At 53.0% G+C, this 70,290-nt stretch overlaps 1 protein-coding gene across 3 annotated transcripts; it reads right to left on the reverse strand.

Annotated features, from left to right (window-relative positions):
- Nucleotides 1–9,621: 9,621 nt before the first annotated feature.
- Hrh2 (histamine receptor H2) lies at nucleotides 9,622–51,134 on the reverse strand. 3 transcript variants are annotated; one of them, XR_003583249.2, is made up of 5 exons: nucleotides 51,071–51,118; nucleotides 32,636–32,865; nucleotides 29,575–31,118; nucleotides 22,752–22,878; nucleotides 12,235–12,322 (listed from the first exon to the last, which is right to left on the reverse strand). XR_003583249.2 is itself a non-coding variant. In XM_027938654.2 (4 exons), the coding sequence occupies exons 3-4, from the start codon at nucleotides 30,657–30,659 to the stop codon at nucleotides 12,154–12,156; spliced, it is 1,254 nt and encodes a 417-aa protein (XP_027794455.2). In that variant the 5' UTR covers nucleotides 30,660–31,118; nucleotides 32,636–32,865; nucleotides 51,071–51,118; the 3' UTR covers nucleotides 9,622–12,153. The 3 variants fall into 3 exon arrangements, 2 of the variants coding, with proteins under 2 accessions (XP_027794455.2, XP_027794457.2); XM_027938654.2 differs by lacking the exon at nucleotides 22,752–22,878 and having other exon boundaries at nucleotides 9,622–12,322; XM_027938656.2 differs by lacking the exons at nucleotides 22,752–22,878; nucleotides 32,636–32,865 and having other exon boundaries at nucleotides 9,622–12,322; nucleotides 51,071–51,134.
- Nucleotides 51,135–70,290: the final 19,156 nt, after the last annotated feature.

The raw sequence follows: 70,290 nt of genomic DNA on the forward strand, positions 1-70,290 counted from the left end.
AATTGAACTCAGGGGCACTCAACCACTGAGCCACATCCCCAGCCCTATTTTGTATTTTATTTAGAGACAGAGTCTCACTGAAATGCTTGATGCCTCACCTTTGCTGAGGCTGGTTTTGAACTCACAAAACTCCTGCCTCAGCCTCTCCAGACGCTGGGATTACAGGCCTGCACCACCGTGCATCCCACATGCTAGGCAAGCACTCTGCTACTGACCTACATCCCCAGCCCTTCTTCCCCACTTTAGGAAGATTTGTCTGTCCTTGAGCACACACCCACCATAGGAAGGAAGTAATACAGACTTTGGGGATAGAACCAGAAGATCTCAGAAATACCTATCTCCCAAATTAACAAGTGAATTACAACTCCAAGAGAGAAAATGTGCAATGCAGCCTTTGAATTACCTCTATAACCCCCCCCCCCCCCCCCCCCCCCCGTTTCCTGCTGATGGGCAGAATCACAGCCTTTGGGATTGGAGACCCCTGTGTTTCTCCTTTGCTAGCAAAGTTATAAAACTTTTTTTCTTTTTTCTCAAAACCATGCCTTCATTATTGAATTGGCACTGGGGAGAAGGACTGAGTTTCGGCAACACTCATTGGCCTCCTCCTTCCCCTTGTTGGACCCTTTTCCATCTTCTGTGGGACCAAGTATCTCTTCTCCACATGGTTTTTTTTGGGGGGGGGGCAGGGGAGTGATCTCATTAGGTCCCCTAGCTTTAAGTACACTGATGGCATCCAGATTGATATTCCAGCCCAACCTTCTTTCAAACCCAGACTTGAAAGTCTTTCTAACTGCCTGCTTGGTTTTCCGTGGTTAATTCAGTTCATTCAGGTAAAGAATTGAGGACAGTGTTTGGTGCAAAGTCAGCCTGAACATATGCTAGCTTATATTTTCTCTGACTAAGAAAGATAATGATTCACAGCCCATTCCCCTCTCCCTTATCAGTTCTCAGTAAATGGTGCCATCATCTATGTAACTGCTCAAAACTAAAACCTGGGAATCAGGCTTGAGTGTATCTTCTGGGACATCTGACCATAAACCAATAAGTTGTGTGTATGTGTGTGTGTGTGTGTGTGTGTGTGTGGTTGTCAGTAGGACCACATGCCTGTAAGGGCTCTAGGAGAGAATTCATTCCTTGTCTCTTCCAGCTGCTGGTCATGGCCAGCATTCCCTGGCTTTTGGCAATGTCACTTCAATCTCTGCATCTGTGATCACATTGCTCTTTCTCTTCTACATCAAATCTCCCTCTGTTTCTCTCACAAGGAAGCTTGCAGGTGCATTTAAAGTGCAACAAGGGATCTCCCATCTCACTGTTCTCAAATAATTACATCCAAAGTGTTTGCTGCAAGGTGATCTTCCTGGATTCCAGTCATTAAGGCTTGGAGGTTCTTCCTGAGACTAGTTCTTAACGTACCAGACCACCATCATCACTCTCATGGTCTATGCCCACACCTTTCCCATGAATCTACCTTCTACTTTGACATTACTCTCACAATGCAGATGAAGTGAAGGCAAATCTCTTCCTTAAAACCTCTAGTTATCTCTAGTGTGATCCAAAGTCCTTACCGTGGCCTTAGATCCTAGGAGATCTGACCCCTGGCTGCTTCTCAGGAATCTTCCTCTGAATTCCTGAACATTGTGTTCTCTGACCTGGCCACTTCCACTTGCTCTTTCTGATGTGTGTTGACCATGCTGGAGGGAGCTTCTTTTTTCCTGGGGCACTTCCTCCTAGCTCTTCAGGTGGGCGCTTTCTTTTCACCATGTATATCTTGGCTGTAAGATTACCCACTCAGATAGCTCCTTCCCTCTGTCAGTTTCCTCCCCACTGTGCCCTATTCTCTTGCTTTGACCACACTCATTGTTTTTTGAAATCATTTTAGGGACTTGTTTGTGTATGTGTGTGTGTGGGAAGGTTGTTTGTTTTTTGGTATAGGATGATTGTTGGCTACCCCAGCCTTCTTCTGCAAAGGCTAAACATCCCAAGTGTCATGGAGTTCAAACACGAACCACCCTTAGGAAGAACCCAGTATGTCCTGTCCATGTTCCTATTCATTTGTGGTCTTGATGATTCAATATACTTGTTGAGTAGCATAAGGTAGGAAGGAAGATCAGCTACCTTGTTCCAGATACTTTACTCACTAATAAGGGTAAAACCTATGTTTATATGTAAAGCAGGAGTCTTCCAGGCACCATGGTGCATGCCTGTAATCCCAGGCTGAGGCAGGAGACTGAGGCAGGAGGATTGGAAGTTCAAGGGCAGACTGTGTAACAGGAAAATCCCGCCTTAAAATATAAAAAAGACTGAGGATGTAGCTCAGTGGCAGGTGCTTGCCTAGAATGCCTGAGGCCTTGGGTTCACTGGAATTCAGGTCCTCACACTGCACTGAGGTCACTGAAGGAAGAGAAATATTTACTGAGAAACCACCTCTCCTTCCCCAACCCCAAGAAGTTAGTGCTCTTCTGCAGGACTTAAAAAGGTGGGAGCTGGTGGCTGCTTTTGAGATAATTATTCATTCCTTACTTCAATGATTGAAAATTTAGAGAGGTAGACAGAAAAAGATATCTTTAAAATTTTAGTTCCTTTGTACAACTACAAATAGGTCCCATAATTCTTGGTTACTCTTAGACAATAAAAAAATCTTTTACTCACTTTGAGACCCAAGAACCTTGGTTCTTTGGGTTTGATACTGTTCAAAACAACTCTAGACTTCTTCCACAGTCAAATGCTCTCAAGAGATCAATCCTCTTTTTCTCTCCATCTCCCTTCAATTTCTCACATCATGGAAACAAGGAATGAACAATTCTCTCAACTGAATTGAGAGAAACAAGGAATGAACAATTCTCTCAAAGGTAGCCCCAACTCTCACCTTTCTAAGTCCCTTGGAAGAGTGCTTTCAGGGAATGGGAAGAAGAGGCAGTTTCTCTGTAAATATTTCTTTTAAGATATTTTATTTAGAGAGTGAGGGATGGAGGGAGAGAGAGAGAGAGAGAGAGAGAGAGAGAGAGAGAGAGAGAGAGAGAACGAGAGAGAATTTTTAATATTTATTTTTTAGTTTTCAGCGGACACAACATCTCTGTTTGTATGTGGTGCTGAGGATCGAACCCGGGCCGCACGCATGCCAGCAGAGCGCGCTACCGCTTGAGCCACATCCCCAGCCCTCTGTAAATATTTCTCTTCCTCAGTGACTTCAGGGCAATGTGAGGACCTGAGTTCTATTTTAGTATCCCATTACAAAGGCTAAGATTGAGCTTGAGCTATTTGTAGCTCTGCTGCTGTTTGGCTATGGTTTACAGCCCACTGAAACTGCCAGTTCTTTGTCACATATAAAGTTCCTAATCTCCCCATCACAAACTCTCATAACTAGGGGGTCTGTGTGGAGAACATTCATCTCCATAACATTTATTTTTCCTGGACTTTACATGTTACCCCATGGTTGTAGCCAGATCTAATAATAATGCTGTATCATCTGAGCTCTCAATATTCCATCTCTTAAGAGAAAAATCACTTTCCACTCCCCTGGCCCACAGAGGGAAGAGCCAAATTGTTACAGCCTTGGGATCACTAAAATCCTGAGATGACGACTTACTGGAAGTGCAAGCCCTTCGGGTGTCCACAGAAAGGCTCTTAGTAGCACAAGACCCACCCATTCTATTTGTCTACGCCCTCTGACAATTGGTGGGCGGTGCCTCTTCCCAGCAGCCAATCATGCCGGGCCGCGGCACACAGGTTTTCCCCCCCTTTGCCGAAATGTGGACGGGGCCATGCGGGATGGTATATAAGAGAAGCAGGGCGGGGATCCTTAGTGTCTGACTGGCCCGTCCGCCAGTGCTGGGTCGGGAGGCTTAGACGCTGGTCTGGGAGAGCTGGGAACGCGAAGGACTTGAAAACGAGCTGCTGGGGAACTCGCAATTGGAAATGTTATGGCGGCCAGGGTGCTTAGGGCCTCGAGGCCGGGGATTCGGCGAAGTCCGGGACGCCAGCTTTGGAGCGACATCAAGTTCCAAGTGCTGAAGCAGCAGCTGCCCAGTGACATGGTGGCCCCGCTGCCCGTGGTGAAACCTTACCTTTTCGATCTTGTCACCGGCGAGGTGACAGGGCTCAGGCAGGAGAGCGTGGGAGAGCCGGACCAGCATGGCCAACAGAGGGCCATGCGCGCTGCTGAGGTCACATCCGCGTTGGTGTGGCCATTTTGCTCTGAGCTGCGCTTGGCGCCCACATGTTGTCCTCCCCAACCTAAGAGGAGCGCGTGGTCGGTACACAACCCTCGTTGTCCCCAAGAGCTGTCCTCTGTGATATGCCAAAGACTGTGGGAAATCGCGGATTTGCAGATATATTGCAGTTATCATCCAGGTTGTAGACAAGATCCTGCCACCTGTGTCTTGGATGTGTTGCAGAAGAAATGAAGGGGCTTTCAGCGCAAATGCCCAAGGAAAAAAACATGAAATACAGGCAGGGAAGTGGGCGCAGGAAAAGGTCCTGGCAGATGTGAGATGTTAGGATGCACTGTGTGGGCCACTCCTGCTGCTCCCTGAGGAAGATAGAAATGGAGGGAAATCGATTTGTTCTCAAAACGTGGTTTCTTGTGTGCTATTCTGAAGGGTGAAGGTCTTCATTTGGTGATAAGCTCAAATGACAGGGTTTCTCCAGCAGTGGAAACTCCCAGTTCCTTCTCCTTTCTGGCATCTTCATTCTTTGTACCAAACCTTTGCAACCATAGATGAAGAACCCCGAAGGGCAAGCTGAGGTTGCTGAAGAAACAGTAGGGCTCCTGAGCCAGGTTTGCTGGGGAGAGGAACATCAGTGGAAGACTGATTATAGGAGACTCTCCAGCCCCACAACAAATCTCATCCCGCTCTGCAGACTTCCATATTTGTCTTGCTTTCATCTCTTCTCCCTTGTCTTGTTTCTTTTCCTGTTTTACTTATATAACTACCTTTTCTCCATTCCGACCTTCTCATTGCTTCTGGTCTCTCTCTTTTTTTCTCTCCTTCACTCATCTTCTTCCCCTTTTCTTTCCTAATTGTCTTATCTTCCTCTCTAGAAAGTTTTACATTTGGACCAAAAATGAATCCAACCTTTCCTTTTCTGCCATCTTACAGCATCAAGCTTTTAGTATCTAGGGATTTATGAGCTACCAGCATTCTGAGGACCTCTCTCCAAGGCCTGTCTGATCGCCCACTCACCACTGTGCGATCCCAAGCTCTTGCCTTGCTTCCACCTATCAGCACTTGGTAGATATTGCCCTCCCCAGACTGCTCCTTCAGCTTGGGTAACTGAAGTCCCTCCCACCAGTGAGAACTGGGAAGCATGGTGGAGACTATAGACTTCTTCTCCTCCTCTGCTCATTGTCAATCTCCAGTTTACTCCAGAAGCATCTAAAGCATCTCCAGAACCCTGGAAACTTACAGCCATATGTAAAAGGGCCCCCATCAGCATCCCTCCCTTTGTTCTATTTATGTTGACTCCTAGGAAGGGAGGGAAAGAGGAAGCCTGCTACAGCCCCAGCAGAAGAATGAGGCATGAAAAGTGGTGCTGAGGACATGAAATGACAAAGCTGAGCCACCACAGTAGAGTCTACCCTAGATAAGCTAGTCTGCAGATTTCATGAGCTAAATCAGTGCCAACTATTGTGGGTGGATGTTATACAGCACTATGGGCCATGGTTAGCTGATACAGTCTCTAACACCTATGAGTCTGTCAGGGTTGGTCTCCTTGCAGAGATCTTAGAAAGCCTGACATGAGCCCAAGGAGACCTCGGAGAATTCCTTCTACCCAAATTTGCTGTTCTACCCTGGAAGTAGTGTATTTCTAGAAGGATCTTTCTAACTCCTAGGATGAGAGAGGCCACAGGGAATTGTGGGAAAGACAGGTGGGCCAGGGAGGCTGGAGAGAGGTCACCCCAGTGCTGCTGGTGGAAGAGGGCTGTTTGGCAACACCTATGTTCTATGTTCTATATGCAGAATTATTTGTAAGTACAGACCCTCTTTGACTTTGAGGAGGTTATGTCCCTGTAAACCCATCATGAGTTGAAAATATCATAAGCTAAAAATGCACTAAACACACCTCACTTGCAAATCCTAGCTCAACAACAGCCCACAGGAGCACTGGCCAGTCACCCTTATGATTCCATGGGAGCTGAGGCTCTCTGCTGCTGCCTAGCTTCATAGAAATGGACCCTACACAACAGGTAGCCTAGGAGAGACTAAAATTCCAAATTCAAACTACAGTTTAAAAATCCTAAATTGAAGGAGCCTAAGTCAGGGACTGTCTAGATTTATGCTAAATAGCACTTCCAACAAAAAGTTCCATTTGCACATATGCACAAGGGAACATTGTCATATGAATCAGAAAAAAAAAAAAAAAACTAGAAATGACTCAGGGGTTCATGGGTAAGGAGGCAGATAAATAAACCATGGGGCACTGACAGCATGGAACAAGCTCAGGTGGTTAGAAATAACGAGGAAGACTTTTCCATGCCATCATGATTAAAACCTGAAGACAAGTTGTTTACTTCAGTTCCTTAGGTGCACTGTGGCTTTTATTTTTTTAAAAAGAAAACCAATAAAACTGAACCAAACACTATACAGTAACCTGGGATCACATTTTCTTTGGAGAGAATAGCTAGATATTGGGGGTGGGGGCAGACTGACTTATCAAATTAACTCCAGCTTTCTTTTTATTGTACAATTTTTAAAGAATCTTTATCTCTATCATCACTTATGTCCTTAAAAATCAAATTCAAAACATGAATTAAAAAGACCTAGATTTTGGAAACCAGCAGACCTAGTTGAATCCCAGCTATATCACTTGGGCTGTTCATTTCCTACTGGTGGTTTCAGTCTTCCTGCCTCCACCAAGGGAAGGCCATTGGAAGAAGTGACGGTGTCTATAGAGGGCCAGCATAATGTCTGGGCCCAGGAAAGGGCTTTTGAATGTCAGCTGACAGTGATGGACAGGTTCACTGGGAGCCGCACAGCTTGGACTGCTCATCCTTTGGGACCTTGTTTCCCTGGGAATCCTGCCAGGACTTTGGGTCACATGAGACTGACCCTGGGAGGGGTGACCCTGGTGCTGCCGGGCCAGCACTCCAGCCAGCATGATGGCATCACAGGGCATGAGAAGCACATTGTGTTCTGTGACCTTGAGGGAGGTAGTTGGAGGTTGGGGACATGGTGTTTGCCGCAGTCTGGCTGGGCACAAAATAACCGAGCCGCCACGAGGCACTTGTAGGTTCAAAACAGGAACTCCTTTTTTGCGCGAACTCTCAGGAACGCCAACCACGCGGGCCCTTCCAGGAACCACCAACCGGAAATCCCTCCTCCGGCACTTCCCCAACCAAAGCTGAACTCTCCAGGAATACCCGCGAAGTAGCACGAGAACTCCAAAGTGGACAGCAGGGGTCTAATATACAATTGAATACACAGCTTAACATAACCATCCTCATCTCAATGACTCCCTGGCGTCACCTCTCAACCACTCCTTCTGGCAAAAATGCCATGTGTCATTCCGTCATTCTGTGGCTCTCAGCAGGTGTTGACATTGTAATGACATCTAAAATAACAAGCCCCTTGAGCTGTCCACGGGGTGCAGGAGAACCTCTTCTATGCACTCTGCTGGCTATTGTGACCGGCCAGGGGCGAGATGAGTCCCTGGTGATCATTTCTTGCGTGAAGATGTGGAGCTGCTGGCTGTCTTGTCTGTACAACGAGGCTGATAAACTAGTCCTGAAGACCACAGGTGGTTGGGGAAGGTGAGCCTCCAGGCACTGTGCTCAGTGGTGCTCAGTAGAAGTGGATTCTCCTTCTCATCCAACTCCACTGAGATGAGATTTTAGATGGATTCCCTTGATGCAGGCTACTGAGCAACCCCCTAGCAGCCATCTTGAACCTAAGCTGGGTTCAAACTGCCTAGGCCTGTGTGCACCGGGATTCCCTTTGAGCTTCTCTGCTGCTTAGGTCCACATCTGTGCACTCTCACCCAGGGCACCTTCCTCCCAACCTGGGCAACCCTTCTCCCCATGTCGCACTCCTTCCCTAATTCCCTGTAATGTGTAGGTCCAAGCCCATCTCTCTGGAGGGCAAGAAGTGCCTGTTCCTTTGGCTTCCCAGCACGTAACTGGAGGTCTGCAGAAAGCAGACCTTCATAAAGTGCTTCCCTGGACCCTCACGTCCTCTCTAACTCCAGGAAAGGGCTTTTAAAAACCGCGCCCCCACTCCCTACCACCAGTCTTACCATTTTTGCCCCCTCTTGCTTGACACCTTTTGAAAGCAAGGTGATACAGGGTTCCTAACTGCCTGGCCTTCCCAGCAGGGGCCTGCTCTGTGTCAGCCTGACTGGCCTCTGGTCTCCTTCCACCTTCGCCTGCTTGCCTTTGCTTCTCTTCTGATTCCTGGTGATGGAATCTGCGTTGGACAGAACAGGATTCTGGAAATGGCAGTCCCCAGCTGCAGCTCCAGCTGAGTGCCCATGAAGTATCCCACCGTGACTCCCATCACACCCATGGTTGTAGTTCTGGTGAAGGTGACTCATCTTCACGGATTGGTTCCACTGCTCCCTCCCCCTCTCCCCGGCCTCCTTTCATGAAGCTTTGTCTTCCCCCCTCTGAAAAATATCACAGATATTTTTCTGTGAGCAGAGCAGTTCCTATAAGCTTTGGTGTCCTCACCATCTCTTCTCTGTATCTTTTGGAAATTCAAGGTGTGTCTTACTGACTTCTTCCTGAAGGTCCATGAATCAAGAACCTCTAGCCTCCCCCACTTTGTCTAGGGGACTCTGATCATGGCAGACACCACCATACTCCAACAGCAGCCTCGATTCTGGCCAGTGCCTTTTCCTTTACAAGAGCCTGTCATTGGAATCTCTGGGATAATTCCTTGCACAAAATCCATGGATTTTCTCTTGACCTGGTGTCTCTCATCACCCCACCTACTGACTGCTGGCTTCCTTGCTCGACAAGGTTTCTATTTAAAAGATCTCCCTTTCTCCTAGGTAACAAAAGCATCTTGGCATATGGGAACTCTGGAGACCTGCCACTGCATGGAGTTTCAGCCATACACCTGGTCCCCCAGGTGAGCAGGAAAGAGGACCTTGGGCAAGTCACGTTCCCTTTTCAATATCTCAGTTTGGTTGTGTACTGGGTTGAATGGTATCTCTTCAGAAGTTTATGACCACCCAGGGTCTTGAGAGGTGACCTTCTGTGGTTCCACTCTTTATGGCCTCTGAAGGAGATCTTAAGACAAATCATAGCTTTGGGGAAACTCCCTAACTTTTTAAGGTAATTTTTAATTTGGCCTTTACCTCAGAATTCTATTGTGACTCTTTTTTTGGGGGGAGGGGGGAGTAACCAGGGATTGAACTCAGGGGCACTCGATCATTGAACCACACCCCAGCCCTATTTTGTACTTTATTTAGAGACAGGGTCTCACTGAGTTGCTTAGCACCTCACTTTTGCTGAGGCTGGTTTTGAACTTACAATCCTCCTGCCTCAGCCTCCCGAGCTGCTGGGATTATAGAAGTGTACCACCATGCCCGGCCATTGCGACTCTAAATCAAGACACCGTATGATGAAGTTTGGGAGTATCTCTTCACTGGGGATTTAAAAAATGAAACAGCAAGGCAGCCTGCGATTTGATAGCTTTATTGGAACATGATGGTAACACAGAATGCTAACTCAGGTCCACCACATATGCTGCCTCTGGGCAGCAGGTACCCCACTTTGCAGCCAGCGGAGTCTCCAGGAGGTCCCCAAAGGGGCCAGGACAGCCCAGATGCAGGCTGGAAGGAGTCCTCTGCAGTGGCAGGTGGCTAATGGGCTCCTGGGGTGGAGCCCCAACCGGCCGTGCCTGTGATCAGGCTGCAGTTTGCTTGCACTGTAGATCTTATGCCTCAAAATACTTGGCATGACTTGGAGACCCAGCTGTCTCAGACTCCTGGGGGAATTTCCAAAAGAGGGGTTTCTGGGACTTCCAGAAGAAACAGCCCAGAAATTAAGCATCTCTGGGGCTTACCAGGACAAACCAAGTCTCTTGAGTTTATTGGCAGGTAGGCCATTGACCACACTCTGCACTTTTCATGTTCTCTGCTCGCCAATCTAACAAACATTCATGAAGCTCCTACTGTGTGCCAAACACTCTTCTAGGGGCTAGACAGACAACTGTCACCAGAACTCATGAGCAGGGGAGGCAGATGATGTTCCAGGAGTCAGCCAAGTGGCAGTATCGTTACCGCCATGCCAGTGAAGAGACAAGGAAGACTTCCTCAAGGAAGGGCAGTTGTGCCTGAGATCTGCAGGAAGTCAACTGACCCAAGGGCAAGAGCATGTCGTCATGGAAACAGCACTGAGCATGCCTGGCTGCCAGAAAGAGCAGTGAGATACAGAAACCAGGAGGCAAAGGCCGGGCCGAGGACAGGAGGGAGGGCTGGGCATGCGGGGCATATACAGCACCTGTGGGCCATCAGCTTTGGCCACCATGTGTGGAGAGGGGCTGGAGGAAGGGGGTGGGGACATGGAGAGAGGCATCAGAAGCTGTTCCATTTGTCCTACTGGAGACAGGGCCCTGGGCTGAGTGACAGCAGGGCAGACAGAATCAGCTGGAGGGTGGGCCCCGTGGGGCCTAGGACCAGAGAGCTTGGACACTGAAAGCAGGCAAACGAGGCCTCCTCAGCTATGGAAGCCCCAGTGGGGTTTTTGCATGAGAAGTGGAACCTGGGGGAGCAGGTACAGGGACACCGTGCAGTGTGGTTACAGACACTCAGAGGTGGGGTGTCTTGGGAACATCCCGCTGGAGAGGGCACATAGGCAGAGGGGTCACAGCCCCGAGGAGCCTGGCTACACCTGGGATCTGTGTGAAGGCTCCTGGTGCCTCGTAGCTGAGGCCTTGGGTGTAGGTGAAGTCACGGAGGGAGACACCCTGAGTGAGGGGAGGGTGCTGGACAGAGCGATAGAGAATGGCTGCCGCTCACTCGTGGCTGGACAGTGATGAGCTCAGAGAGGACTGAAAAGTCCTGGGTGGACAGTGAGGGAGGGAACCAGACAGGGTCTTGGAAGCCTAGGAAGGGTGTCGTGGAGGGGCAGGGCCAGTAAAGAGAGATGTTGCTGAGAAGTCTGCCCACACTCTCATGCCCCTGGGGCTCTCACCTCCCCGTCTCCAGGGGTCTCTCCCACAACCCTACAGATAGGGAGGAGGAACTTGCCCCCTTGAACAGAGGAGTAAAGAGCTGCTCAGGGGGGTCAGGAGATGTGTCCAAAGAAACACAGCCAGCGAAAGGCACCCCTGGGCCAGCACCACCTTGATCACTTCTACCAGTCAGCACACGGTGCCCGGGAAGTCCATGCACACCAACAAGCAGCAGAGAGGGTCGGACTTTTAGCCCAAAAGGATCCCAAGGCTCCAGGGCTCTAGGCTTTGCCAGGAGAGGGTAGGCTGAGGCAAGGAAATTGCTTCACCTCTTTACTACAGTGCAGTGCAGGGTCGAGAGCATGGCTTTCCACCCATCCACCCACCCATCCACCCATCCACCCACCCATCCACCCATCCACCCACCCATCCATTCCAAAATCTGTTGAGTGCCTCTTCCAGTCTGGCTGAGTGGCCCCAGGGGGGCCCTGTAGTTTTCTGACTCTCAGTTTCTACCTCAGTGAGGTTAGGATGGTGACCCTTTCCCTGAGGACATGCTAAAGGGTTACGAAAGCTCACACAGGTGAGGTAAGGTGCCTGCACATAGTAGGTGCTCATGGAAGACAGTCCCCTCTCCTTCCCCCTCCTCCATTCCCTTTGTCCTGCTGATCCATGAGAGGGCGAAAGGCCTGTTTATGCAGCACCCTCTGCCCTGCTTAGAGGACAAGCGGGTTCCCACACATACGTGTTCAGGCTCCCGCATGCACACACCTCTGTACGTCCCACTGTCTTCACTCATGACACTTAGGGCCAGCACCAACGTGTGCTCTGAACCCCTGGATTCAGCCCAGAGGAGTCCTGAGCACGAGGGTGGGGTGCCGAGCACAGAGCCAATGTCTAGCCCGCGTCTAGGCACCATGGCACCCACTGTGTGTGCTGGGAGCCCCCAGTTCTCCGTGGCTTTGGAGGCTGGGTCCTCGGGGGCTCCAGAGGTCAAACTTGGGTGAGCAGAATCTTCAGGGTCCTGGAGCAGGGTTTAGACAGCCTCCTGGGACAGTGTCGTCGGGGTGTCCTCAGGCAGTGGCTCCCCCGACAGCTCCTCTGAGGGGCATCGCTGCTGCCTGTGGAGGAACCGAAGCCCCCACAGGCTCTTGCAGCAGTTCAGGAGGCTGTTGGCACACGTGGTGCAGGACAGCGCCGGCTTCCTGAGGAGACATAAGCACAGGTCGGAGCTGCTCTGCTTTGTTACTATTGAGCTGGTCTTTGGGAAGGGGTGAAGGGCAGGACGGGGACCCCTCTTCGCTGCCCAGGGCGGCACAGGCAACATATGCTTTTTTCCTCCACATATGAGGTGACTTGTTCCAAACCCCAGCTCTGTTTCTAATATGCTGGACACCTTAGTCAAGTTTCTTAGCTTCTCTGAACTTCAAGTGGATGTAAATAGTCAACCTTCTCAACTCTCTTTCTCTGTTTTTTTTTGGTACTGGGTACTGGGGATTGAACCCAGGGTGCTTAACCATTGAGCCGCATCCCTAGTCCTTTTTCAGGGTCTCACTAAGTTGCTTAGGGCTTCACTAGTTGCTGAGTCTGGCTTTGAACTTGAGACTCTTCTGCCTCAGCCTCTCAAGCAACACTTTTTCCCCCTCCTTTTTTCAGTACTGGGGATTGAACCCAGGAAATCTTTACCACTGAACTACATCTCCACAACCCTTTTTATTGTTTGTTTGTTTGTTTTGAGGCAGGGTCTCACTAAGTTGCTTAGGGTTTCACTAAGTTGCTAAGACTGGCCTCAAACTTGTGATCCTCCTGCCTCAGCCTCCCCAGGCTCTGGGATTACAGGTGGGTGCCATCATGCCCAGCAATCTCCCCAATTCTTGAAGGAATTTGGTGTCGTAAAATATGTATAAAAGTACACACAGGTTGGCTCACAGTAGGAGCTCAGTTAAGGTTTGCTATTTTTGAGTCTGCTCTTTTTCCAGTGCCATGGATGAAACTCAGGGTCTCTTACATGCTAACAAGTGCTCTCCCACTGGGCCACTCTCCAACTCTGATTCCAAGTCTCAATGAAAGGGTTCCTGGGCCTCTGCAACTTGTTTTGTATGCACTGGGAAGGTGGCATTAATACCAGCTGTGAGCACTCAGGCCACCAGAGGACTCCAGCACCTTTTCCTTTCAGACAGAGACAGGGAGCTCTGTGCTTCCCTTGGAGTCTATGAGAAGGTGGCTGTGGACTTGGAGGCCTGACTGTAGGCTCGGAGCAAGGACACAGCCAGCCCCACCCTGCCTTCTTTGTGTGGCTGGAAGCTCCCGTGGCCTGGGCTCTCCCTGCCGGCCCAGCCCCAGGATGCCCTTCCTGCCTGGACCTGAATGTCACACCTCTGGCATTTTGGGAGCACCCTTTTCTGTGTTAGCAGTATACAGGTCTGAGCAGGCAGGCAGGAATCTGCCCTTAGACTCACATTCCAGTGGGGCCATGGCTTTGGGGAAATCACTCTCACAGAAATTAGTAGAGTTGTCAAAGAAAAGCCTCCTAGAGGCTGGGAAATAGCCACCTCTTCTAGCAGCTCAAGAATTGCTTGAGAGAACACAGCCTTAGAAATACCCCACTCTCACAGTAAAATGTCAGAACACAGAGAAGGATAGAAAGAAGAAAGCCAGGATTGGCTCCTCCAATCCCACGTCTTTTGTTACACGGCGATTCAGTCATCAGGTATTCTTAAATGAGACAACTTGTCATCCAGAGACTCTATAAAGCACATGTACGTGGTTTAAAGAATATTAAAATACTCCAGTGGACCACTGTGCAGGGTGAGAAACGGAACGTCACCAGCACCTGACCTGCTCTAGCACACGCGTCTGCATCCCTAGACAACATATTGGGCTATTCTGCCAGCCCAGTGCTATCGTGATATGGGAATTTTTTTCCTGCAGCTAACTTTCTGTTCTTGTTCAACATGATATTTTTCAGATTAAACGGGAGCACCCACTGTTGATTCTCAGTGCTTGGGTCCATGGTATGAATGCATTTCAACTGGTCCATCCATTCATCTCCTGATGACCACCCAGACTGTTCCCAGTCTTGACCATTTCAACAATACTGCCCGGCGCGCCCTGGACCTTGGTCCTGATGCACGCTTTCCAGTTCCTCCTGTGATGCCTGGCATCGAGGCTCATGGAAGTTGGCCAAATTGCTCTCCAGAGGCGCAGGACCCTTCCCGTCCCACAGGTCCCACAGCCGTGCAGCGGCTCTGGGTGACATCCTCACCAGCACGGGATCCTGTCAAGCTCAGACCTTGTTGATCTGGTGAGTGTGAAATGGAGCCCTCTTTTTAAATTCATGCTTCTCTGATTACTGAAGAGGCTGCTCAGGTCTCTGCCCAGGCCCTCACCCCCACTGCCTCCCTCTTCTTCCCATCTCTCCTCTCCTCCCCTCCTCCCTCTCCGGGTCTGCCTGTCACAGAGCTCTTTATTTATGTCTGAATACTAATACTTGGATTGTGTTGCAAGTCTTTACCCACTTCTGGCTTGTCTTTCGTAAAGGTTTTTATAGATCCTTTTAATAGATCCATTAGGGAGACAGATCTTATATCCATATAGAGTCTCTTTGGATGATTAATGTATTTCAATTGAAAAACATCTAATGATGGAATCAACATGTAACAAAAAGACGTGGAGTGGAGGAACAATGAGATGTTGGTCTGCTTCTTTGTTCATCTCTGTGTTCTAACATTTTACTTTGAACACGTGATTTTCCAAGACTTTATTATCTTAAGTGATTTGTCTTTTGGAAAGCAGAAATTCCTTAATTTTAATAGTCAAATTCATCTCTCGGTTGGGTTTTCACATCTTGGTTCTTATTTTAAAAATTCCTTCCTACCCCAAGGTCAGAAAGATATTCCACATTTTCTTCTAAAAGTTAAATATTTGGCTTTGATATTTAACCCATCAGCCTATCTGGAATTGACTTTGTGTATCACGTGAAACTCAGGGCTATTTTATTTTCCTACTTGCTCCCTCCAGGCTCCCAACCCCAATTTTAATATCCAAAGACCACCGGTGGATTTCCCTGCTGATTGATAATGCTAACTCAACCTTTCACTTCATGTTTATTTTCCTTTGCCATGGGCAGAGCATTGATCCCAATGTTCTTATTACTGGTCTCCAGCTCTGCAACATCTAAGATAATATCCCTCTCATTATTGTATTTCTTGTATCACTTACACTTTCAGTACGTTTTGCCAGATTTTTTTTTTTTTTGATCTTTTGATATTGCTGCTCTTCGCTGGTAAATCTCAGTCTTCTGTTCCATGGGCTTCTGCTGATAATTTGCCTTCACTTTTTCCTTTACTATCTTTGAATTCTTTGAGATTTACTATCTTGGTTGTTTCTTTAACTCTCTAAATTGGATGTTTAGATCATCACATTTCAGCTTTATTTTTAAATTATAAGCATCTCAAGCTACACATTTTTCTTTAAGTATAGCTTTCGGAGGTGTACTCTAAGTTTTATGTGCAGTGTTTTTGTTGTTGCTTACCTGACAATATTTTCTAATGACCATAGGGAATCTTCTTCATCCCATGATTTACTAAGAAATGTGTCTGCAAATAAGTAAAGGTTTGTTGTTGTTTAGTTGTAGTCAGTGACTTATTATATATGCATACAGTTCTTTGAAATAGGTTGATTCTTGCTTCTTGGTCTAGTACATAGTCAACCTTTTAAGTGTTTATGCATGCTTGAGAGGAATATGGATTCTCTAGCTGTTGGAAGTAGTGTTTTATTCAATAATATTGATTTATAAGCTTTTCATTTGTGTTTTCAAAATATTACATATCCTGATTAATTTTTTTATATATTTGATCTTCAAATATTGATAGAAGTATGTTATACATTTTGTACTACAAAGATTTGTTTATTTCTTTGTAGTTTTGTCAACTTTATTTTTAGAGGAGATTATTTGGCACATACAAGTTTAGAATATTATATTTCTGGTGGATTTTGGATTATCTCTTTTATCAAAATATGGTGGCCATTTTTATCTCTAGTAATGCTTTTTTTTGCTTAAAGTTCACTTTGGTATTAATATAGCTACTAGATTTCTTCTGATTAATATTTGTGTGTAGTATCTAGTATACATTTTTTTATTCCTCACACTTTCAAGTTTTTATTTCCTTAAGTCTGTGCTTATTAAGATACTTGCTTGGATTTCAAAAATCAAATCTGATGATCTTGGTATTTTTTCATTGGCCAGATTATTCGGTTTACATTCAATAAAATTACTGATGCATTTTCACTTATTTCTTCTACCTGTTTTTGTGCTTTACATTTGCACCCCCTTCTACATTCCCCTCCTCTCTTTTCTTTCTTGATTAAAATTGACTTTATTCTCTTTTCTCTACATCATATGAAATATCTACCTTCTATTAAGAAAAAAAAAAAAGAAATGTTTATCCAAAGCAGCATTGTAGCAGGAGTAGTTAACCTTAAAGACCTGGAGGCAGGCAGTGCCCCCCTCTGCTGACCTTCCAGCCATGCAAGGTGAGCTGAAGGAACACAGAGCACAGCTTACCCTCACACACTTGAGAGGCGTGATCTGCATCCCCTCAGGGTCCTGTGCCCTTCTGTCCTGAGCCCTAGCCTGGGTTTGAGGGGATGCTGGAGAGCGCAGGAGAGGAGCCCTGGGTGCTGCTAGGTGCTTCCCACAGCCCCTGCACCTTTCCACCCACTTCCCCTTCTCTCAGCTGCAGCACCTGATTCTTCTGTGAGAGGCAACCTTCCCCATCTTCCCCGTGTGGGCCAGGCTAACGTGACCTCTTGCCCTTTGCCCTGGCTTCAAAGTTGCCTGTGACAGTCGGATCAGAGGGATCCATATCCCGGGCCAGACAATGAAACGTGAATCTGAAACTTCTGCATGACAGAAGGACAGCCTGGCCACCTGGTGGCTTCCTGGGGAGAGTCTGACCCTGGAGTCCAAAACTGGAGAAAAACAAATGCCTGTGACATTTGAGCTCCAGGACCCAGGCAGGCTTGCGGCCCCTCGGTCTCTTCAACTCCGAGTCGATCACCTGTCCCTCCCGTCCCACGCGTCTGTAACTAGACTTCTGCTACCTCAGCAGCGTCCAGGATATTTCCCATTAAATGTTGCTAGAATCTCACTGCACGAGGGTGTTATAACACGGCCGGCCGCCAGGGGTCAGGGCACAGCACCCGCCGCCTGCGAGGGCCGGCTCCGGGTGGCTGGGACCCGGCAGGAGCAGCGCCACTGCCCTTTGGGTTTCCCTCCTCTCAGACAGAACCGCCCAGTACTTCCTATCCTGCGGTGACTGGCGTCGGTGTCCTTGCATGACAGTCCTTTACCTCCTCAGATGGCCAGCTCCTCTCCTGATTCCGGCTGTCCGGCATTACCTCTGGGCAGCTGCCTCAGGTGGCCCAGGTTACTGTGTCCTCCTAGCACCTGCAGCCCCTCTGCCAAGGCTCTTACCACGGGGCGAGTTGACCCTGCCCTTGTCTGTCTCCCAGACTCAAATCAGTGTCTTATCGCTGGCATCGCTCTCCTCCCCCGCTGTCCACCCTGGAGTGAAGGGGCCTGGGTGGCTGGATGAGTGGAAGCGCAGCAAGTCTCCGCAGACCTGACGCTTCTGGAGCGCTTCCTGCGCGACCAGAGGGCGGGGGCAGCAGCGCAGCCGACCCACTGTGGCTTCCTCCCTTCCTTCCCCGCGGGCGGGTGTTGGGCTGCACACACCCTCTCACCTCTGGAGAGACAGAGGGGGACACTGCCATTTAGCCAACATCTGGGCAGCAGCTGCGCGCGCGGGAGACCGGTGAAGGGATGTGATTCGGAAACAGGCACCCTGTGTTGGGTTGGACCCAAGCTCATTCCCCTGCGGTTGGGTCTCAGACAGCTCCGCCTCCTGCCTAGGCCCAGGATAGACCTGGGAAAAGGGAGGTTGGAGCCCTGAGAAATACGGGAAAAGTGAAATGTTTTGAAAATTTTCCTGCAATGCACACGTCATTAGGTGCTTTGCCTTGGGGTCATCAAAAACTCACAGCTGCCTGGAGTAGGTGGCATTTGTGTTGGGCCTGTGCGGTGGGGGGAATTTCCACAGCAGTGTTGGGGGCTGTTGGGGTTCTCCAGGCAGAGGGAGCGGCATGCGCTGGGAACAGCTCTGAGGACAGAGAGGAATGTGGGATGCAGAGGGAGGGGAGGCGCAGGATTCTGCAGCCAGCGGGGGAAGCCTGCCTGAAGAGGCTGGTGAGATCTGACAGGCACTGGGTGCTACTGAAGGCTGTGGAGCAGAGGAGTTAGGAATTGACCAGGTAGGGCCTCAGTCTGTGGCCTGGACAGGAAATTCTCTGAGATTTTACAACTGTGTGGGGCAGTGAATGTCCAGGGGCAGAAGGGAGTTTGTTCCTCTGTTGTAGTTTGGATCTGCAATGTCCCTAAAGACCCCGTGCTAAAGGCTGGGTCACCTGTCTGTGGTGCTATTAGGAGGTGGTGGGTCCTTCAGGAGTGGGACCCAGGTTGGATCACTGGGGCATTCCTTGAGGGGGACACTGGGACCCTGGCCCCTTCCTGGCTCACTCTTGCTTCCAGCTGCCATGAGGTGACAACCCTGCTCCACCATGTGCCAGGACACACTGAGCCTGCACAGGCCCAGGAGCAACGTGGCCAGCTGACCATGAAACCTCTGACACCACAAGCCAAAGTCAATCTCTCCCACTTCTAAGGTGATGATCTCGGCTATTCTGTGAAGTGACAGACGCTGCCCAGCACTCTCTGTCCAGGAGTGTGCCCTACCACTGAGAGGCTACAGGTGGTGGCTACTCAGCCTGGTGGAGTCCTCTCTGGAGCTTTAGGTAAAGCGTGGGGCTCAGCATGCATGTTGAGCATGTCCTCTGCTTGGATGGGCCCCTCCCAGCAGCCCTGCCAGGTGAGCACTACCCCCCACATCTTCACAGAGGAGGAACTGGCCCTCCACGGGGTAAGTGACCTGACCGAGGACACATGCTGACTCCATGCCCCGTATGCTGGGTCCAAACCCTGTGCACTGAGTCCCAAGAGCAGCCACAGAAAAACCACCACCCTCAGAGCAGCGTGCATGTAGGCCTGGCTCTCAGGACCCTGACATACTAACCCACGGGGCAGGTATTATCAATTTCCTCATCACAGAGGGGAGGCGACAAAGGCCCAGAGAAGTTAGAAAACTTGCCTAAGGTCACCCAGCTGGTAAGCCAGTGCTGGGTATGTCACAGTTTGTTGGGCACATAACTTGGAGGAGAATGAAGGCTTGGGGAGCGTGGCTTCCTGGTCGGCCCTCCCTTGCCTCCCTGCCATCCAGTTCCTGCTGTGGACTCGGATTGCTGAGTAACCCACAATGAGAGTGCCCAAGGCTGCGGCATTTAACATGCCAGGTCTCATGTAACTTCCAACACACATGTGACATGCATGACACATTATTACGTCACCTCTGACGGAGGAGGAACTTGGGTCATTTTCCCAGAACTTGCAGCAAATAAAGGGTACAGCGCAGCCTCTGGAGGGCCCAGGCTGGCCCTGCTGCCGAGCTGGAAGCTCCTGCCCACCCTCCTCCAGAGCACGAGGAGCATGCTCAGAGAAGCCCTCACCCCACTCCTCCTCCCTGGCATTTGTGTCACACTCAGCTCCCCAGTCCTGGCCTGGGCTCACCCTGCCCAGTTGCTCAAACTCTCCAACCGCCTCCATTTGAGGCTGGCTGGCTTGACCAACCCTGTCTTGAATCAGATTTCTTTTTTAAAATTGGAGGACATATGGAAGCTCGGGCCACTCATGCCAGTGGGAGCTGATGGAGGAAGACCCCAAGGGCCAAGACATTTCCAGTAGGTTTCCATCACTCACTACCTCCCATTCCTGTGAGGCCGGCAAGGTACTTGCCCAGTTCAAGACAGGGAAACAGGTCTGCCATGCGTTGCCACCTAGCGGTGACAGTAGAGCGGGAATCACCCCAGGCCTGCTGGGCGCTGCATCCTGGCTGGGCTCCCTGCCTGGGCATGCTGGGCCCACAGTCTCTGATGGCCCACGCCTTGGGTGTAGGACAGGGCTCCCCTCAGAGCCTCCTCCTGGGCTCCTTCAGTCTCCCTGCCCCTTTCGAAACCTGCACCTGCCCACCCTCACACCCCAGGGCCTCTCCTCGTGGTCTGTCCTTCTGCCCCAGTCATCCTCCATGGCACTTCCAGCACCCACTTGCAGGTGGCTTTGTGGAAGTTGGAGAGGGAAGCCATGTGGCTGGTCCTGGGAACAGGCAGGGTGAATAGAGGCTTAAAATATCCCTTCCTGTCAGCCAGTGACTCTGTTTCCAGAAACCCAGTTTCTAGGAAAACAAGCTCAACAAATCAGAGTCTCTCTGCACCAAGATGGTGGCCACAGAGTTTCCTCTATACTCTCAGTTTCCTATCACAGCAAAAACAGTGCAAAGAGGACGTAAGGCAGAGACCGAGAAGTGCTTTGCCCAGGCAGGAACTCCCCACCCCACCCCACGCTGGCCTGAACCAGTGGTCTCCGGACCCCTCCATGCTAGTATTAATCTCTGCCCTTCCATCCTTCCAATGGGTGCTAGCCACACCTTTTACAGATAAAGAGCGTGGGGGCGGTGCCCAAGGTCAGTTGGCTCCTGGGCAAGCTGACTCCATTGGCTCATCTGGCCAGGGCAGTGGTGCTCACTCCATTTCAACAATCAAGTCTTCTAAACACTCCATCTCCTGATTCAGTGTGGGAAGGGACTGCCACCGACCGACCGTCAGCCCCCCTGTAATGATGGCAGACCTTGGACGAGGGAGAACCTTCTCATCCATGGACCCAGGACACCAAGTCTGCAGGGCCTTCCCTACGCTTGGCAGCTGTCTGCAGGATCAGCCTCAGGGGAAGTGGACATGCTGATGGTGTGGTGGCCCTGCCTGCCATTCTGGATCTCAGGCACATCGCAGCACCCCAATACTCTGTCACAAAGAGCTACTGTGAGTTCAGTAAACACCAGTGTCACCCCAAAGCAGAGAGCCCTGAGATTCATTGCTGTTTCTTAGGGGTAGGCACAGTTGTCAGAATCTCTTATTTACACATGAGAGAATTAGAATTCAGAAAGGGATGCAACCTTCTCAAGGTCATACAGCCATAAACCCCATGCAGAGGCTTGGAGAAACCCAGGTCCCCCACCCCTGAGGCTGGGCTCTCTGCAGAGCTTTCCTATGCCTGGCCTGCCACAGCTCCAGCACCTGCAACTCAAATTGTGACAAGGACACATTCCACTGGATTTGCCTCCATACTCTGAGCAATTCATTAGCATAAGAAACAGGCTCTCCTGCCCCTTGCCAGGAGATTCTTGACATAGCAGGGTCGAGGGTGTGGGCATAATTTTGTCCCTTGTTAAGCATTTATATATAGTTATGTTGGAATGGTCCTTGAAGCTAATCCAAGTCCCCTGTTTTCAGATGAGGGACATGAGTCTTGGGGTCAGGACCCAGCTTCAGTAGCACAGCTGGGACACAGTTCACAGAGCCTGCCCCAGACTTTCCAGCTGCTTCTCTGCAAAGAGGCCACGGGAAGAACAATGATCAAAGCTGCTGCTCACTGTGCACTTACGCTGTGCCAGGCACCTTGCAAAAATTGCAGCTAAAGTCTCACCACAGTCTTCCCAGGGTGGCATTTTAATCCCCGTTTTGCAGATGAGCAAACTGAGGCTCAGAGAAGGCAAGGCACTTCCCTGTCACAGAGCAAGGGGCTGAATTGGTACTTATTTCTTTCTCCTATGCCAGGGTTGGCCAATGACAGCCCAGAGACCAAATCTAGCCTACCACCTGGTTATTAAGAAATAGAGTAACATTTCATGACTCATGATGAAGCTATGCAACTTAACTCTTAGTGTCCATATGTAAAGTTTTATCAGAACACAGCCACCAATCAGTTTATGTGTTGTCTACAGTGGCAGAGTTGGTATGGCCCTGTGCTGTATGGTGACAGTCATGTCCTGAGAACTATATCATCAGGCACCCTCGGCCTCTGTGAGCCTCAGAGTGTGAGGTACACCCAGCGGGGTGGATTCTGCCACATGGGGGCTGCCGGCCTGGGCAGCTTGTTCAGCCCACCCCCACGGGATCATCGTCCTGCATGCAGTCGGTGAGGATGGAGGGCCTGTGGGGCAGTGGCTGAAACAGACTGTGGGCTTAGGGTGTGAGATTCACTATCTGCTCCTTTGCAGAAGAAGTTTGGGGACCCTGCCCTGGGCCACGCACACTCTCCCGTGTGACCCGCAGGGACGGACTCTCCCATGCCAGCAGGACTGCACTGGCTGCTCTGGTCAAGAGGAGCTGAGTCCGGCCTTCCCTGTGACTGCCAAGCTTGTGTCCTAGGGCTGGGTCCCCGAGGGAAGGGCCCTGGGGGAAAGGAGGTGCTCTTTTTCTTGGGGTCAAAGATACCTGCGGTGGCCTGGAGATTCAGCTCTCTTCCTTCAATCACAGCCCTGCAGCTCCAGCCAGATTGTCCTGGAAGGAGCCAGGAGCCAGGAGGTGACTGGGCAGGGGCAGTCTGGGAGACAGAGGGACCAGCCAGGCCATGCCAGGGCCTCTAGCTGGCAAAGCCACCACAGACGGTGAGCGCAAGTTCTCTACCTTTCCAGACTCCTGGGGGCCACGGCGTGTTCTCCTTGACCTCTGAGGCTGCGAAGGGCTCCCCTCCTCCTCTCTGCTCTCCTCTCCCTCACCTCCTGGGGCTGGAGGGTCTCACTTCCCAAACTCTCTGAAGAGACAGAAGACGTGGATTAACTGGCTGTAGCTGTCTGCTCTGCTGGCCCGCATGCAGAAGGCAGGCTCTGGGGAGGGTCACCCTAAGTCCTCCTGGCAGGGAGTTGGGGATTTGGGCAACTGGGTGGGTGTGACAGAACCTCACACCTGGAGTCCTCCACCCAGGCCTAGAAAGTGCCAAGAAGTGCCAATGGAGCCTGAGCACTTGTGAAGGAGAAGTGGGATGGTGATGGGGGAGGATGGGGAGAAAGGAGAGGACGGGGAGGATGGGGGGATGGGAAGAATGAAGGGATAGGGAGGACAGGGAGGACGGGGAGGAGGGGGAGGATGTGGAGGAGGAGGATGGGGAGGACACAGAGGATGTAGAAGAGGAGGAGGAGGACAGGGAGGACAGAGAGGAGGAGGAGGATGGGGAGGACATGGAGGATGGGAGCACGGCAAACATAAAAAGGAGCAGAAGAAGGAAAAGGTGGTGAGGACAAGCCTCGGAAACTGAGTGGGACACAAAAGACCACGTCGGATGTGAATCCTCCAGAACAAGAAAATCTACAGAAAGAAAGCGGGTCAGGCTCCTGGGGGGGGGGGGGCACAGGGAATGGAATGTGGGAATCAGAGGTGACAGTTAAAGGGCACAGGGTTTCTTCTGTGGTGATGGAATGTTCCAAACTTGATTGTAAGGATGGCTACCCAATTCTGAGCATACTGAGTGTGGAGCATACCTTCAGTGGGTGAGCTGTAGAGTGTTGGACTACTGCATGCAGGAGTCAGAGAAAGGAGGAAAGGGCCGTGGGAGGGAGGCAGGAGGAGAGGTGGCTGGGGGCGAAGGGACTGTGTTACTGCCTGCTCTCCTTACTCTTGTGCCACCAGCCTGCCGAGGTAGACCCCTGCCACCATTCTGTAGGTCAGGACAGGCCCCTCGGATGGACGGTGAATGGCTCCTCCAGCCAGCAGGGGCCATGACCCACAGGGCTCTGCCCGACCCCGCTCCGGGAGAAACCCCGGGAAGCCTGAACCAGAGGCAGAGCTGAAAACCCCCTATTTGAGGCAGGTAGCCAGCTGCGGTCCAGATGCAGGAGGGGCAGCCTTCATCCCTTAGTCTGAGGGCAGCTGCTGAGGCTCATGTGCCAAAGGCACTTATAGGAACTCCTCAGAAATGTCAACATCAACGTGCCGAGAAGCCCTACCAGTTGGTGAGCGGGACTGCACAAGTTGACACGTTTGGGTTTTGAAGGAGTCAACAAACTTGGGCCCCGGGAGGAAACTTCCTTTCCGAGAAGCAGCTCTTTTGCAGAAGTGTGTCAGACACAGGCTCCGCTGCCCACGGAAGCGCAGGCACATCCCCGGGGCTGGGTTTGGAACAGAAGACAGCCAGCCCCACCGTCCCTGTGCCCTCCACCTTTGGTCAAACAGGACATGCCTTGTGGCGCAGGGGACCCAGTCCAGGTGTGTCACCAACTCTGAGCCACTTCCTATGCTTGTGGCACACAGCCTCACTTTTTTGGCCTGTCTGTGACAGGGCTGGGGAGGCAGGCAGTCGCCACCCTGAGGTGCAGTGATTTCCAGCGGTCCCTGGAGGCTGCTGTGTGGGAATGCCATGGTGGCAAAGGAGCCAGTCATCTCTGAGCTCTCCCTGGCTTCCTGCTGCTTCCCTCTTTGAGACCCAGTTTCTGATCTCTACAGTGCAGGTGGCTTTATTCATTTCTCAGGGCCCTCTGGGACCAGGATAAGACATTCACTCACTCATTCATTCATCATCTGTTTGAAAAAAGTCCCTGGGCCTGCTCCAGGCTGAGCACAGAACGAGGTGTCAGGACTCAACAGCCAAGAGCACAGGCATGCACCTCCCAGGGAGGCAGGCTGAATGGGGACAAGGTGTGGCCTGGGAGGCTGTCCCCCTGGGGTGTGAGAGGGCTGGGGCAAGGGCAGCAGCTCAGGAGCAGAGCCTTGGAGGCTGGGATGGACTTTGCATTTTAGTCCAAGTGCAACAGAAGAGGTGGAGCCGGCTTTGATGGACTTTTGGAAATGTCCTCTCTGACTGCAGAGGATGGGCAGGCAGGTGGGAGGGCAGGTGGGAAGTGGTTCCCTGGCAGGGGGCGGCGGCTGAAGGAGGGAGCAGAGCACCACAGCAGCCTGCCAGGCATCTGGGGGTCTGGGTGCATCCCCGCCCATGGGGAGCAAGTACAGGGGCACTGAGGAATGAGGAAGTGCCCAAGGGCTGCTGATAGGCCAGGTGCTCATGAATCATATCTCTGAATTGGGAGATTATAGGGACCAGTGAGGTGGGGGGGCACAAAGAGCACTGGGCAGGGCCCAGCCTCTCAGCCTGTTCCGCACTGCAGACAGGTCACCTGCCTCCCTGTGCCTGGGCTGCCCTTTCTGGTGTCTAGAGGACGAGTTGAAGTGTCAGTCAAGAGCAGGCCAAGTTCAAGTCCAGGTGTGTTACTGTGGAAAGGGCCCAAGCTCTGAGTGTGACAGGCTGTGCTGAAATCCGAGCTCTGCCACATCTGAGACTGTGGGACACCAGCCACTTTGTGTCTGGGAGACCACGCTGTCCAACTTGGAGAGACCTGTTCCCCAGGACAGGAGGGCTGCCTTGTCACTGTTGTCCCGAGCAGTGCTGCAGCCGGCAGGCCTTGGTAAATGCCCTGGCTGAAGGAGTGCAGGGCACTTTGCTTTGGCTGGGGAGAGTGGGAGAGGGACCTGGCCTGGGGATGCTGTCAGGAAATGGAGCAGGAGGGTAAGGTGCTCAGGGACCCAGGCATCAAGAGCCTCTGGTGCTGGGGCTCATGGCAGGCTGAGGAATGGGCGCAGGTAGGCCTATGTCCCAATCGCCAGAGAATGTTACCTTATGTGGTATCAGGGCCTCTGCAGATTGATGGATTAAGGAATTCAAGATAGGCCTCCATCCTGGACTGCTCAGGTGGCCCTTCCATGGGTCCTTCTAAGAGGTCGGGCTGCAGAAGAGGGGAGGGAGGGTGGGAATGAGAGGTGGAGTGGGGGCAGTGGGTGGGCATGGGCCCTGGGGCACAGGTGGCGTCCAGTGCTGGGGACAGCAGGGGATGCTGCCTGGGATTCTCCAGAAAAGACTGCCCTGCCCACACCTTGACTGCAGAGTTCTGAATGTGTGTTGTTTTTCAGTTTAAAAAAAAAAAAGGTAGTTATTTTTAACATCAGCGACAAGAAGAAAACCAGAGATGTGCTGTACGCAGCAGGAGACAGGTTCAGTGGGAACCTGGGGACAACAGGGGATCCGTGCTCTGGGAAGCTCACCAGGAGTGGCCGAGCAGGCCATGTAGGGGATCTGTGTGCCGGAAAGCTCACTAGGAAAGACGGAGCAGAGAGACCCTAGGAGGCGAGGAGTGTCCAGGGGAGTGGGGGTGAGGAAGGGGCAGACAGAGGTCCATGTTGGGGCGTGGGCTGCTGGCTGGCCACAGGGAAGGAGCAGCAGCCAGTTTGGCCCCCTGTCTCTGGAGACCCCCTGGGCTGACCATGCCCCCACTCTGCCCAGGCAGGCTGAATCGGTCCCCTTTAGCACCCTTGGCTCAGGCAGACAGCCCAGCCCTGGCATTGATAAGGGCCGCGGGTTGGCGCTGGCTCTTGACCCCAGTAGAGAGCAGGAAGGACCTGCTATCAGTCAGCAGGGAGCCCGGAGCCAGCCTCAGGGAGCCCCATGGCCCTGGCAGCCTCAGTGTGAAGATCGACCTCTGGCTGCTCTTGGCCTCCTGCAACTTCCATGCCTTTGACCTTGGTGTGAGGTCCTCTGACTGCCCCCACCCTGCCCTTGTCTGCCCAGCCCCTCTGCCCCCTGCCCTAGGGACTGTGGCCTCCAGGAGGCCCTGCTCTGTCCCCGGCTCTGCACTGCTGTGTCAGCCAGGTGGGCAGTGATTCTTAGCTAGCCTTGGCCCTTCACCAAGGGTGGGCGTGAAGATGAGAGAAGGCAGATGGGCAAACCCGTGGGGTGCCTGGAGCAGAGGGCACCGGGAGCTGGTGCTGCTGTCTGCGGTTGCTCAGACCTCAGCTTGGGAGCTTCTTCCCAGTTGTGCCACTTGGAGTGACTTACTGGAACTCCCCAGCCCCAGTTTCCTAACTGTAAAGTAGAGTGGATACGGACCCTCCTTCCCAGAGAACAGAATGAGGTCCAGCCCCTCCTGGGTGAGAAAGGCTTTCTGTTTGCATTTAAAGGCTCAACTCAGAAGGCAGTTCTCTGGGACAAGCTCCCAGGGACATGTACTGTCCCTCATGGCTGGGGACACTGAGTCTCAAACTTTGGCACCTGCTGCTGTGAGCAATTGCCCGTCTATTCCATAATTGGATGATTAGTGATTCCAGGAGGCCAGAGCAGAAGTGTGGGCAGGGCTCACTCTGGCTCCCTGTGCACCTTGGCCTCTGGGATGGAGTGGGAACGGGATAGTGCAAAGGCAGCTTATGAGCCTGGGAGTGGAACAGGGCTGAGTGACCCAAAGCAACACATAAAAAGTGCCACCTGCCTGCTCTCTGGCCCTCTGCCCTGGTGTGTGCTCATCTGTTTTGTTTCTTTTTTGCACTGTGAGCTAAACCAGCTTTGCCTTTGAGGCTGCCTTCTGGATGAGGGACTGGAAGGGACATGGAAGAATGGGATCAGATGGGCATTAGGTCCACCATGACGGGGCAGGGATATACCCTGGTGGCGGGGTGGGTGTTGGAGGATGGACTTGAGAGGGACAGTCTAGATACCAAGAGGCCAGAGGGGAGGCTGCAAAATAGCTCAGAGGCAGAAGCAATAGCACAGGAGCGGGGAGGGCCCAGGTCCCAAATCGGTAGGGACACTCCATGCCTACAGGGGTGAAGCAGCTGCAAGGGGACCTGGGGCCCAGCGAGGCAGGTTTGCCCACAGCTGTCCATCAGAAGGAGAGCCCTGGTGTGGGTCTGCAGCATCTGTCCACATTCTCATAGTGTGTGCGATGCTTAGAACCCAACAGCAGACCCCAGTTCTGCTGGGTCCACATTCCCTAGCTCAGGGGGACTTCAGGCAACTCCAGGAAACAGCTAGAAGGCCCCATGGGAGGAAATTGAGACCCAAGAGCACAATGACTTGCTCAAGCCACAGGGTGAGTGAGGCAGAGATCAGAGCAGAGCTTGCAGCTCACCTTCCATAACTCTCATCAGTGTCAACACACAGAATGTCATTTCCACATCCCTGGCCCTCAGCATAGGCCCTGGCATGTGATGGAAATCTGACAAGTGTTTGCAAATAAATGAATGAGCAATGAATGGATGAATGGTTGGATGGGTGGATGGATGGATGGGTAAGTGAAGAGATGAATGGGTAGATGAATAGGTGAATGGATAGATGGGTGGGTGGGTGGATGGATGGGTGGATGGATGGATGAATGGATGGATGAGTAGATCGATGGATGGGCAGATGGATGGGTAGATGGATGGATGGGTAGATGGATAGGTGGATGAAGGGATGGAGAAGGGATGGGTGGATGGGTGGATGGATGGAAGGAGGTATGGATGGATAGGCGGATGGATGGATGAATGGCTGGAGGGATGGAGGGAGGGATGGGTAGATGGGTGGGTAGATGGATGAATGGAGGAAGCAAGGGATGGATGGGTGGGTGAAGGGATGGTTGAATGGATGCATGGATGGGTAGATGGATGGGTAGATAAAGAGATAATTGAGTAGATGGATGGATGGATGGCACAGTCTACAGGAAGAGAAAGAAAATGACATTTACTGAGCAACTTGTACGTGCTAGGTATTCTACCAACACTCTTTCCTGCACTGCTATCAACAGATGACATGGGACCAGGAGCTGTCTTTCACACAATGAGCTTCCTCAGTGTCACTCAGCTCATGGGTGCAGTGTCCCCTAATGCCCTCCCTGGCTTGTCCCAGTGGCTTTATCTAAATCTCACTCTGTCCCTTTACCTTTTGTGCAAGTGTCTTCTTTCTTTTAATAGCCCTGCAATTTGGCTTTCTTCTCTTTCCCCTCCTGGACCAATGCCCAGCCTCCTCCCTGAGCCTCTGTGGTTTCACCCAACTCATTCACATCAAAAGAGTCCTCTTCCCAAAGCAAAGTTCTGTTTAGGTTACCCCAGCCCTTTTGTCTAACCCTTGCATCTTCCCCAAACAGCTACACTCTTGGTCTGGCCTTTGAGGATGCCCTCCTGACTCTGATGTCCTCTCTTCCCACTGACTTGAGCAACCCTATGGTAAGAGCTGGTGCACAGTAGGAGCTCAATCAATGCTGAATACAATGAGTTTCTCCTTTAGCCCAGCAGTCCCATCAGGTGACAGATCAGCACCTGACTATCTGAGTGTTTCACTGCAGCGGTAAGTTATGGGGCTGGCCCTAAATTGGAGGCCCAGCTCCACCACGACACCTAAGTGGCAGAGCTGAGCCTCCAATTTAAGTCTCCAGAATAGAAAGACAACATAATTAGAGAGACAGGCCCATGCGTTCTGGAGCAAGGGCCCTCTGTCCATGTCCTAGCTGGGTGGCCTTTGACAAGTTCCCTGAGACCTTCTTTGGGATCCTTTTGAAATGGAGGCAAAATATTCTACTTTAGGGAGTCCTTGGAGGAATTAAATGAGATATCATTTGGGAAATGCTTCTGGAGGGTCTTGGCCACCATGTAGCAGAACCCTGGCTGCTGTTCACAAGACCCCTCCAGGGTCCCCTCCTGTGTGTGAAGGCTGCCTTACCTGTCTGTGGCTCCCTGGGGTGCAGTGACTTCGGTCCCACTCCACACCTGCAGCTTGAGGGATTTCTCCTCCTGCCACCTGGGTCCTCGGCTGTGGCTCCGTGACAGCTGAGAGTTGTTCAGCCTTAGGGACCTCAGGGAAGCCTCATGGGAGCCACGGTGCCCGTGCCTGCAGCAGAAGAGCTGCTGGTAAGCTGTGCGGAAGTCCCTGTTGAGCGCAGCATACAGGATGGGGTTCAGGGCCGAGTTGGCGTAGCCCAGCCACAGCACAACGGCTTCAAAAACCTCATTGACGGCATCGTCCCCTTTCAGCCCACGGTAGACGAACACGGTGAAGTAGGGAAACCAGCAGATGATGAATGCACCCAGCACGACAGCCAGCGCCACAGTGGCTTTGTGCTCCCTGATGGTGGCCGCCCTGCAGGAGCTCATGTGGTTGATCCTCCTGGCCTGCTCCCGGGCGATCTTGAAGATGCGATAGTAGGTGACACACATGACCAGCAGAGGCAGGTAGAAGGTGACCAGCCCGTCCACCAGCCCGTACACCTCGTTGACCTGCACATGGCACCTGCGGGTAGTGTCGTTGCCCTTGCTGGCCTCACCCCTGCTGTTCCAGCCCAGGTGAATAGACAGGAAGGACAGGGTGATGGAGATGACCCAGATGAAGACCAGGGAGATGGCCACACGAGCTGGAGTGACCATCACAGGGTACCGCAGTGGGTCCGTGACGGCGCAGTAGCGGTCGAGGCTGATCATGAAGAGGTTGAGGATGGAGGCTGTGCAGAGCATCACGTCTAGGCTGGTGTAGACGTCGCAGAAGACGCTGCCGAAGGTCCACCTGCAGGACAGCTGGTAGATGGCAGAGAAGGGCAGCACCAGGAGGCCGAGGAGCAGGTCAGTGACCGCCAAGGACACGATGAAGCAGTTGGTGAGGCTGCGGAGTCGGCGGTTCAGGCCCACAGCCAGGCAGACGACCACGTTGCCAGCGACAGTGACGAGGATGAGGACCGCGAGCACCATGCTGAGGGTGACCTTGAACACGGTGGACTCCAGGCCACAGGAAGGGGCTGTGCCATTGGACGCCATTCTGGCTCCCAAAGCTCCTGCCCTGCCCTTGGCCTTTTGGTTCCAGCCACTGGGCTCCAGACTCCCAAAAGAGCCCAAGGCAAGGGTCCATGTGGGGGAAGGCTTCAGTGACTGACCCAAAGCTATTTTCTAGAAATAAACTAAGCAGTCTCATAGGTGTGGGGCATGGATATGAATAACGAAGAGCCAAGGGCGGGGACGTGAAGCCAGGCTGGACACTCCAGCTCCAGAGGTTCCCGAGGAGCCAGCTTCCTCCCAGGGCTGCGGTAGCTCTCCACTCTTCAGGCTCTGCACGGGGACAGAGGCACCAGAGTGCGGCACTGAGGTGGCCTTGATTCTATGTGGGAGGGATCTCACATAGACGCAGCCATATCCTTCTCCATAGCTGGCACCGTCTTCTGCCCATGTTATTGGGTTGAGGACGGGTGGTCTCCCTCTCTTGGGCGACTGGAGCAGGAGCTGAAAAAGTGAAGGGCAAGTGTTGAGCTTCTGAAATGAGACTGGGAGCCCAAGGGCATTCAAGGTGAGTTTCTAGCCCTGCGCCCCCTGGAAGGACTCCGGGGCATGGGGCCCACCTGGATGCCTCTCCTTGCAGAGACTGGGGCGATCAGGGTACAGGGCGGGGAGGGCAGGAGCAGGATACACCACATCCTGGGGGAAACTGCGGGAAGGGCTAGGAATGTCTATACAGAAGAGGAAGGACCTGGGCACCAGCTCTCGGCTTTGGGAGAACAGGGACTGCACCAGTCTGTCTCCTTCCAGGTTCCGTAGCCCACAGGTAGGTAGCATCCCATGAATGAATGACAGGCTGAATGGATGAATGACAGAAGCACTCTTTGCTCCTGACAAGTGCTGAGAGCCATGCCTGGTGCTGCTGTTGTGACAAAACATCATCACACTCTAGCTAGGGGCCAACAAACTTTCAGGAAAAGGGCAGGTGGTATATTTCCTGCTTGGTGGCCAGTAAGGCATCTGTCACAAGGATTCAACCATGCCACATTCAAGAGAGCATGGTTGTGCTCTGATAAAACCTCAAGGAGGATGCGGCCATGTGCGTTTCAAGTGTTGCAAAATCTTCTCTCGGCTGTTTCCGATGATTTAAAAATCTGGAACCTTCTTTCCCTCCCTCCTATAAAGATCACTTCAATCAAACAGCTGCACACACAATGCCTCTTGGTTAAATGAGAGTCCCTGGTCACCAGGGAATCTCCAAGACTCCTTCTGGTGGCCACATTCTGCTTCTAGCAGAACAAGCCCAGGCTGTGCTAGTTCCTGGGCTCCTCAGGCACATCCATGCTCCAGAGCAGCCAGCAGGGGATGTCCCCAGGTCGGACAGTGCCAGAATGGAGTGGCCGGCAGAAGCCCTGCCAGAAGCAAGCTAGTCTCCGGAAGGCAGGAGCTGGCCTCCCTCAGCCTCCCGTCTGGAGTGGCTTTGCATCCTGACACGAGAAGCACCATTGAATGAGAAGGACTGAGAGGGGCAGGAATCACGTTCCTGATCACCTTCTGCTGCCCTCCTGGCCACCCGGCCCTGTGAGCTGGCCTCTGGGCACTAGTTTTAGAAGGTCTGTTCAGTACAAAAGTGGCCCAAATAGCAGGAGTCCCACTGCCACACTTAGTTAACTTTGGAGGGGGTAGCAATAGGATATATATATATATATATTTTTTAAGAATCCCTGTTTCTGATCAGATTTCTCTCAGTTTCAAAAAGCTGAGTATAGATCGCCATTTTGGCATTGGGCTGGCATTTCAGTGTTCAGGGAAAGCGTCAGACCTGAGTGAACCAGCCTCTCGAAGGAATCAGAAATTCTCCCTGCCTCTCCTCTCCTGGCCTCTCCTGGAGTCTCCTGGCCTCTCCTCTCCTCTCCCTGCCTCTCCTCCTTCCTTTCCCCCTCCCCTCTTCTTTCTTCCTTTCCCTTCCTCCCTCTCTTCACTCCCTTGATACACTTCAACAGGTATTTCCTGGAGAATCTCACCACACCAGGTGCTGCTCTGGGTGCTGCTCCTGGTGCCAGGGGTACCAGGTGCTGGGGGGACCGGGTGCCATGGGGACCAGGTCCCATGGACAAGAGCTGTGCTTCTTTCCTTCATGGAGTTTCCAAGGAGTCGCTCCCAGCCATTGCTGTGTTAAGCCCAGTGCCCCAGCAGTCTGGGGAGACCTCCGGTGAAGGCAGGGGTCTTCAGGCAGGGCTCATTCCCCTTGCACCTGTGGGAGGATGACCACCTTAGAGGGTCACGTTGCCAACTTGCACATCAGCTTCCAATGGCTCCCTTTTGCCCACAAGAAAGAATCGTCACTGTCACCATCACAGCCTAAGTGAAAGGCACTCTCCCCAACGTTTTCTCAAACATCCAGTGTTCAGTGCAGTAAACCAAGCATCCTTGATACAGGCAGCAAAGACTGGCCCTTGGGCCATGACACGCCCAGGCACTTACATTGCCAGGTGACGGGCGCTGGCCATCTGGTGTGAGGGGGCCCCTAGACTGTGTCTGTGCCTCTGTTGTAAGCAAGCAGGGGTCCAAACACACCTGTGCATTACTCCGCAACTTCCTTTCCTTAGTTTCTTTTAAAATCGTCAGTGCATCATGGACGTCTCTCAGGTCACTAGATTCAGCCCACTCTTTCTGGAGCCAGTGTGTGGCAATGCAAGCCAACACAGGAGTCCCTGGGCAAGGACATCTGTGCTGGCAGGTTTGCAAGTGGCAAGAAATGGAAATACTGGGAGCATCAGTGCAGGGATAGTGCACAAGTACACATGCATATTAAACACGACTGACCTGCACAGCAGCCTCACAGGGGAGGGGGGGAGTCATCCACTCCACACAACGTCCAAGAGAGCAAGGCTCACAGGGACCAGGTGACGTCACACTCCCAATTAGCAGCACAGCCTGGGTTTAATCTCAGGGCTAAGGTTTGGACAAGTGTCCCCCAAAGGCCATGTTATGGAAGGCGGGGTCTCCAGCGTGGTCCTATTAGGAAGTACTGGATCCTTCGAGGTGGGGCTCAGTGGGAGAAACTGGGTCTTGGGGGTGTGCCCTTGAAAGGGATATTGGGACGCCACAACAGGGCCAAGGGACCCTGGAACAAAACCTCCGAAACTGTGAGCCAACATAAACACTTTTCCCCTTGAAGTTGATTATCTCAGGTACTTTGTCATCGCAATGGAAACCTGCTCAGCACACTCAGTTCAGTTCCTTTGACCTGTTTTTAAAGCCAGTTCTTGGATCAGAGCAGACGTCCAGCTCTTTCCAATTGCCTCTCACCAAACACTCCTGCACTGTCCCAGCTTCACCATTAAGGCAACTGAGCACCCCCGGGCACAGCAGCCTCTCTCTCCTGCCTCTGCCTTGGCCATCCCCACACCTGGGGCCCCTTTGCCTACACTCAGTTCAGCTCCTGGCCTTCTATGGTTCAGCATAGGTGACTGTCTCCTAGATGCTGGAGGAAGAAGCAATGTCCCCTGCACTTAGATTCTGAGCACCTGCCACTCTGTACTGTTACCATGGCTTTGTCTTGTCCCCACACTGGAGAGGGAACCATCTAGGGCAGGGGCTGGATCCTTTCCACATTATACCCCCATCCCTGTGTCTTCCTTGTCACCCATTCCTCAGTCCTTCCTTCGTGCACCCATCCTCCCCTCCCTCCCTCCCTCCGTCCCATCTCCCCTCCCTCCCTCCATCCCTCCCCCGTTCCCTCTGGTCTCTGTCACAGGAGGAGTATAGGGACAGGTAGTGTGTATACATATGCATGCTGTTTCCCTACACTGGGATCCTCTAAGTGGAGCTCATCCTGGGATCTTGGGCACTGGAGGTCCGTCAGAGTGGTAGGTGAGAGATGTCTCTAATGTCCCCAGTGTTTTACATCAGACATTTCCAAGCATTCTGGAGAGCTGACAGAAATAACCCAGTGTGCATGGCATCTCGTCCTCCTGTCACACAGATTTGGCAATGGCCTTCTCCACTCTTTTGGGGGTGTGTGTGTGTGTGTGTGTGTGTGTGTGTGTATGAGAAAAGACACTCACTCGCCCAGCCCCTTCCTGTTGGCGCAGCCCGCAGCTGTGTGGGTGTGCGATTCACTACTTCCTCTTGCGTCTTCCTATCTTGCCTTAGCGCCCTCAGAAAGGCACTTTCTGGAGAATTTCTCAAGAGCAGGTCCTCCTCTCCATTACCCGCGAGGGAGATTTCCTATCTCCATTGAAAGGCGTCATCAGCCACTGCAGCCTCAGCAGTGACGAGGCGGCTCGCTCTGCATCTCACCTGGGGTGGCCTCCATGAGCTGCACTTAGGGGCAGTCACAGCAGGGCCTCCGTGCATCTTGCAGACATGAGCTGATCCCTTCTGGCCACGCCAGCTCTGTGTGCTGAAGTCTGCTGGACTCTTCCCATCCTAGCTGGCTTGTCCTTGGCCTGGTATGTGGTGACCTGGTCTTGCTGCTTTGGCCTTGCTTCTGGCTGTGGGCCTGGGGTACTTCCTGTGCCCTGAAACAACGCTTCCAGAAATAGCTAAATGACCCAGTGAGAGGGTCCTGGTCCTGAGAATGGCAGGCCCATCCTGCTCCACCTTGGCGTCCCGTGCCCATCATCAGAAACACCCTCCTCCCTCCTGCTTCTCTGGCAAGCCTGGCCTCTGGTGGCCTCGGGTGGTCTCCTCTAGTCTTCCAGAGGTGGCTTCTCTATCCTTCTCCTTCCGGCTCTCACCTGCCCCACCGCCAGCAGGGGCTAGGAAGGGGGTTCCTCGACTGCACTGGCACAGTGCTGAGTTTTCAGGGCCTCAGGGGACCCTCCTCCTGGTGGGTCCTTGTGATTCGCCATCAGAACCTGTGCTGCCTGGAGCTGAGCCAGGGTGAGCCAGGAAGGCCTCTGTCCTATCCTGCCTTCAGTGACAGTATGGGGACTGGAGGGCAGGGGGCCACCCAGGCCTGCCCGATGGCCCGCTGCCCCCACTGCTCCTCCAGGACACCCCAGGAGAGGGCTGCTGGAGGGCTGCTCTCTGCACCCAGACAGCACGAACACGGAAACAGCAACCACCAGGGGCTGGTGTCTCCCCATTTGGTCAGACTGTGTCCAGGGCTCCTTTTTTCAAGGGGAAGTGAAATGGAGTTTCTCTTCTGTGGATGACACTTCACTTCCAGGCACAGCCCACACGGGGAAGCGGCACCATACATGGGCCACCGCCGGGCAGGCTGGTGAAGGCTGAGCTGATGGGGTTTCTCCCTCAGCCTCCAAGACACGCAGCTGCTCCAGGGGGTCACGTGCAGCAGGAATGCAGGCTGGCCTTCCCTGAGTGCACCTTTAGCCGGGCCACCTGGCCAACCTGTGAAGCAGGTGGTCTGTTCCTAACCCTCCAATAACAGACACTGAGCCACAAAGGGGAGCCCGGGGCTGAGGACAAAGGCTGTGACAATGGACAGTCTCTGCGCTTTGTGACCTTGGCTGACAGGTGTCAGGGTGACAATTCCTCCTTCACTTTCTGTTTATGAAGACAGTAGAGGGAGAGAAACCCCAGGGCCAGGCCCGTGGTTCACTCTCTCCAAATGTGACTTTTTTAGTGTCCAAATCTGTGAACTCAGAACAGCACCTGTGTGTGCTGCAGGCACGTGTGGAGCACCTCCCTGTGTGGCGCTGTGCTGGGGCTGGGGGAGGCAGCAGTGGGCTTGGCAGACACACTGTGCAGCGCCTCCTGCAGGGGTGGGGACAGACGCAGAAGGCCACCTGAAAAGTGCTTCTTTACTGCAGCTGAGTTCTGCGCAGGGGCAGTAGATGTATGTGACGGCGTCTCAGAGCTAGTCTCGGGAGGCGGTTTGAGTGGAGGTCCAGCAACCGTTCACCCCCACTGACTGTCAGGCTCGCACACCATAGCCCACACATCCCAGGCAGCCACGCATGTCCACCTGAGGGCTGGGGAGGAAAGGACGTGTACGATGGCTGTCTCCACGGGTGGGTGGCGGGACAGGGGCTGGGGGACCACATTCCCCTTGGGAAATTTCCCATCTTTTAATCCTGTGGAAGTGGCTTTCACTCGAACCCTAAGAGCCGCACAGCTGGCCAGGAGAAGGGAAGGGGCAGTGTGCAGGGCAGAGGACGGAAGGTGGGTCCCCGGGCTGCCCTAGGATGCGGTTGGAAGGGGCTCCAGCTGGGGCTGGCCCCTGGTCCTCACCTGCAAGAGCCCTTTACTGGAGATCTTCTGCCCCAAGCTCACAGTCCTCCAGGGCCACGCCTCTCCCCCGTCCCTGCAGAGGTTTGCCGTCAGACTGTCCTGGTCTCCGACCGTGTCATGCCCCTCCAGAGCCTGCTCTGTTGTTAGGTACAGAGGGCAATGACTGCCATTCCCCGGTGACCTGGCTTCTGCTGAGCTCTCAGCTGGTTCTCAGGAGGAACATGGATCTGGGGATGGATCTGGAAACTCTGAACTTGGCTCCAAGGCAGCAGGGACTCAATCAGCTGACCCTGGTCACCCAGGGAACTGGCAACAGAAAGGGAAGCCCGCCTTTTGATTCCTGCCAGCCAGCTCTCAGCAAGGACAAGCTGTTAGGAACTGGCACAGACGGGAACGCTGACTTCGAGTCAGGCAGGCCTGGGTGCTAAGCGTCCCGCCTCATTTAACCTCTGCCACCGCACTGGCAGGCAAGGGACTTTCACCTCCCCCATTTGAAAAACACAGAACCCCAAGACTCAAGAGCAGGAGGAGGAAAACTCAGGACCCAGGCCTGCCTGCCTCAGCCTTGTGTAGTTAGCAACTCCTGTGAACGGACACAGGCTGCCTTTGCATCCACAGCACAGGATACTTCCTCCTTCACCACCACACTCCAGGGCGTCTTTAATCTTTGTGGCTGCAGATTTCTAACCTCTTCCTCATACACAGTGGGCTGAACACTTGGTCAAAGTCCTGGAGGCAGGAACAGCCTCTGGTGAAGGCTACTCTATACAAGAAAGGGCCAGCCTCCCAGCAGGGTGGTCCCACTCTTCCTTCCCCGACCCTCCGCGCAGGCCCGAAGCCAGGCCTGGGTATTACTTCTGTCCTCAAGCGCGTCTTGTGCCCACACTGCAGCCCCCTTGGTGGGACCCCTCTGCCCAGCAAGGTCCGGGCGCTTGCTGCCCCACAGGTATGGACTCTCCAGCCCAGAGTTAGGTGGTGAGATCTTTTACAGTACAAGTACCAGTGAGAGAGAAGGGCCTTGCACCAGAAGTCCTCTGGGGAGAAGTCAGTCACATGGTCCCTCGTATTCAAGAGTCTCTTCTGCAGTGTCCCAGAGAGACAGGCATCTGTTGTGCAAGGACAGGGAGCTGACTTTCTTACAAAGTCTTTGCCCAGCACCACATCATTTAAAGACACGTACAGCACCCCACCCCATGCTCTTTCTCTTGGAAGCCATACCCCTCTGCAAGGTGAATACATCGCAACTCACGCCCAGTCCACACAAAGCACGACTGGCACAGGACAGGCTGCCATGGATGAGCTGGTCCAGGGCTGCCTTTGTGGATGTGCAGCTGCATGCTCACTGCTTGCTGCAATTTTGTGGTTTTCTTTTTAGATTTAAGGTCTGGTTGTAAACACTCGCGCAGGTCTGAGAACAAGCCTGGAGGCCTGGAGAACAGGCCCTAATCCCTCGCCAGCGCTGCAGAGCTCAGCACACACCTTGCTGCAATCCAGTCCCCTCAGCCATGCTGCCATCCTGTCCCTAGGTCACCTCCACCACTGTGATCTTCACAGGCCTGGGCCCCGGAGCTGTCCCACAGCATGGTTCCTTTCTCCTGTCTGTTCTCTCTCTCTCTCTCAGCCTCATTCCTTAAGGGTCCCCCCTTGCAGTTAGGCACGGCTTGCTCCACGGGCCAAAGTCCTGCTACCCTGGCCAGCTGGGACACCTTGAAGGTTATCAGCAGCAAACAGCCACCTCTTGCCAGGGCATTTGCACCTAGGTTATCTTAGCCATCGCTCCTCCCCCACCTTCCCAGCCCCTTCTTGTCACGGCGGCACCTGGAGACCTGGACAATCTATAGCAGGCAGCATGAATGTACTGCCCACTTTGCAAGCGTGGCCCACAGAGCCCAAGTGCCTCCGCAGAGCCCACACAGCTGGTGGAGTTGAGGAGAACCCAGTGCCCACAGCTTCTGATTCCTGACATCTCACCTTGTCCCACTCCTCATGCTCCCCAAACCCTAAAATCTCCCAGTTCTTCAAATTCACCTAACACCAGTCCTGTTTTGTTTTTAACTTAGTGATTTTTTTCTTCTAGTGGTTGCAGTTGTGGTAAAAGGACTTTGATCATTACAATGAACACCAGGATCACTTTCCCTTAAGTAGGTCACCCTAAAAATAAATACAGTTGAAGCACAACCAATGTAGTCACAGTCTCCCTAGGGACTGCTGCCTGCAGGGCCCAGCCCCACCCTCTCCTCATTAGAATGGGAGACTGGCCTGCCCTCCAGGGCTGGAGGACCCATGATCATTCGCTTACACTTTCTCGGTGCCCCACTGGGTAGCTTAAGTGGAGAAGGAAACGGGGGCTTCTGTGTGATTGGACCCTTACTGACATCTGTGTCACTGACCCCCAGATCCATCCAGGGACCCCCCAGGGCTGCTCACACTGGAGGAAGCACTTGGGAACCCCAGCACTGCAGTGGGAGAGGAGCCAGCCCCGCCAGGCCCAGATGCCGGCTTAGCAGCCTCTTGCTGTGCTGCTGGGCAACCTCTGCACCTCTCTGAGGCTGTTCTGCCAGATGTCCACAGGCGCCACCTGCAGCCTGCCATGCTGCAGATGAAATGTGGGGGGAACGGGCAGGGCGGGCAGCGTGGCGGCTCCTTAATAGATGGCCCCCTTCTCCCAGGCCATGCTCTGGTCTCCTCTAGGAAATGCAGGTGTAGGTCCCACCTTTCCTGTTGGGGAGAGGCAAGGAACAGGTCAAGGAAACACAGGTCCCCGTCTGACACAGTCTGAGCTCCAGGTGCTGTGTCAGGGTGAGCCTGGCCAGCAACGCTGGATGGACGGTCCCGTGACAAGGTGAGAAGGGGAGGAATGGCGGCTCCTTGCGGAAGGGCAAGACCGTTAAGGAACGCAGCCGGGAAGAGAATGGGAGGAAGGAATGGTGTAGGGGCTGCTCTGCTGGAGGAGGAGTAGGTGAGGAAGCAGGGTAAAGGAGGTGGCAGGTGGTCACAGAGCTGGGCCTGAGAGGGGAACAGAGAGAGGACTGTGAAGGCCAGGAGGGCCTGAGGTCGCAGGCAGGAAGAGCCTTTGCAAACTCCCTCGAGTAAGCCCTTCCTCAGCTCTGCTGAGAAAGCCGCACAGCGGCCCCCAAAGCCTCAGGGGATCAGTTCCCAAACTTCTCTTCCCCTGCTCAGGGGTCTCTGCCACACCAGCCCCTCAGTTGCCCAGGCGTCGCCTCATGCCCACCAGCCCTCTCAACAGAGGCCAGAGCCCACGGATAACTCCCGTCCTCCCCGTGCTTCCTGCGTGACACTTGGGTGTCCGTCACCAGCACCACAGATGCGGTTCTTCACTTCTCTGTCGGCCACTGCCAGGCAAGTGTGAGTTTACAGGCAGAGGGTCCAAGTCGGCTTGCCTACCGCCTCACAGAGGGGGCTCCAAAGCACTGCGTCCCCCCCCCCCCGAGTCCAGGCAGGGTTTAGCAGAGTGAGTTGCAGGCCAGGCCAGGCAGCTGTCCACCTGGAAGTGGCTTTTGCCTTCCTGATGTGGCAGGTCTGGGGCTACTGATGGGGTGGGGTGAAGCTGTCACCTGAAAGATGCAGAATCTCCATGGGTTCCAGGCACTGGGGGCTCTGCTGCAGGTAGGTGGTTACATCTGCAGCCTGGCTGTTACAGTGTTGCAGGCACCTGCTGGTCCCAGAGGAGTGTGTGTGTGGGGGAAAGTGTGTGTGTATGTGTGTGTGTGTGTGTGAGAGTGTAAGAGGCAGGGGGTGGGGTTGTGGGACCTCTGGATCACCTACTAGTGTGACTGAGGACAGGAAGGAACCCAGTGATTGTTCATGTACAGGATTCCCTTCCAGCATTCCAGATGGATGGCCCACGGCCTCCCGGGTCACCTGCAAGGACATTTCCCTTAGTTGTTAAGTATCTGGATGCAACAATGAAGCCACGGGCGGAGCTCAACCTTCTGAAGAGCCTTGCTGGGTCCCAGCCTGCTCAGGACCTCTGAAGATAGCAACAGCATTTAGTCATCAGGAGATTTCATGGAAACATCTAGGTTTCCAGTTACAGATGGCCCCAATTGATGATGGTCCATTAGGATCTTCAGCTGGACAGTGGTGCGAAGGCTGGACCCTTACAAGCATTCTGTCTTCATGTTCAGATGATATTCAGCACCTTATTATGAGACAGGCTTTGAGTTCGATATTTTTTTGCCCAACTACAGGCTAACGTAAGTGTTCTGGGTATGTTTACTCAGGCTGGCAAGGTCCAGCTGAGTCCCTGGACAGGCTTTGGTGGCATTGGTACCACTGTGCGAAAGGATGGAAAGGATCCTCTCAGAGTCCCAGCACCCAAATAGGACACCTGAACCTGTGTGGCTCCCGATTTGAACCCAGCCACCAGGCCATCTTGAGACAATCGCGAAACCTTGAGCCTAGACTGGACTTTCAATTACACTGAGGAGTGAGCGGTCCCCCTGTAATTCTGCTAGCCACCAAGTAGAAAGGGAGTCATGAAACGAACCCTGAGATGATTCAATGCCACAGATTCCGCTGAGCTTCTGCTGTGCTGGGAATGGAACCCAGCACTTGGCGCAGGCTAGGTGGGTGCCCTGAGCTACGACCCCTGATGTCACAGATCAACTCTAGACGCTCAAAGAGAACGAACACACACCCAGATGACGTGGAGGTGGCAATGGGTGAAAGCGAATTGGCCAAGCTGTTGAGCCTGAGAAGGGGACGGGAGGGCTCCTCTCTATCTGTGCCCAGCGCCCTGTACCCAGGGAACGTCCATAACGAACAGATTTTGCAGAGCGGTTCTCCCCCAGAAGCACCTGCACAAGCTGTTCTGCCCCTATATGCTGCCCTGGGGTGAGCCCTGCCCTCGCTGTCCCTCCTGCTCTGGGGACATCTGGACTTCCTGCTTCTCCTACCCCACTCTCTACGTGGGGACAACTCTGCCCCAGGCCTGGCTGTTTCCCCCAACGCTGCCTTTCACCTTCACCCTCGGCCAGCACAGGACTCCGACCTTGGAGTGGCAGAGTCTTAGCTCTTCCCCTGCCTTGGCCCCACCCTCAGCTCAGCCTCCAGGCCGCGTGGAAGAAGCACCTTTTCCAGCAGCTGCTGTGGGTCCAACCCTTGCCCTGCTACTTACAATTGGGCAATTTGGGTCAGTGGCTTTGCCTGCAGTCTCACTCCTCCTCCTGCAAATGGGGATGACAGTCCCAGCCTCCCAGGGAAGTGAGAGGCCCAGAGGGGTAAGAGCAAGGTTCTCCTGGAACCAGCCTCCAGGTTATGCTGGGGGCCCGCCCCCTTTCCATGATGAGCAATGGCTTGGGGTCTCTCTGCCTCAGACCTGTCCCCTGGATGAATGAAAGTCAGGGTCGTCCCCAGGTTATGTCGCCTGACTGATGGGAGGAGTCACCAGGAACACCTGTCAGGCACTCAGTGATTGCTGGGGTGGCACAAGCACTCACGGGCGCCTGCTCTCCTCCAGCTGCCCGCTGGGCGTCCTGGCCTGTTGCTTGTCCTTCCAGGACCTCATGCACACCCTCTGCCTCAGCTGTGCCCCCAGCAGCCACCTATCCCTGTGCACACCCAGGCTACCCAGTCCCTGCCCCAGAGTGGCTTCTCTGCTGCTGGCCCAGACGTCTGGCTTCCTGGACCCGCTCACTCAGCCCAGCTCTAGTTAGCCATGTGAGAAAGGCAAGCTCCTCTGTGCTCCGGACAAGAGCTGCGGGCTGCTAAGGCCCCCATGTTCCAAACCAGGAGGATGGCGGAGTGAGTTATGTCTTAGTGGAAACAGTAGACAGCTGGCACCACCAATCTTGGAAACTATGATATAATAAATGGAAATGCTTATATTCAGGTTAAAAAAAATAGCAGGACTCAAATTGTACATAGAAAATGACTGTAACTATGAACTTCTAGCTTGGAAACCTTCAGCAGGGAGAAAAACAGCCACTAAAATTTATGCCTAGAAAGACTGGATGGCAATAATAATTTTCTTTGGATACTGATACCGGTTGTTATTATCGTCTTTGCACATTTCCTTATTTGAAATTTTGTACATTGACAGTTAATTCTACGGTGACTAAAAATCAACACATAAGAATTGAACAGCGTGCAGAATATTCTTTTCTTTGGGGCAAAAATAATACACAGACATACACATATAATACGAATCAAGTAATATAAATAAAATACAGTAGTCCCCCTTACCCACCGTGTTGTGTCCCCGGTTGCCAACCACAGCCTGTAAATATTAAATGGAAATTTTGAGAACTAAACAATTCTTAATTTTTAAATTGCATGCCATGGCAGGATGAAATCTCATCTATCCTATACCGAAAATGAATAATCCCTTTATCCAGTGTGTCCTCTACATACCTGTTAATAGATGTCCTTGACCATCAGAACCACCATCTGGGTACCACTGTGTTTGTGCTTATTTAATAATGGTTCCAAAGCACGAGAGCAGCGATGATGGCCATCTGATTAAATCTGTATTGTTGTAGTCAGGTGCGGTGGCACACGCCTGTAATCCCAGAAGCTTGGGAGGCTGAGGCAGGAGGATCACGAGTTCAAAGCCAACCTCAGCAAAAGTGAAATGCTCAGCAACTCATGAGACCCTGTCTCTAAATAAAATAGGGCTGGGGATGTGGCTCAAGGGTCGAGTGCCCCTGGGTTCAACCCCCAGTACCAAAAGAAAAAACTGTATAAAAAATGTAATTGCTGTTTCTTGTTATTAACAATCTCTTACTGTGCCTACTTTATAAATTAAACTTCATCATAGGTATGTAGCTTAGCATACCTGGGGCTCGGTGCTATTGCCAGTTTCAGGCCCTGGCTGGGGTCTGGGGTGTACCCCTGTGGATGGGGAGAACTACCATACATTTTCTGCTTGTATTCTCATAAAGAAAATCTGGGAGGATTCTCCCCAACGAGATAACAAAAGCTATTTCCTTCTGGGGAGAGGTGGGGACCTGGGCAGGTGGGGGCTAGGTAAGTGAGCCCTTTCTGGGTGGTCTCTGCATATTGCACTTCTGAACCACACAAAGGTCTGACCCACTTGAAACCTGGGAAGACACAACTGACCATCTCATGAAGATTCAGGAGCAGGCAGCATTTTTCTGAAAGGGCTCCTTTTGTTAAAGGTGCTACCTCAAAACAAGGGGCCCTGTACTGGAGCTCTGGGCTGAATCACGACAACTGGGGTCTCTACTGTGGACCTGACCGACCCTGTTGGTGTGCGCTGTGACCAAGGGGGCTATGGATGGAAGGACTTCCAAAGAGCCACACAAGGCTCTAGAACCCGACCCTCTGCACAGAGCCTCTGTGACTGACACTCTCTGGAGTAGTTTGAGGACAACAGGGTAAGGGGTCCCTCTGGCCCAGGTCTGGGTACCAGGGTGGTAGAAAGGAGGAGGATGATGCTAGGGTCCTGGGTCCCAGGGTCCCAAGGTCAGAGGTCTGGCAGGCAGAAAAAATGAAGCAGGCTGTGCAGAGACTGTGTCATCTGCACTATGGCGTGGGTGCAGGGCGCATCCGGAGGGGTGGCCACTACACAGCTGTGCTCACTGTGGGCCCAGAGCCCTCAGTGGCCACGTTTTCCAAGAGAAGCTGGAAATCTGCATATGAAATGATATCTTTTGGCTTTAAAATATAATGTCCCAACTTTTCAACGAAATCTCATTTAAAATGTTGGCTTTTTTTTTTTTTTTAAATATCTTAGAGGCTTTGTAAAATTCTCTGCTAGCTGCTTGTCTGATCTTTGCCCGTTTCTGCAGAGCCAGATCAGCTCCCAGGATTCAGTCTTCCTTTTCTAACCCCTCTCTGCAGTTTCATTATTGCTTTGAGAATTTTGCATCTGATCGGTATTAAACGCACTGGCCCATTGCCTGGGGGAGACTGACTTCCCTCTGCTTGAACCCAGGCTAGATGTGATTATCTGTGACCTGGGGGCGTGGTAAGGGCACAGCTGCCAGATTCTAGCTATGGATTCTTATGGGCTCTTGAATGTTCTGCATCTAAAAGCGAGAGGTAGTGGCCTTGCAGTTGCTCTGGGCTCTAACAGCCAAACTCCACTGAGTGTCCACCCTCTTTCCACTCTCCTGCCTCAGTTTCCCCTCCCCTCTTCACTCATGCTCTGTCCCCTAGGTATCCAGAAGTCTCCCTCTTCCTTTAACTGAAGATTCTTGCCCATTTTCTTGCACGGCTAGATCCCAGCATCTGGACCACCCTCCCCTGCTGCCTCTGTCTCATCTCCAGCCACTTGGAAAATGCCGAGCTCAAATGCCAGCTCCCACGGCTCGGCTCCGAGGAAGCCTCTGCAGTCGTGGAGCCCGACGGCAGCTGTGCCTCTCCTTTACTACTTACACGCCTTCCCTGCATGCAACCCACACCGCTGGAGATAGTCGGGCCTCTCCAAGCAGCTCTTGACTTTGTCCCTCTCTCCAGCTGCAATATTCTGGTCTTGAACCCTGCTCCAAGTGAAGGGCAAGAGCCAGGGCTCTGCCCTCTCCTCCCCTGTCATGTGTGGAGAAAGGGCATTTTAAAACCTGCAAACCTGATGATCTCTATGTGGGGCTAGAATCCTTCTGTGGCTCCCACAGCCTCCCGGACAACATCCAAACTTCAACTTGGCAGTGAGGGCTCTTGGAGATCTCTGCCCGGTGGATTTCTCTATTACCCCTCCCACTGCCCGGGGTCTCAGATAAAACCTACTTGTTCCGAATGCCCCAAGCACACCTGGAGGTTTTCAGCTCTGTGTCTCTGCACAGGCTCCTTCACCTGGGTCACCCAGCCACTCTACCCACCAGTGGAACTCCCAAACCCAGCTCGGTAGAGCTCTGGATGGTGACTCCCCCAGGACAGTGGGCACTCGGGTCTCCAAGGACAGAAGGGCTGCACTATTCCAGGCAGCACGTGCTGCTCACTGCTGTCTCCCCCCGCCACAGGGTCCTTGGCAGGTGTCAGGTGGATCCTCCCCCATGTCTTCTGTGTACTGCTCAGGACTGGCTGCAAGCAGAGCCTCGGTGAGTGCTGGTTGAATGACTGAATGTGTGAATGGATAGCTCTGCGGCTCAGAGGGTCTGGAGGTCAAACAATTATTCTCTACAAGAGGACAATCCTGGAGCGGGAAGTGACCAAGGTGTCCAGTTTTTGCTGGCGTGGGTGTTTGCAATCCTCCCTGCTGTTCCTGGAGGCTGGGAATCAGGTCAAACCTGCCACGTCCTCTTAGAGACTGTCCCCTGGGGCTGGCAACAATTGGCCATGCTGCCTGGTCCAATGCGTGACCAACTTGGTGCCAGCCACCCTCTTCTCACTGTGGCAGTCCAGGCCTGTGCCCTCCTGGCTGGGCTGTCATGAAGCGTCAAACCAGGCAGAGTTGGAAAGTTCCTTTAGGATCAGCCATCATGGCCCCTGTGGTTTTCAGATGGGACAGTTGAGGTCCAGAGAGGGGAAGCAGCTTGCCCATGGTCCCACAGGGAAAGGAAGGGATGGCCATGCCTGGAAACCAGTACTTCAAGGTCTTATCAGGTAGGAAAAAGGATCAAAGGATACTTTGACACATGCTAGAGAGGATCTGAGGGGAGGCCCTTGAGATTGGAAGGCCAGAGGGGCCTCCAAGAGTCTGAGCCTGGAGCTGCTGTGTGAAAGGAGTGCTGGACAGAGGGAACAGAAAGCAAAGGACTGGACAGGGATGAGCTTGGGAAGGCTGGTGGCCAGCACAGACTCGGAGCCACCATCACGGGCAGTGCCTGACGGGGCAGGGCCTTCTAGACTTCTGTGGAGTTCGCATTTCAGTTTAAGTTAGGGAACGACACCAGGGAGTTTAGAAGGTGACTCTGAACAGACAGTTCTCCAGAGAAGGGACTGAACAATGAACACACCAAACAACACTGAAATTCACCGGCCACCAGGGAAATGCAAACCAAAGCCACAAAAGTACCACTTCCCACACGCCAGGATGGCCGTCACACGGGAGACAGTGCCAAGGCAGGGCAAGGAGGCAGAGAAGGGCCCCACGCAGGGCTGCTGGGAATGCAAAAGGTGCGGCCACTGTGGAAGCAAGTCCAGCAGCTGCTCAGAGCAGGAAATGGATTCACCATGTGGGTACTTCTACCCCTGGGTATGAGCCCAAGAAAAATGAATGTATACATCCCCCCAAAGTCCTGTGCACAAGTGTTTGCAGCAAAATCAAAAGTGAAAACACCCCCAAAGCCCGACAGCCGATGAAAGGATAATAAGGTGTGGACTGAGTGACCCCTGCAATGTAATACGGTCAGCCACAGGAAGCATGCAGGGCTATGTACCCTGTCGCAGATGTGCCTCGAAAACATCATTCTGGGGTAAGAGGCCACTAACAAAAGGCCATATGTGATATGAGTCCATCGGCACAAAATGTCTAGAAGAGATGAATCTACAGAGATAGATCAGTGGCTGGGTGGGAGTGGGGACGGGGAGGGTGGCTCCTCACAGTCACAGGAAAATGTTCGGAAATCAGATGGCAGTGATGGTTGCCCACCTCTGTGAAGATGCTAAAACACTGACCTGCACAGTTTAAAAGGGTGGATTTTACAGTAGAGCATCTCTATAAACCTATTATGATTAAAAAAAGAGATCACCCTGGTTGCTCATGGGGACAGAGATTCTGGAAGCAGGGAGGCCTGGTGGCCCACAGGGCAGTCACAGGACCAAAGTGCCCAGCATAGGAAGCACTTAGTGAATACCTGTGGCTTCCTGGTACATGCCGACCCCAGGCCAGGAAGGCCCCTCTCTTCTAACCCAGGCTCAGAAGCTAAGCACCAGGACCATCTTGGACAGGGCTCCTTCTTTGATGTGCCTTGTGGAATGCCTAGCAGCCTCCCTACCTCCACGATGCCAGCACATTCCTCCCCATCATGACAATCCAAAATACCTCCAGGTGTTGACAAGTGGCCCCCACTTGAGAACCCTTGTTCTAGCTTCCCCCTTGGGGAGCCCCTGCTCTTCCCTGCAGAACCACTCCAGCTACCACTCTGGGACTGTCTGCAGCCCCTGAGGTCTCTCAGTTTTGTAAACACCCTGAGCCAAGATCTAAGGACCCTGTCCATGTCACTCTCCATCAACCTGTCAGCACCTTAGGGACCTTTGGGCCCCAGTACCCAGCACAGAGCTGAGCTCTTCAAGGTCACCATGGAGCCCTTTCTTCACCTCCACAGCACAGAGATGTTTCTGCTTTAAACTGTCACCTGTGGGGACCCCGGGGAGCAGATCTGAACAGGATGTTGAAGGAGGAGGAGGAAGACCACTGAGCAAAGAAGGGCGCTGTGGGTGAGAGGAGCTGCCTGGGGGAGCCTGGGAGGTGCGTACGAGCACAGCTGGGTACAGACCTCTGCAGATAGACCAGCGAAGGGCAGGCAGACAGAGGTTCAATCCCACAGCTGGTAGCTGGAGGGAATAAGGGCAGAGACTGGACCATGGTGGCCATGTATGCTATAAGGACTTTGCACCTGACCCACTGGGGAATGGGGAGCCTCGGACTAGTTTTGAGCAGCGGAGCAACAGTCTCAGTTCCCTATTATCAAACTGACAATGGGATAAAATATGCATCAGAATTAGAGGAAACCAGACAAGAGATAAGAGGAAGGTGAATATTTCAATCTGGCAAACACCCTAGGGACAATTTGGTCTCCACGATGGACCTGGAGGCCCTCAGAAAATGGGTGCCCATTTTATAGAACCATACAGCACCTTCATTTGTGCAAGCCCCCCCCTTCCTTCTCCCATCAAGACCTCAGCACTAGCAGCAGACAGGTCTATGTCTGCTAATCATTAAAGCGCATGCTCATTGAATCCAACCTGCAAAGCCCAGGGAACAAATCTCCCATAATCCTAACGCCTACAGGCAAACACCATTAACCTTCAGCCGATTTCCTTCCTGTCTTTTGTCTAAACTCTTGCCACAATATGGGGTGACCATGTTATATATATGCCAATGCATAAGCATTGAAAACTCTCCAGTTTTAGTAGCCCATGGCTGTCCCTATTGTCGGGCATTACAGGCACTCTGTGATTGTGGATGAGTAGCTTGGCAACTGAAAGAGCCTTTGTTTGTATCCCCATCACTTCATCTGGATGTACTCTTCTTTTAAAACATTTTTGGCAAAGGAACCTCCCTGGCTTGCTGAGATAGCCTTTCTCCCATCATCGGGGAACTTCTTTCCCAAGAATAAGCTAAATTCTTGGGACTGGACCTTAATCCTGCTTTTCCTTCCTTGGGGTGTTGGTGGAGAAGGACCACAGCTGGCCCTTTTTCCCCATGGACATGTCGGCTGGGAGGGCCACTTCCTTAGTCATCAGCCTAGGTCAGGGAGCAGAAAGTGCATGCTAGTGACCCCAGGGAAACCAATCTAGGCTGAGACTAATGGACCCATGTTACCTGGAACAAGGACAAGGGAGGAAGGAAAAACACGGCCCGTCAGCCTGACATCAGCTTCCTACGTAGTACTGAATAGCAGCCTTCCTTCCTTCCAGACCCCTAAAGAAATCCCTGGGCAGATGAACCTGCGGCCCACTGCCAGCCTTCAGGCTCACCTTTGCCAGTGACCACATATGTGGCAGCTCTTCCTCCTACACATGCAAAAGAAACCAACGCTGATCAGGTGCACGCAGGGGCCAGGCCCTGTGCTATGCATTTTACTAGTCGTCTTTGGAGGCCAGCATGGTAACATGAGAAACACCCCGGAGGCAGGCAGACAGGGGTCCAATCCCACAGCGGGAATTTTCTAGCAATGAAACCATGTGGAAGTCACTTACTTCCAGGAGCCTCAGTTTCTTCATCTGTAAGTTGGGGTTCAACGTCACTGGTTTCCCAGGGTTGCTGTGATGATTATAGCCAACACCATACACATAACACACCTTGCACCAAGCTGCACAGAGCAGGTGCTTCAGAAAAGTTATTTTCTCATGATTTCCAATTCCTCTTTTACCCCAGCAACATGTATGTCAAGAAATGTAACATATTCAATTGCCTTTGATAAACTCCAGGGATGAGGAGCTCATTAATAGACAGGAATTCATGACTTCCTCTTAGAATAAGGCAACTATGAGCTGGGGGTGTAGCTCAGTGGTAGAGCGCTTGCCTAGCATGCATGAGGCACTGGGTTCAATCCTTAGCACCACATAAAAACAAATAAATAAAATAAAGGTTTGTGTCCATCTACAACTAAAAAAAAAGAATTAAAAAAAAGAAGGCAACTATTGACAAAAACTGTCATCTGAGAGATGTCCTGCCTTACAGAAGCATGAGCCTCTGGGCAAGAATGGGGTGGGAGTGAGGTCCTGGGACCCCATTCCCTGGTCCTGCTTCAGGCTTAACTGGGTGACCCCTAGCTCTACCCCTTTATTATTTCTGGCAAGGGAGACAAAGAGGACCTGGTGCATACAAATGAGTTCCCTGGAAACGTGAGGACTCTAGGGTCACTTAAGTTTGGTGACAGATGCCACCCGGGGACACCACAGCTCACAAGCACTTTCCAGCCCCACCTCCTTATCCTCACAACCACCTCAAACGGGGCGTTAACACGGAGCTTGTCACTAGGGAGGAAACTGAGGCTCACAGGCTCAAGGTCATTGGGATTCTTAAGGGGCCCAGAAGAATCGGAGGGGAAGCCACTTGCCCGCCTCTTCTCACAGGGGAATCCCTCTCCAGATGCCCTGGGAGGAGTCCCGCCCAGCTGAACGCTGTCCCACTGGCTACCAGGCTTTGGCTAAGCAGCCCGGGAGGACCAAGGCCAGTGTTCTGATTCCTGAGAAACTAGGAGGTCCCCTCCCGCCAGCCGGGGGCCCTCCGCTGGCATTTCTAGAGCAGAGTCCATCCGTGCTCCCACAGACACATCGCCCCGGGAAAATGCCACCCACCGCCCAGACCCGGGGACAAAACAGAGACTTTCCACGCAAGTGGACTTTCCAAATCTACCCTTGGGCGGGCGGTAGCAAGGCAGAACTGACCCGCATCCCCTGCTGTGCCGGATCCCAGGCTGTGCCCCTGGCTCGCGACGACCGGGTGCGGCCACGATCCCCGAGGGTCAGAGAAGGAAACTGAGACTCCCGGGCGCAGGAGGCACTTGCCCAAGGTCGGGCGCTGCTAGAGATGGGGCCACGACAGCCGCGGGGACCGGGAGCCGCAGCCCAAGGCGGCCCCAGCGCCCGCCGCGCCCAGCGCCACCCCGCCCCCCGCGACCCTCGGCGAGCCAGGCCCGCGGGCAGCGTCGCCACCTTACCTGGGGCTGCGCGGGGCGGATCGGCACCGCCTGGGCCCCGCACCGCCGCTGCGCTCGGGGCAAGGAGGGAGCGGGCGGCGCGCACAGCCCGCGCCCCGCGCCTCGCACCCACTTCCTCGTCCCGCCCCCGGCGCGCCTCCCGCGGGCGCGCCTCCCCCTCCCGCTCGCTCCCGCCGCCGCGCACACGCACGCACGTGCTCCGCTGCCCGCTTCCAGCGCGCCCACCTGGGCTTCGCTCCTTTCTCCTGGACTTCCTTCCGTGCGCCCCACGCTCCCTTCTTGGTTCCTGCCGTCACACCGCCTTGAAAGCTCTCGCTTCTTCTCTTGGCTCCTGCCCACTCCCCACCACTGCACTGGGACATGCCCCGCACCCAGGGCCACACCCTGGCCTGAGACCTGCGTCCACCTGTGCAGACACTGGTCTGGTGGACAGGGACTGGGCCCTAGGCCCAGAGATCAGTTGCACCCCTTACCTTAGTTGCCCGGGTCCCAGCTGCTGGAATCAGGCAAGGAGGGAGAAAAACACTAGTTTGATGGAAAGGCCAGGGTAATTCTGAGGTTTAAAATATAAAGGGCAAGAGGATGGTGGGCACATAAAAGTCAATGAGTCCAGGTGTTATTAAAGGAAACTCCGTGAAAACTCCAAAAACTCTCCCGTGGATTTGTTCTGATGGAAGGGGTCATGGGAAAGTAGGGAGGTGAGTCTTGGGAAGAGGGAATTTGGGGGTAGGGAAAATAACACCCACTTTCCAGGTGAGAAAGTGGGAGGTTTGGGTGGGGGCACCCATGACCTACATGTCAGGATGTGAAGGCCATGGTGCTAACACAGACCTCAGTGAGGGGAGCCTGTCAGCAGGACAGCCAGGGCGCTGTGCCAGGCTCAGGGCAGCAGCCCACTGTAGGGGTGGCAGGTGGTCAGATGGGCAGCCCCTAGTTGCTTGGCGAATCTGATATGTGGGTGGGGAGTTTCTGCAGAAGCTTGGCGAAGAAAAGCAAACCAAGAAGCTTCAGCTGGATGTAAATTGTAGACATGCATCTGCAGCTTGGTGTGCCACCTGTAGCCACTCAGTCACCATGTGACCCAGCACTGTGCAGGATTGAAATGCATAGACTAAGGGCCACACACAGTCCCCTAGAGCTCTGAGCCCACAGTGTCCAGGGAGGGAGGCTCTTGTTGCAGCACGTCCAAGTCACACGTCATGGAATGAATGAAGAGCCTCCAAGTGGGTCTTTCGGTCTCTTCTCTTGCCCACCTGCAGTTCACAAGCAGGCGAGGCTTCTGCACAGTGTAAATCAGATTCTGTCTCTACTGCTTGGCTTCCACCCCTCCCGTCACTTCCTGTTGTAATCTGAATGAAATCTAGCTCCTTCCAGTTGCCAGGAGAGCCCCTCCCCAAGATTACCAGACCCTCCTTTGGTCCTCTTGTCTCTGCACTCACTGCCTCTCTCCATGTGTTATAATTGACATCAGGAATGTCTCCCCAAAGGCTCATGTGTTGAAGATTTGTCCCCCAACCAGTGGCACTACTGGGAGGTAGTAAACACCTTAGGTGTAGTTGGAGGAAGTAGGTCCTTGGGGACATGCCCTTGAGGAATTTTTCTTGTCCTTGGCCTCTCCCGGCTTCTTGTTCTCACTCTTTCTCCCTCTGCTCCCAGCTTTTTTTTGCCATGAGGTGAGCTTCTCTGCCCCACCATGCCCTCTCCACCATGATGTTCTGCCTCCTTCACTGGCTCAAAAACAAGCCAGCTGACCATGGACTGAAACCCTGAGCCAAAACAAGCCTCCTCTCCTTTTAAGTTTTTCCTCTGGTATTTGCTACACCACCAGAAAGCTGACTGCACAGTCGGCCTCAACTGCAATGGCGTCCTCTGTGTTCCTGGGACAGCCCATACTGGACAGACCACAGGCCATGTGCCAGCTGGTCTTTCTGCCTGGAGTGCTCTTCCTGCTTCCCGTGGCTGTTTGAATGCTGCCTTCTCCGAGAGGTCACCTCTGGCCACCTTATCTAACGCAGTCACACTTTGCTGGTGGTTTTTATGGCACCCTTTTTCATTGTAATGGACAGATCTGTCACTGTCTAAAATTATTGTCTCTTCACTTATCTACATGCTTACTGTCTGATTTACCTCACCAGGACCTCGCTGGTGAAGGATCAGGGGCCTCGTCAGCGTGGTTCCTATGTCTCCCCACAGCCAGACAGTGTTCCCTGGGTGAGTGATATGGCCTGGATCCGGAACATCTCCCAGAGGCTCCTGTGTTGACGGCTTGTCCACCATGCAGCCATGTTCAGAGTGGGGCTGTGGGAGGTGACTGGACTGTGAGGGCTCTGCCCTCACCAGTGGACTGATCCATTGATGGATGTTGGAGTGGTCAATAGGGAGATGGGGGAAGATGTTGGAGGTGGGACCTAGTTGAAGTGTGTGGCTCTGCAGGGGCATTCCCTTGGGTACTGTCCCTGGCCTGCCTCCCTGACCTCTCTCTCTGCTTCCCAGCTGCTGTGAGCTGAGCGGCTCTTCTCTGCTGCACCTGCCACCATGATGTCTCTGCCTTGGCGCCAGCCCACCGTGGACAGAAACCTTTTAGACTGTGAGCCAAAATCAACCTTTCCTCCTCTTTTGGAGATTTTCTTGGGTATTTGTCACAGCAATGGAAAGCTGACTAACAATGAGTGAATGAATAAATGCTATAATTAAGGGTTTTAGAAAAAGGAAAGGTTGGTTGACCCTGCGAGGGGAAAAGAAAATTGTCTTCAGAGAAGAGCTTATAGTTGGGTCTCCTCATTTGCAGTTTCTGCAACTGACAGTTTGATCAACTGCAGGGTAATATTAGGAGGAAAAAATTACATCTGTTCTGAGCAAATAAAGACCTTTCCTTGTCATTATTCCACAAACAGTATGGCACGACTGTTATTCCCATAGCACTGTCATAGTATCAGGTATCACAGCCATGTAGCATGACTTCACATACACGGGAGGGTTGTGTGGGTTCTGTGTGAACACCAGGGCATGTTGGAGAAGGGATTCGGGCATCCCTGGATTGGGGCGTGGGGAAGGGTCCCGGAACCAATCCCCTGCTGATACGGAGGGACCACTGTATTTCATAGCCAGATCATAACAGAACACAGCATTTCACAAGATGGAGAGAGAAGAAGGCCCTAGAGGCTGAGGAAACAGCACAGGAAAAGCACCCAGGGGCACAAGGCCTGGGTACTCGGGGCGCTCATCTATCTGGCACAGTTGCACACTGAGGTACCAAGAGCAGAAGGTATAAGTCGATGCAGAGGAGGGGCCTCAAGGAAGCAGATGGGGGGAGGTTCTGAGGATACGGGTGGGGCTGGGCTTGATCCTGAGGCCAGGGGCAGGGCTCCGGCCAGCCCCAGCAGATGTGTGCTGTGAGCTTGGTTGTGGTCATGAGAGTTCCTGGAGTCATCCGGTCCTGCTGGATGGTCCTGGTCCCTGGGTCTGCCTCACCTAGCAGCAGGCTCAGGCTGCTTCCAGCACTCCCTGACTGTCAGATTTCCCAAGACGACTGTGACAGTTCAGCTCAGGCTCCTTTGCAATGGGACAGCTGCCCCCTGCCCAAAGGTGGAGACTAAGTGATGCCTCTGGGATCTGGCTGGGCCCTGTGGCTTGCTTTGACCCAAGGCAGCAACACTGTGCAGCTTCTGAGGTCAGGCCCCAAGAGACCATCATGTTCCGGTTGCCCCTCTCGGACCAGTGTCCATGGAGACGATGGACAGGAAACCTCCAGGAGACAGATGCTCGGCTGTTCCAACTGTCTTAGCAGACCTTCCCAATGACTGTACCGACGCAACCTGTGGGTACAGCCACTTGAGTGGACATAGGTGAGACCAGCTCCAGACCTGAGGGACAGGATGTGTCCTTTGAGGAGGTTTGTGACATAGCACTGAATAACTAGATGAGTGGCCTTGGGGTACCAGGGCCTGTCTCTGAGCCCACTGCCTTCATCATGAAGCAGGCACACAGTAATGTCTGCTGTGCAGAGTTTGGATGAGACTCAGGTGTTAAAAGGAGGATCTTAAGTTCGTTCACTCACTCATTCATCCGTGCTTTCACTGGTAGGTGTGTACGGAGTGCCTGCTGTGTGTGTGGCCACCTGGTCTGCTCTGGGATTCAGTGATGAACAAGGCAAACGTGGACCTGTGGTGCTAGAGGGGCATGAAATAGACCAGATAGTGTCCACTAAAGATAATTGTCACGAGGAATTGAAACAGTCATGTGATGGAGAGCGGCTGAGTACTTGGGGAAGGTTGTTCTGAGCTGAGCCAGGCACAGGAGGGCAGAGGGAGCAGCATCCCCATGGGTGGGGGTAAGTGCAGGTGATGGGGCAGGGAGGAGCTCGGGCTCCCCAGGAGTGTGGGAAGTCAGCACGCTGTGACTGAGAGACAGGGACGGTGGCCAGCCAAGGCTGGTGCAGGGCCTTTAGGCCACAGCGAGGTGTGTGGATTTCATCCTAAAGGAGTGGAGCCACCGGAGGGCGACCGGGTGGTGACAGCTGGGTTCCCACTGGAGCACTTCAGGAGTGGCCACTCAGCTGATCAGGATGGCACTGATCACTCTAAAAACCCCCAGTTCTGCACTAGATCTGAAAGCCTTCAAATCTCCTAGGAGCCCTTCATCATCGTGGTTAGCAGTATTCAGAACTGAGGCTCCCCACTTTGCCAGGGGGCTTTGGGATACGAAGCCCCAGTGCCCAGCTCTGAGTGGGTACTGAGAGCCACCTCGCAAGGGAGTAGGAGGAAGCTTCTCATTCTGAGGAAACCCAAGCCACGATTTGACCAAAATAGAAAAAAAAAAAAAAAGTTCTTTCTTTGAATGAGTAATCTCTGCAAATCCCACTGCTTGAAATCGAACAAAACAAAATCAAAAACAAAAAAACAACACCCCAAACCCAATAATAAAATAAGGAATGACACAGTACGGTGGTGACATTTGGTGAAGTGGCCTGTGGACAATACCAGTGAAAACCCACTGTTTTGTCATGGGCTGTCTCCACCCTGAGTTCTGAGAGAATCTAGGCTTGGGGCAGAACCCCTGAGCTGTGGTGAGGATGTGTGGGTTCCAGGTTCCACAGTCACAATGCCGGGAAGGCCTCAGGGCTGGGAGTCCCCAGGGGTGGAGGTGGGGGCTGCCTACCTGCTGCCGTGCGGAGCCCAGGCCTGGCCGTTTCCCCAGCGCCTCTGAAATCGCACAGTGCCGGGTGCTAACAAGACCAGAGTATTTACCATCTTCTGCACCCTGGCTGGGCTGTCCACATACATAGGTCACCTGAGAGATTCTCACCTCAGCCCTGGGTGGTGGTCGGTGCTGTTTCCTCTGGGTTGCAGAAGAGGTCGCTGAGGCTTCCAAAATCAGAGGCATCTCCCACTTCCTTCCCAGGACCTGCTTAGCGCTCTCCGCCCTCCTGCTCCACTCTGTTAGCAAACAGACCCTTCCGTGGGAGTGGCTCCGCCTGGAGCAGAGAGGTGCCAGAGAGGACCTTGACAGCAGGCGGGGAGCATAACCAGAACTGTTCCTGGGTTGTGGGAGGATACCCACGCAGGCACAAAGCATAAAAGGTGCTAAGGTTTGATATGGCTCATCCTCCATGGGTTTCTGTGTTGGAAGAGTGGTCCTCACTGTGGCTGTGAGAGGCAGCAGGACGAGTGGGAGGTCCCTAGAGCCCCTTGGAAGGGGCTGTAGACCTCCACCTAGGTCTGGCTCCTTCAGGCAACATGCTTGTTCCCTTGGCGTGTGTCCTGCTGTCTGCTTTGAGGTCCCCACGAGGGCCAGGAAAATGCTGGTGCTGTGCCCTGAATCTACAGAACTGTGAGCTAAATAAACCTCTTTTCTTATCAAGTTAGTCTGCCTCAGGTGTCACATTATGGTAACAAAGATGAATGAGTATGGAAGGGCATTAGGAGGTATTGATAAGGAAAGAAGGCCGGGGACGTTGCTCAGTGGTAGAGCACATTCTTGGCATGCAGCAGGCCAAAACACAACAAAACAAAGAAACGGAGGAAACAGTTTGGCTGGAGAGCGTGGAGCTGTCCAGTGAGGCCGTGGAGAGCCAGCTGGGTGGGATTGTGAACGTGTCAGGCTGAGGGGCCTGGACTGCGCCCTGGTGGTGACATGGAGAAGCTGTGCACTGGGGGATGGTGAGTGGGAGGACCTTCTCCCTGGGAACTGCAGGAAGTGGACCAAGGCATCTTGGGACCACAGGGAGCAGAAGTGCCCCAACCAGCTCAAGTGGGCAGGACCTTGGAGAAACAAGCTGGGAGTGACAGTGGGACCCATCAGGGGTCTTCAGTGCTTCTGTGGCTCCCCAGCTGGTCTGTTTTCTTGAGCAAGTGCAGGTCCCTGGTTCCTGGTCCTCATTTGCACTTCTGTGGCATTGCTGCTTGGCTCCTGCTGGGCCTCAGCTGACCTAACTTACCCCTCTGGGGCCCAGCACCACATTTCCGGTCTCTTGATTCAGATCCCAAGAAGAAACAGCCTGTGGAAGGGCCAGGAGAGGGGAGCGCAGGGGTGGCACTTCTCCAGGCTTCCACGCACCAGGCAGGCACCTGCAGGAGCTCACCACTGCAGAGACGGGGAGCAGCCCATCCAGGTGCCCGGGGGAGTCACAGAGTGTGGGGTTCATTGCATGTGTCAGCTTGGTTGGGCTTGGAGCTGGGATATTTGGTCAAACATTATTCTAAATGTTTCTGTGAAGGTGTTTTTGCATGAGATTTGCATTTAAATCATTGGATTTTGAAGAAAGCAGTTGCTCTCCATATTGTGGGTGGACCTATCCCATCAGCTGAAAACCGGAATAGAACAAAGGGAATTCTGCCAGCAGGATTTGGACTTGAATGACACCATTAGCTCTTTCCTGGGTTCCCAGCCTACAGCCACCTCCTTACAGATTTTGGACTTGCCAGCCTCCATAGTTGCATGAGTCAATTCCTTAAATAAATCTTTGTCTCTGTCTCTCTCTGTCTCTGTCTCTCTCCTTCTCTCCAGACATACACACACACACACACACACACACACACACACACTCCTAGCTCTATATCTCTGGAGAACCCAGATTAAGACACAGAGTAAGAACTATTAGCCATCTCCTAAATCAAGTATGGGAGAGTACCTCTAGGACAGGAGGGGTGACTCAGACAGTCCTGGGATTCATGAATAGTAGCCCAGCAGAAAGGGAAAGCCAGGTCGTCCAGGAATTGCTCTGGACTGAGCCCCTGGGAGTCTGGCTGGGTCATGAATCAGACTCTGGTGAAGCGAGAGCTTGGAGGTGAGCCCAGGACCCAGCCAAAGAAGTCGAGGGTAGCTTGTCCCTGGTCCAGGCAGGCAGGGAGAGCACCGATGAGATCCAGCTCATGACTCCAGACCCCCTCTGCCCTGCCCTTTACTCATCTCAAAGGCTGAAAGATAGTGCTCTGGGCTCCCCCTGCAGCTAGGGGCTGCCATGTGACCCAGTCTGGCCAATGAGATGAGGGTTGGAGAGTCCCTCTGGACCGAGGAGGAGCAGATGGGAGGTGCCCCATGTCTGCCTGCTGCTGGTCCCACAGCTTCCTTCCTTTGATCCCGTGGTGGCGGGCAGCCACGTCGTGACCAGGAGGGAGAGACCATGAGAACTGAAGTGGACTCAGGGTGCAGGTAGTGTGGGGCTCCAGGACCAACCCCAAGAGCACCCGTGTCTGGCGTTTCTGCTTGTGAACTAGTGAAGCACTCCACGAGGAAGCCACAGGGAACTACGTCTGTCTGACAGCTCACCCACCCCAGCTCAAGGAGCCAGGGTCTGAATGTGCAGGGGGTACCATCTCCTCCCCAGTTTGCTCCCCTTCAAGGGTACAGTGATCCAATTTGCCTCTGTTGGGACATTCTTCTCTGTCCTCCACCTGCTCCCCTGCCAGGCTTAGATGCTGCCTTCTCTGCAAGGTCAAGGTCAAGTTTTCAGGAGGGCCCCTAAACCCCCTAGGCCTCTTAGCCCTGGGCACATTTGCTTTCAAAGCATGCGCCAAAGGTCTTTTCATGACACCTTCCCCACAGATGCATGCTCTGTGAGGCAGGAAGGAAGGAGGAGGAGTGGGAGCCTGTGAGGTTCAACCCCATCAGCATACTTCCACCTACGCGCGGTGCCCCATCTACCAGGTCACTGCCTAGCTGCCAGGACACCAAGAGCCCATTCACCTTTCCTGCCTGTGTGGTGGAAGGCAGGCAAGGGACAAGAGGGCCAGAATGAAAGCGTCTGCCTGGCCACTAGGAGCATCTGTTGCTATTGATGCAATGTTTTATCAGATTATTTGGAGCTTTAACTACATGACTCTTATTTTTTCTAAAAATGAAATACTTATATCATTTTTTAATCAAAAAGCAATAAAGCTCGTAAAAAATTAAACTGTATGGGCTACAAAGTGAGTTTTCTGAAATCATCTCCCTTCAGAGATAATCTTATGAACAATTTATATATCATGCAAGATTTTGATCTATGCATGAAAATAGTTTTAGTCACTTGTTTGTAAAAAAAAATGACACCCACTCAGTGTGGAGGAGTCCTATTGTCTAAAGCAAGTTGTGGGTCCTGCCCACATGAATGGCTGAGCTCCAGGGGCCAGGGTCACAGGGACCATGGTCTGTTTGTGTCCTCTCTGGTCAGCTCATTCCCCTGGTGAACCTAGGTGGTCTGCAGTTTTTCCACCAATGTAGACAATGTCACCATCCTGCCACTCATGTTGTCATGAGCTGGTTCAAGATTGTCTTGGAAAAATTCTTCAAGGTGGGGTTTCTCGTTCTGAGGGTGTAATGCCAGATTCGTGGGACCCCAATAGACCTCCAGGAGCCGAATCCGATGCAAGCACACAAGAGTCTTTATTGCAAGCTCGAGCCTGGACTCACAACCGTTTCCGACGCAGCGGTCCCAGGGAGTGAGTCCTGGTCCTTTGTTCAGTGAGGATTTATAGGTTTTGGGGGATACTCTGTGTGTCACACATCACACAGCAAATCATTTCACACTGCGGGAAAATCAAACAACAATTAACATTGATTAGCACATTCACTGGCGGGAACAAGTTGGGTAGGGGTGATTGGTTAGTACTGATTCGTTTGTTTGAACTGATTGGTTTAATCTGTGAGGGGAGTACGTGCTGAACTACATGGTTTCCCAACATGTTAACAACCACCATAAACTACTGGGGGGTCATCTGGCATCCCAGGTATTTTCCCTGATTGGTGGTTGCTAGGGGGTTGCTATGGTTCCTCATCTAGCCTAACTGAGTCAGGGACACCTGGCACCGAGATCTCGCCTGTTATTTGTAGACAAATAACTCAGCAGGGTGGCTATGTGCCTAGGAGTGCTCTGTGGGTTTTTCCAAGGACAAGGGTCATGCCTGCCCTTTGGACAGGCCTTGAGGTAGAAGCTGGGTTTTCAAAAATGGAGTCACATCAGTTTCTCAAGGGCAGACGGATTCATGGGTGTTTTGTAAAGGTTGGCAAATGCGTGGGTTCCGTAGCACCGTGAGTGAGGGCCCTCCTGTACCCCTCATACCAAGCACTCAATCATTTGTTCACAAGTTTTCAATATGGCAGGCGAGAACAGGCACCCTGTGTTTTAGTTTGCAGGTCTTTGTTTCTCGGTATTTTTGTATGAATGTTATCAGCTGCTTGTTTTGGCCAGGATTTTTTGGTATCAAGCACTAAAAACCATTTGAACTAGGTTAAGTATTACAAAAGCACAAAAAGCAAAGACCAGAAGACAGTGCTCCCTGTAGGAACACAGAGCCGCTCCACGCGCCAGCAAACAACATCTTGCAACTCCTGGGAGTTGCTCCCTCCATTGTTAACTCCCTGGCGCTCCAGGGGGCCCTCTGCTCTGCTCCTTCCTTACCTGCTGATCAGCTCTTCCAGTCACTCTGAGGAGTCGGCTTCCTCGGAGCTTTCTTTCAGCTTCCAATACAAAACCCATGCTTGATAAAAGCTACAATTGATGTAGATGCGTATAAAGCCAAATGCCACCACATAACCTCCACCCCAGTACTGTCTCTCAGAGGTACTGGTGATTAACAGTTCGATGGGTATTCTGATGTTTTCTTTTTGCCCTGGGGATCATGATGATAATGACAGTGATGATGATGGTGGTGGTGGCGATGGTATTGACGATGATGATGGTGGTGATGATGGTAAAGATGCTGATGATGGTTACTAGTTACTGGGTATTTAATATATTCCTAGCATTATTCTTTTTTTTGGGGGGGGGCATTGAGGGTTAAACCCAAGGGATGTGGCTTAACCACTGAGCCACTGAGTTGCTGAGGCTGGCTCTCCTGCCTCAGCCCCCCTAGCAGCTGGGATGACAGGTGTGTGCCACAGGGCCCAGCTTGTTCCTAGCATTATTCTAAGAGTGTTACATGTTGTGATATTTCTTAGAATGATGATTTGAAGAAGACACAATTATTCCCCATTTTATGAACAAGGAAACTGAGGCATAGAGAGGTTAAGTAATTTTCCTAACGTCAATAACACTCTAATCCAGGATTAGAAACCAGGCGACTTGTCTTAAATGCACACTATAAATGTGAATTTTTAGAAGCAGATTTTTTTTAAAGATAAAAAATAGTATCACACTTTTAATTTTCTGCATTTTACTCTCAGTAAAGCTTCCCCTTGTGGTTTTGAATCATGGGATGGCATTTCATTGCAGGGGTGAACTGTAATTTCCTTTCAGCCACTTTCCTATCGAGGGACGTTTTAGTTGCTCCCAATGTGTCATTTCACAGCATCCCTCATGAGCACATCTTAGTTGATGGAGGAGACTCCAGCCTTGTCCTAAAATGACCTTCCAGCTGGACTCCCCGTACGCTGGCAGCTGGTGGCTCATGTCTTGATTCAGGTGTTCAAGAGAGGATCGGTGGGCCCCAGGCCAGCAGAGCACCTATGAGTGTCCCTCCCAGTGGCTGCAGAGAACCGGAGCTTCCCAGGGAAGGGCAGGCAGGCAGCCCGTCCAACGTTGGAGCTCTGCTTCCAGTGCAGCCTGCACTGTCCTCGGTGGTGGCTCTGCGAGGTGCTCCCTTTTCCTCAATGACTTAGGAAACGCCTTGAGCCCGAAGCTTCGTCTCTCACATATTTTGCAAGTTGCGTGTTGTCATTTGTCTCTGTGCCTCGACCGCGAGTCTTAACTTTCAATGCGGTTAGGTTTATTGGCCTTTTTGTCATCATTACTGACCCTTGTGGTGTGCTGAGAATGGCCTTTCTCAGTCCAAATCATGAACCTCTTCTCCTTTTATTTCTTCTATTAATTTTATGGTTTTTGTCTTACACTGAAATATTGAATCCTTTTCAAATTTGTTTTGTCATCAAATTAGTAGCCTCTCAGAGTGACCCTAATGCAGTGGCTTGGGACCATTCCCTTCCTTTCCCACTGATCTGAGCCTTGGTGTCCCACCGCGCTCCTGTCTGCCATGGTCACCAGCAGCGACGTTCTAGCTGGACACACCTGGGGCTGGGCCCTGCTCTGCACTTCCTGGCTGTGTGACCTCGGGCAGTTGCTTCATGCTTTGGGGCTTATGTTTCCTCATTTTTAATGTGGAGATGGCTAGGGTTCCTGATTCGTGGGATTGGTATGAAATGAAGCCATGTGGCACCTGCAAGTGACTCCATAAACAGCCTGGGGACCGCGACCTCCTCCTCTCCCCTCCGCCATCTTCAGAGCCCGTGCCTGGGCTTGCACTCTTCCCCTGCCTTTCTGTCCCCTCTCTGTCCTCCTCTTCTCCCGCATCCTCTGCACTGAAAGCTTCTAGGGTCAAGGATGCTTCTGTCATGTGAACCTGGCATCTGGCAGCTGCTCATAAACCACCCACTGGAAGACGAATGGGAAACGTGAGCTCCCCTGTGTTTCATTTCTTGGTCATTTTCTTAGTTACTCTCGAGCAATTTTTCTCCCAAATTAATTGTAATTAATCTGTGAAAATATTCTCCCGAGGACTAATGGGATTTTTATTGGCATTACAACAATGAGGGGGTTGATTTGAGGAGAATCAGACTTACAGCCCCAAGTACATGATCTGCCTGGGGCGTCCCCAGCCCCTGCTCGGTGGCTTTGCAAAGCCACGTTCTCTCCTGCCTCCTGGCCGCATCTGCCCACCGGCATGTTTGTTTCTCCTGCTGTCTTGAAAGATGTCTCCTCTGCATCGCCGCGATTGAGCTCTGGGCTGGGCTGGGGCTTCCTCCTCCTGGGATATACCCAGAAACAACACTTTACTGGGGTGATCAGCGCTTGGATTTAGAGTCCAGCAGACCTGGGTGTGAATCTACTTAGTACACGTGTGACCTTCGGCTATCTCCAGGTCTCAGCGTTCTACTCCGTGACAGAGCAGAGGTGACATCCCTCCACCGTCTTGCTGCAATATTCCCTGACACACGTAGGCAAACCCTTAGGGTGCTGCCTGCCCCGGTGGAGGTAGAGTGTCTTCTAGGAGGATTACTCAGTAACGTTACTGACATGAATATTTTATAGCTCTGAGCAATGGACTATCATATTGGGTGTTTTCATGGTGACTAAATATGAAGATGCTGCCCCCCATCTCTTTGGTGCTTAGGGGCATTGCTGTTTGCTGACCAGGCCATGCACTCCATCCAGGGACCTTGCATCTCTGGCAGATGTTGATGAGTGTGGAGACCCGGGGAGGGGGGGGAGAGTGGAGATGGGGCTTGGGGCGGGACGTCTTAGGAGGGACCAGTAGGGATTTAGGAAGAGAAGGCACGGGGCAGAGCAGAAGAGAGGGTCAAGGTCATGGAGATTTGGGCGGGAAGCCCCACTCTCCCCACAGGGTGCCCTGCTCACTTTCATGGCCAAGCAAAGGGGTGCTGAGCACCCTGCCTCACTAGTCCTCTGGACCTCTCTCCCAGGGCCTTTGAGCTTCCGGGCAGAGCAGCTGGCTGACCTCTGAGCAGCAGCTGCCGACAGCACGTCCTCACTTGGAGGCAGCAGGTCCCTTTTGGGGCCCCAGATTCCCAGGCCCTGCAGAGCCCTGAGCACACTAGGAAGCCATGTCCTCCCTAACACTCCCAGGGGAGGTTGGCTTCTCAGCATGGGACCTGGGCTGGTCCCAGGGTCCTTTCTTGAGGGAACAGAACTGAAGGGCTACAGGGTGTGCAGAGAGGGAGGTGGGAGCTGGCTCCCACCCCAGCCACCCAGCCGCCCCAGCCACCCCAGCCGCCCCAGCCACCCCAGCCACCCAGCCGACTTCGCTAGCTGTCCCAGTGCCCTTTCTCCAAAGGCAGTGGGATGCCTATGGCTGGAAGGATCCGCACAGCCTTCTCCGGAGCTCCTGGGAGTTTCCTGCCAACACTGTGTGGTGGCTACTCTGTCACTGTGGCCCCTGGAGAGCTCCGGACACAGCCCTAAGGGAAACTGTGCTGGAAAGTGTCCCTGCGGGAGGACTAGGCACACTCCAGTCAGGTCCTTTGAGCAGTGAAGGGAGGAGCCCTTTCCAAAGCCACAGGCAGGCGGAAGGGCGCCACAGGAGAGGGAGAGCTATGCCATGGCTGGGTCTCTGCCTCTCCCGCTGGTGGGACAGGGAGAGCACCCAGTGTCCAGGGTGCTGGGTGTGAAGAACCGCTGGAGCAGCAGCCACCTGCCTGGTGGCCCCCAGTGTGAAGGACAAGGGGGGGGCGCAGCCTGGCCCCTCTTTCCCTGGCTCTCCTGGTGGTGCAGGGCTCCCCAAGTCTGGCACAACAGAAGCCAGGCACAAGGGAGCTCTTGACTAGTAAGGCTTTGGGGTAGAGAGAGGCTCTGGAGGAGCAGCCAGAGGCTGTCCACCACGTGAGGGAAGCCACGCATCAGGCCACGCTCTGTTGGAAGCTCTTGATTCGTGCTGACTTATTTAACCCACCACTACCCTCTGAGCTAGCTGCTATTCTTAGTAGCATCCCTGTTTTGCTTGTAGGGACACCAAGGCTCAGAGAGATTAGGCACCTGCCCCAGGTTGCCCAGCCACAGAGTGACAGCCTGCTCAGAGTCTGAGGCCCAAGATGCTCCACCTCCTGCCTGCCTGCATTCGGGCCTCCGGGGAGCAGCTTCCTGTGCCTCGGGGAGATGCCTTCCTCAGCAGCTCTGCACTGTGAAGTGCTAAGGTTGGGGTGCATCCAAATCCTAATGGCCTGGACCCCAAGTAGGCCTGGACCCTACCCAAGGAACTGACTCAGGACTGAACCAATGAGAGGTACGGAGCCTGCAGTAGATGGTGTGGATGCCAGTTGCCTGTGTCTGCTGTGGCCACCTGTGTGCTTGTGTCTCCTGTGTGCTGAAGCCAGCCTTCCACCTCCCAGTCCATGACAGCCTTGGTCCCAGCCGGCCCTCTTCCCAGGGCAGGGCAGGCAGTGGAACTCCCTGGTTGGATCCTGACGCTGTCGCTTCCCAGCTGGGTGACCTGTCAGTTACCTGCCCCCTCCTCTCCCCGGCCCATGGATGCTGTGAGGCCCAGAGCTGCACCTGAGCACGGTTGGCCCTGAAGAAGCTCTTCAGGGGAGGAAGGTGTCAGTGAGCTGAGAACCTCTCTTGCCAGGTGTCGCAGCAGAGGCAAGGTTCCTGCCACTGGCTGATGCGGGTGTGAACACGCCCAGGGCACCTCCTGGCTCTGGGGGGAGAGCGTGGCGCCCCATGTGCCCATGAGCGCTGTGTCACCGCGGTCGCCTGCACTGCCGTTTTCCTCGTCATTTCAGAGTGTGCTTCTGCTTATGAAGACATCACTTGCTGCAGGACAGGTGGCCGTGTTTGGCCTGCAGTTGCCTCTCACGTCTCAAGTTCACCGAGTCTTGCTGCAAGAGAGGCTGCATCTAGCCTGCTCCTGGGTTACCCAGGCCTGGCAGGAGCGTCACGCAGGCAATGCGATTCTCAGAGCAAGTCGCTGTCACGGAGCAGTGCCACTTTAATCTCAGTGGAGTGTCGTAAACACCTAAATGTCCACTGTAGATCCTGGTATCACTCTTAGCTGGAAATCAGCCCTCCAGTCCAGGGCTTCCTCCATCCCGACTGTGTGGGAAGTTCTAAGCATACCCAGCCTGGCTCCAGCAGACGGCTTGATCAGGATCCCTGGGAGGGGACACAGGCTTTGGTAAGGGGCAGCTCCTGCTTCCGGGAGTTTAAATCTAGCAGGACAGAATGTAGGCAGTGCAGGGCTGGCTTGGTCTCCTCCTTTGAGTGTGAGTGTGGAAATCAAGGGCCGGTTCGGGAGGGAAGGGGGTGAGATTGGAAGGGTCAGAGGACTCCTCTTGCAGGACCGAAAAGAAGTGAGCAAACACTAGATGGCTGCAGGAGCCCTGGCCAGGAGCACGGCCTGGACAGGCTGGGCACGCGGACGCGCCCAGGGAGTGTTGTTTAATGGAAGAACGGAGCACTTGCCCATGTTTCCTTTGGCGCTGCATCTGTAACTTGAGATTTGGGGCATTCCGTGCACACTGGTTTCCTAGAGCTGCACAGCAAGACAACGTGGGTGGCCTCCGCAAGAGACTCTTGCCCACCCTGTGGAGGCTAGAGGCCAAGGTTGGGTGTTGAAGGGGCCGTGCCTCTGCGAGGCCAGGAGGCTCTGCCTTGGTCCTCCCCACCTCTGCCAGCCGCGGCTGAAGATGGATGCTCACTGTCTTCTCACCTCTTCCTCTGTCCAGGCTTCTGTGTCCAATGCCCCCTGCTAACAAGGACGTAGTCAGAGTGGCCTTGTCTTGGTCACTGGTTTGGATATGACTGGTGTGTCATCCAGAGCTCTCGTGCAGGAAGCCTGGTCCCCAGTGTGGTGGTGCTGAGAAGTGGGGGGGGGTCTCTGGGAGGCGGGGCCCGATGGAGGTGAGGTGCTTAGGTCATGAGGTTTCTCAGAAGGGATCAGCACATGTCTGTGGTGTGAGTTCAGTTGTTAGACCACAAAGACACCCACAATCTTGGTCTCTTTTGCACATGGCTCTTCCCATTTCCTTCTTGGCCATGTTGTGATGAAGCCAGAGAGATCCTTGCCAGAACACCACAAATGCTCTATGAGCTAAATAAACCTTTTTCTTTACAAATCACCTAGCCTCAGGTATTTCATTATAGCCACACAAAATAGACTAAGACAAACAACCTTATTTCCAAGGAAGGTCACATTCGCACGTACTAGGGGTTAGGTTTCAGTACCTCAAGGGGGACACAATCCAACCCACAACTTGTTCAGTTAAGGGCTAAGAGACCGATTTCTTTCCTCCATGCTTCTGCTGAACACCTAACGTGGGCCATGCCTTAGAACTTGAGACTGGTTCTGGTGCCAAGGAGCTCACAGCCTGGAAGCAAACCCTTCTGAGGAAGCAGGCGGCTGGCACATGAGGGAGCAGGGGACTGTGGTGTGTGGGGAGCTGAGGCTGCTGGGAATAGCCCGGCCTCTTTTCAGGGCATGCTCTGCTTCCTGTATAAAAAGCTCTTGATGAATACATTTGCATATATTATCCACGTTTGCTGGCTTCAAGTTCCCAGGCATTTGGGGAGGCGCTTCCTTTTCTTTAGTGAGCAGGAGGCTGTAAAAAAAAAAAAATAACAGACTTCCAAATGCATCCCAGCTCATTCTCTTTATTAGGAGAATCACATCTTTTCTGTGCTCCGAATCTGAACCTTGGGTTCAGGTGTCTCGAAATCTCTCTTCCCAGGGTCTAATTCTGGGTCATGCCTTGACATGGGAGAAGCACACCCTGCCCCGTTTGATTGGACCCCATTCCAGCTCCAGAGATCAAGGGCTCCCCTTCCACCCCGAGGCCTGAGGGCCAGCAGGTCCACCTCCCATCAGCGCCTGCTGAGCATCCGCGGACATTCCTCCTGAGCTCTGTTTCTTAGCAGGTCAGGGAGCTTCTCTGGCTTTCCAGAGTGTCCAGTGGCACATTGGGCTGGGAAAGCAAAGGTGGCCAGTGTAAGCAGATGGACTGACTCCCCAGTCCACTCTAGAGCTGTTGACAGGACAGGACGGTGGAGGGCAGGCTTGTTCCCGGCTGAATGTCACGTGGCTGACCTCCTAAGTGAATGGGGCTTTGGCCCAGGACCCCAGCTGCTGGCCATCCCGCTGTGCAGGCTATTCATAGATCCCAGAGGGCCAGGCCCCAGGCGCTCATCCTAGTTCACACAGGCTGTGATTTATTTCCAAGTTCCTACGACACATCACCTTTTCCAATGATCAGAATGACGTTCCAGATTGCGATCACATCTAGTTTGGGTGACCCTCATTACACTCTTGGGCCATGTGGGCTTTGTGGAATGGGGTCCCTGTCTGATGATCCCATGGGGAAGGCAGAAAGCAAGCAGCTGGTTCCAGTAAAGTATGCAAATAATTCACATAAATACAATAAAGACAGGTTGCAGGGTGTGGTGAGATGCTGGGATCAGGGCCTAGGTGACCCGGAAAACTGAGCAGGCGGAAGGGACACAGAGCTGTCCTCCCAACAACGGGGCACTTCTAACGTGGTGTGCAGGGGCAGAGAGTGCTGCCAAAGCCCATCGGGTACCTCAGGAGGGCTGTACCCTGCAGCCAGGGGTGCGGCTTGCTGGAGGAGGAGCAGGCACTCAGAGGACCCCGAGAGCAGGTGGTGGGCACACAGTTCCTTAGAGAATTTGGGCTTGACTTCGGTGAGTGTAGGGGAGAACGGGAAGCGGGTTCTGGATTGAAAGTTGCCAGAGAGCAGGACTGGTTCACGATCGGTCTTACTACATCTTATCTTCATGCATTTTCTCTCTTAAAAAAAAAAAGCACTAGTTACTCACATCAGTCAAGGGAGGGTTGTGGAGTAATTTATGGGGGCACAGAGTGGCTTTGTCTATGCCATGTTTGGAACTCAGATGCAGCAGGCCGCCTCCGAGCCCCATGTCGTTGAAGCTCAGTTTCTACTCTGTGAACACGGAGCAGTATTAATTTTCAGATGGAAACATCATGGGCTGGACAGCTTTACTTTCTCATCGATAATAGGGAAGAAATGGTTTCAAATGTTGGTAGAGACCACCACTATACACACACACACACACACACACACACACACAAATATGATGTGTGTAAGACAGATTAGGAAATGATTTGTTCATGGTGTTTTCCTACAGAGAGACCTTGTGGTATTTTTAAGATCTGGAAATTTCACACACATAAAAATTAGTATTTTTGGCTTCTACTGGCAAAAGCGGGAAGATTTATCAAGTTTGGCCTTAGATCAATTGTTTATTTCTGAAACAAAATATTCCAGTGTTTTCTGGCAAGGAAGCTCTTCGAAGTTCCTGGTGCATGCCCTCTGATGTCTAAATTTGCAGAGCCTCACTGAGTGCTCAACTCTGGAACCCCTCGCAGTCCCAAAGGAGACCTCACAGTAAGGCCAAGGGAGTCCACGTTCACAGGAGAGGCTACATTTGGGAGGCTAAAAGCCCTTCTGGACCCAGGCACCTGGTCTGGCTGGTGCTTAAACAGAAAGAGCTGCGTCTGGGATGTGGCTCAGGACAGCTGGAACTGGGCGCCTACCTTGGAGTAGGGCTGTGCACCAACAGGGAAAGGAACCTTCGCAGGGTCCTGAACTGAGAAGTCCCATGGCACAAGTCACAGAGGATTAGAGACAGAAGGAGTCAGAGAAGCCCACCCTAGTGGGGCCAGCAGGCGAAGGCGAGCCCGGCCTGCAGGGAGGAGCCGGGCCCTGGAGCAGGCTCTGTCAGCAGACCCAGGCGGTCCACCTGGGGGCCAAGGAGCCATTGGAGAGTGTCGGCTCATTTAGGCCCCAGAGAGAAGCCTCTGGACTTAGATGTGGTTGGACACAAGGAGGCTGCTCCAGAGAACCACAGCAGTGCCAGATACGAGGGCGGGGGGGCCTGGACTGGGTGGTGGCTATCGGTTGGGGAGATGAGGGGACTTTTGGGCAAAGAGAGGGACCTTGGGAAGCCTGGGACAGCAGTGGGAAATGACCAGGCATCTCAGGGACAGCTGGGCAGGCTTCTTCTGTGTGGACTCCCTGGGCCTCTGCCTCTCAATTGTACAATGGGGATGTACGCACCTCAGGATTATTGGGAGAGGAAAGGAGAGCCAGATGCTGCTCCGTTCCTGCCGTCTGACCTCGGGTAGATCTGCTGCCCAAGCCTAGAGCCTGCCGTGGGTCTGAGCTGAGACCCTAAGGCTGCCAGAAGCCCGCTGCCTGCCGGGAGGCCACTGGAGGCCCCCTGCTGATCTCCCTGCTCCTCAGGTCTTGCCTACCCAGAA

Source organism: Marmota flaviventris, chromosome 5, assembly GCF_047511675.1.
Source record: "Marmota flaviventris isolate mMarFla1 chromosome 5, mMarFla1.hap1, whole genome shotgun sequence".
NCBI classification, from domain to species: domain Eukaryota; kingdom Metazoa; phylum Chordata; class Mammalia; order Rodentia; family Sciuridae; genus Marmota; species Marmota flaviventris.

Coding starts and splice junctions, on each gene's coding strand:
- Hrh2 (XM_027938656.2), bottom strand. CDS start 30,659: ATGGCGTCCAATGGCACAGCCCCTTCCTGTGGCCTGGAGTCCACCGTG. Junction 12,323..29,574: donor CCCCAGGGAGCCACAGACAG/GTAAGGCAGCCT, acceptor ATGTCTCCTCAG/GAAGCCGGCGCTGTCCTGCA.